General features: G+C 40.8%; 1 long non-coding RNA gene across 3 annotated transcripts; it reads right to left on the bottom strand.

Moving 5' to 3' along the window:
• Positions 1 to 15,848: 15,848 nt before the first annotated feature.
• On the bottom strand, positions 15,849 to 51,677 carry LOC123986760. 3 transcript variants are annotated; one of them, XR_006828965.1, is made up of 5 exons: positions 51,583 to 51,677; positions 24,968 to 25,097; positions 18,751 to 18,797; positions 16,910 to 17,033; positions 15,849 to 16,179 (listed from the first exon to the last, which is right to left on the bottom strand). It is a non-coding gene; the product is annotated as an uncharacterized LOC123986760 (long non-coding RNA). The 3 variants fall into 3 exon arrangements; XR_006828963.1 differs by lacking the exon at positions 18,751 to 18,797; XR_006828964.1 differs by lacking the exons at positions 15,849 to 16,179; positions 16,910 to 17,033; positions 18,751 to 18,797 and adding an exon at positions 21,761 to 22,044.
• Between the last annotated feature and the right edge of the window lie 20,412 nt (positions 51,678 to 72,089).

Genomic DNA, 72,089 nt, shown 5'->3' with positions numbered 1-72,089 from the left:
ACCAGTGGACTGAAGGCTGTTGTGTAAAGCTTTTGACCTTTGTGGAATCAGGTCTTTTCTTTTACTGTTCCATCTCCGACACTCACCTCTGTATTGCAGCTTATGAAAAGAAGTGCTATAAAAATGTATGTGCCATGAATGCCTAATGTGACTGTAAACATCTCTGTGACACCTCCTTATGTTCCGTTCAGACAGTGTAAACAACTGGTGTCACTAGCAGACCGGCTGAGAACTGTCTGTGAAACCAGGGTCCAAACACTGAGATCTCCTAATGGCTGTCATCTTCTGCCCCTGTTTGTGCTTCTGTGCATGTGTTGTGTGTGTCTCCCAGGCTAATGGATTTACTGGAGATGGCGTCGGGTATTTATTACCATGTGTAATTGAATGCAATGATTATCGTTGTTGTGTAATGTGATTTTAATGTGGCAGCGATGGTTATGTATAAGGCCTAATGACTTTGCCTCCAAGGGGGTATGGCTCCCAATTAGAAAAAAAACTAAAATAAAAATGGGGGGGAAATGTATCGGAGGATGATTTCTAATTCCTCTCTCTTCCCCCTTTCTTCTCATGACAAATAAATGCAATCATTTCATCAACGTGCTACTCATTTAATCAAAGTGTCTTCTCAATAATGAGTTTGCCCTTTTGGAGCCTTTGTTTACATGGGTGGTCATTAAGTCAAAGGTCTGTGCACATCTCTATCTGTGTTTGTATTCCGAAGGTACAACATTCACATCAAGCCAAAGCTAAGGATCCTAATTGCTGACATATTTTGCATGAACTGGATAAGCAACTGATTTTAAATCCTGACATATAATGCATTATTAATATCAACTATATCTGCCTGAAGACAGGGGGATCAATAAGTGTAAACTGAATCATAATCTTGCAAGTCCTACACATACCATACCATTCATGATAGTTGTGAGTTAGATTTTAATGTTTGTCGTGGCCAAAATCCACAAGCTAACAAGAAGGGGGAAAAAGCTCCCAATAAACACACGGCAACCCATCCGCTGTTATTACACTCCTGCTTATTGACCTCTCACTTTATAGTTTGCACCGTACTGCAGGAAAATTAAAGCATCCCCAAATAAGAAGCTCTTGTATGCAGCTGCTGCAGAAATTGAACTCACAAATACACGTGTCAGTGTGTACGCGCTCATACACAACCGTACACAAATACACTATAAAACACCTTCACCTCTCCACTGCACACAAGCCTGCTCATTCTCACTTCGTTGTAAATCTTTTGTAGTGCACGTGTGTACACTTGCAAATGCTAGCATACGTATACACACACACACACACCTACACACAGCTCATACACCACACGCACACTCACATTACACAAAGCTGAGGCTTTGCTTGACATTATTAGTTTTGCATTTGGGCGCTCTGCCCAGAGTAACAGTATGGATTTTTGCCTTGGCTACCTATAATTGGATGAGTTAAATTTCTCCATTCATTACATGTGCATCTGACCTCTGGACCCCGGCAGCTCCTGTGTTTTATTAGCACTCTCATCCCCTGATAATAGGGAACCCTTTCCCCACCAACACTCTCCCACATATTGTCTCCTTCTTTACAAATTAACCCTTTGTGTTCTGAGTCTCCCTGCCCAAGAGGGACACACACACACACACACACACCGAGCAACATGGTAACCAAAATAAACCTTTACATTATGAAATTAACAGTTTTAGAAGAATAGAAAAATAAGTCTTAGTTCTTTTTCAGTTTGATATTTAACGATTCTTTGGAAGCGGGTGACGTTTGTCCTCAAACATTGTCCACTACAAGACTGGCATTTTATCAAATTTTCCAAAAGTTACATTTAAATTAGATTTTTAGATTACTTGAATAAATTCTGACCTTATCATTTCTACAAGACTACATATTTTTTCAAAAAAAAGTGAGTTTGGATTAGTATAAAAATATATATTGTCTACATGGATTGTCTATTTATGTTTCATGCCAGAAAACAGGTGAAAAGCAGAAGACAGTCACAGATTTTTATCATTGTGGCTCAGTAGGAGCTATGTGAATTCTAGGGATTTGTAATCATTCACTGCTATAGCCATGGGCTTTGTATGCATACCATGGTCATGTATATTTCATCGGAGCATGTATATTTAACATAGCAATGTATACCATATGTGGGCATGATGAATGGATACTGACAACAGTCCTTGACATCATATGCACAATTACTCTTTGCCCCTGCAGTAAATCCTCGGCTTGAACATGGTAAACAAAAAAGCAGGGAATCTGTCTGGAAGATGGAGGTTGAGCAAGACACAAGGTCAAAGCTATTGTGGACTTCATCTGTGGCTTTATACAAATAACATGGATTGAGAATCCATTTGTCACTGAACACTTCACGGAGATAATGTATGCAGCCACAAATGTCCACATCTAACATTACTGAGGCACAGAGAGGAGAAGGCTTTCGCAAGTCCAGAAGTTCAGGTTTTCACATTCAGATCTCCCTCCTCCCTTAACGACCAGGTGACACCTTATTGATCGCAACCATCATTCAAGGCCGAGAACCTAAAGCCTTGTGTGGCACATTCAATGACCTGCTGTAACAGTAATGTTGTTGGCTATGGCTCTCTGAGGGCCTGATGCACAAGTATCCGCCCGACTGCTGGCTTTTGGATAAGAGAGTCTGACAGCTGCAGAACAATGCTAATGGCTGCTCTCTTGTAGCAGCCAATGTGTAATCAGCTCAGCACTCTGCTGTTAAAACTTTATAACAGTAATGTATGCAAACATGAATTCCATTTATTCCCCACCAGGTCCCGACAGGCAGGCCTTAAAGTTGCAAACTGTCTTACATCACAAATTACTCTGCTGGCACTTAATGCATTTTATATCACTCATAATCCTGGTGTTCCACACTAATTAGTTGGAGTTGCCAGCATGCATATTTCTCCTCATTATTTGGTAGCATCAAACTCTTTTCCTACTCATTTTCAGCACTCTTGGGTAGAATGCAGTTTTCATGGTTTTTTTATAGCATTATTTTCTTGTAAGAGAAGAATCTGCCACTAGTGAAGAAACAAAAGTCCTCACTGGTGGCAGATATCTCTCTTAGCAGACCCTGAGCATGTAGTTAGGTTTTGATGAAAGCTGTAAGAATTTTCAAAAGTAATTAAACTTTATTCTAACTGAGCAAAGCATATGATTAAGAGAATGGTACTGTAACTGTTTAGTTCAAGGAGAGATGTGCTTACTAAGTGAATGGCACAATATTGAAGAAATAACATACAACATTATTGTAACAGACCCTTTTTTTTATAGAATTTTAGGCCCATTTCTAAATGATCATCTATGTCCAAAATACTTGAAACATTGTTCTTTCTCAGCTCTCTGAGCTGTGCTGGACAACTTTCAGTCAGGTTTCAGAGTACACCATAGCAAAGAAACAGCACTTCTTAAAGTTCTGAATGATTTGTTGCTTTTTCGGTGATTCTGGAAATTATGCCATTCTACTCTTGCTTGACCTGAGTGATAACGTGCAACCCTTTGCAAGAAATCTAGATGTTATCTTTCTCAGCATTAAAATTTGACATTAGTAATGTTGTCAAAGGTAGCTTTTTTTCATCTGAGGACCACTGGAAAACTAAAATACTTTCTCTCTCCTTAGGATTTGGAAATCATTTAACATGCACTTTTAACGTCCAAAAATAATTATTGCAATTCCTTGTTCTCAGACATTTGTCACTCATTATTATCACGCTTGCAGCTTGTTCATAATGTGGCTGCTAGATTGCTGACTGGTAGAAGGAAGAGGGATCATATCTCCCCGATACTGACTTCTCGTCACTGGTTACCAGTCAAATATAGAGTATTTAAGGTGCTATGGTATGTGGTATAAACTTCCCACTATTATTAGGTCATCCCCGACCACCGAGACTTTTAAGTCTAGTCTCAAAACATATTTTTATTCCTTGGTCTTCGAGTCAGTCCAGGGACACTCATGCTTACCTGTCTTGTTTGTCTCGTGATTCCCTTTATTGTTCTTTGTTTTATTATTGTTGTTAAAGCACTTTGTTCAACATTGTTTTAAAATTTGCTTTATAAATAAATTGACTGTACATATGAACATATATGAAGTCTACTTTAGTGTGGATTTTTCCATTATTTTGCTTTTCCGTAGCTCAGCTGTATGACAGTACAGTACTTTGCCATTCAACACATTGCATTCATCGCTTACTGTTTAATGCAGCAATTAAATACCTTTACTTTGTCTTTTAAATGATTGCATCAAGCAGTTTTATAGTATTCTGCACTGATTCTACATATGGAGATGGGGAGTATTTACAATGAAAGTCACTGATATTAATAATCGGCTTGCTCTTGATTATTATTTTATTGTTTTGGGGTTTAGAGTCAACCGCTCACCACCTTTGGACTTGAAATTGTAGCGGTAGAAAGTTTGTAGTTTGCTCCTTCACAAAGTTTAAAGGCAGTGCTTAGCTTAAATTCTTTATCATTGCAGAAAAGGCATCAAAACATCCAATACTTTTAGTCATATTTTTGACAAATTACAATTAAATACATTGCTTCTTTCTTAGTTTTAACTCCTTTGATGAGTAGGCATGTATGTTCAAATGTACGTGTTTTTCAGATGGCTGGTCACCAAGGAGACCTGATATATTTATATTTTTAGACAGTCTCTCCCAGAAAGTGTTCATAGTGTTGCACAAACACAAAAAGAGAGCTAAAGAGAGAAGTTCAAACCATAGCTCCTTTTTCACCTCTGCACTTCTGGCCAATCACGGCGTGAAGTTAGTGTGAACATCGGATCGTTGGTTTCGGAATGTTATTGAAACGGTCGGAAACACCCCTCAGTTTAGACATCTGATGAAGCGTTCAACATTGGTTGTTTTAAAATTTGCTTAATAAAAAAATTGACTTGACTTATGTACATATGTACTACTATGTCTACTTTAGTGTGGATTTTTCCATTCTGTTTTTCCGTAGCTTAGTTGTATGACAGCACAGTACTTTGTCATTCAACACATTCACAGCCACTCTAGGGGCCTTTCCGAAACTAGATCCTCACCACTTCCACTCCGACACGGAGTGAACTCTGGTCAGAGTCACCCTCACAGCCAATTCAAGCTCCCTACCCGCGTGGTGTATACATACAGAGGACAACTTTCGGACAAACTACCCTCTCCCCCCAGCGTAAACAGGATCCGACGTTAGCGCTGTAGCCTAGGCCTACTCACCGCTATAATACGTGTATAAAATAAACAACAGTTGTATGAAGTTTAATTTATAATTATTATTTTTCTTTAATGCCTTTGTTGCTTGTTACGTGATCCCCCTGTGTATCTAGTTATGCCATGTTCTATTCTGTCCTTTAATGTAGGCTATTTTATTTTGGCTGAAGATTTTGGCATGAGATGAATACAATTCAATAACAACAACAGCTTTATTGTCAATCAGAAAAAAGCCTTTTTGAATTAAGCACAATGTTAACCGGCAAAATCACGCAGAACTCGCATTTGAAAGAAAGGTCCCCCATCGTGCAGCAAAGGGTGTTACACACCTTCAGCAAGCCAGCATCGGTGCTCACTCGGCATCTGAGGGTTTAACAACCCACTACCACTCCGCCCTCACTGGTTTCGGATGCCACTCAATGTGGCGGACCCTCCACATGAACGCGCAAACGGAGTGGAAGTAAGTAGGGAGAGGGAGTAGCAAGCAGTTTCGGAAAGGCCCTAGGTCAATCGTTGACTCGGTTTTCCATGAACAAACTAACTGCAGTCTTTTAGGGCCATCCATCCTACAGTGAATGAGTGTGTCATTCTTAAAAGATCACTTGACACCTGATCATATTAAAGGCAAGTTAGTGTGAGATCACTGATTCAAAGGTGACCTGTTTGAGTGACAGAAACAAACAGTTAGGGGATGTCATGGATCTGCCTTCAAGTAAGAGGCTTGATGGATACACAGTGAAGTGTAGTGCTGATATAGATACTGACCTTGGAGATGCTGTAGATGTCAGGATGTCTCACACATTCTCATTGACATTCAGCTTATACCTCCAACAGCACACACATGATATGTGATGGGAATGGAAAAATACACAATATCAATATCTGAAATATGCCTGTGTGTATCTGTTTGTGTGTGTGTTCATGTCTGTTTATTGGACAGTGTTTGAATTAATGGCCATGCGTGCATCACTGCAGTACACACTGAAATAGTTGGTTTTCTCTGTATAGCAGCAATACTCCTGGAATAAACAACTTATAAGAGGCTGAAAGCATATGTTCACTGAAAAGCTCCTTACTGATTATAATTTCTGTGGTTGAATGCTTTATACTGCAGCTAACTAAATTATCCTAGAGGAAGAGATCACATATCTGTTAGTATAAAAACGGTAATTATGATTTCTTGTATATTAACTGCAAAAACAGTATACTATAAAGATTAGTATATACCATATTCTATTTAAAATGAGTTTGTTGTATGGAACTGGGAGGCAGCAACTGATGTTTTCCCAAAAAACAATACTGGGTTTAACTGGGACTACAAACAGTCCAATGAAAACTGTTATTGACTACTTGGTTGGTGGATTATTTTGCATACTCTTTTAGCAACACAAATACTGTGCTATCTTCATAGCTACGTAGTACTAAGGCAAGGATTATACTTTCCGCGTCCACAAGTACGTGAGGGTCCACGTGACGAAAAAATCGTCATCAGAGGGGGTATGCGTAGGGTCTGTGCAGATGTCCGCGTGCCTCCCATTTTTTGTGACCGTGCGGGCCTGCTTCGACTAGCGCTACCAGGGCACCAACCGATCTACTGCGCATGTGTGGAACGTGTCCGCCAAGCTGACTCCAGAAATTAGTATAAACAGAAGTAGTCCACGTCCGCGAGGTCAACAGCTGTCCGTGTCCGCATCCGCGCCCAAATATATTCGAGGTTTAAAGCCTGAGTAAGATAGTGTTTGGGTGAACTAACCCTTTAACCCAGATACGGCCAAACCTTTGACTGTAGGCTATATACAAATATAAGAAGTCACGGCTATAGACGGGTTTCTGTGCAACATCACCGAGTCATCACTTTGGAAATGAATGCACTTTACTGGAACAACGATTAACCTGAGGAGTTAACAACCAGCTGAATTGAAAACCATGCAGCCTCTCAGACCAGAGGATGCTGTATCATATAGGCTATGGACATGGGCTATTTAAAAATAATAAAAAACAAAGCAGGTCCTTACGACATTTTAACTAATCATATTCATAATGCAGCAATGAGTATGATTTTTACGAAACATATAAGGTTTTTTTAACGCCACCATCTGAGATAAAAAAAAAAATCAAGCAAGTGTCCCAACTTTTGAACTAGCGATTCTGTTTTGCACATGCATTTATAAGTTAAGTATTTAGTGCTTTTACAAAACACAGAACGTTGATTAATGCTCTCTCCTGCCGAGTAACATTAGCTGCCGGAGTTTCTTTATACAGACTACGTTTCACGTTGCTGTGCTGCTTTAGCAGGTGCTTCAATACAAAATTGTTCGCAGTTGAACGCTTTTTGCTGGTCGCACAAAGTTTACAACGGAAGACAATGTTCTTTGCGTCTCCGAGTGTGACACAGCTGGACCTAATGGCAACATTCAGCTGTGGAAAGAACGCCTCTCTCCATCCTTCTCCATTCTTCCTTTACCTTTTTGGCTAGCAGCTGACTTGAACAACATTAGGTCCAGTGGCTGACCTGCAACGCGGTCGCACGTTTTATTAATATGCAAAATTAAACACAAACAGATCCAACTCTGCAGTTTATTATTAAGTCAACAAGAATTTACAAACAATGCGTAATCTACGTTGATTTCAGTGGTTGACTACAGTCTTCTGACCGGCTACCAAAGCGCTTTTGCCCCCTGGCTGCGTGCGCATCCAGTAGTGTTTGTATACAAGAAACCCGTCTATACAGTCCACGTTTTAATCAACTTGTAATCCATCATTGTAAGTCAAGTAGTTGTTCAAAATGGCAGCAACATCTACTTTTTAAACTAGCATGTGCAATGTTCGTACAGTCCAGTATTTTAGAAATAAGCTCCAACCATATTTCAGGTTGTTTTTAAAACTCACAGTTGGTCTGTGGGCCGTATTTTGGCAACTCCTGCCAAAGGATGATTCAACCACAGTACAAATGTACAAACACGTTTGCCCATTCTACACATCTTTTTCATATCAACGTAGCTTTATGGGTTCCAACAAAAATCAAATATAAGTACAGACTCTTTACATTTCACATATTTATACCACATCAGAAAATGAAAGAAGCATAGTGACTGGGCCCATTGCAAAAGCTTTCTTGAAGTAGTTTTCACTGCTGATGCCAGTCTTTTGGACACTGTGACAAATAAGTGAAGGGCATCTCTTTCTGGTCCAGCCTGGGGACCTGATGTACGCAACTTACATCTGATAGAAACTATCTAGAGGTTCTTTGACACCTCTGAATTTGCCGCATGAGTTATGTGACTCAGCAACAGACCAGAATTGGAATCCAAATGTCTTGGCATTTAATTGCCACCTGTAGGTCACTGGCTTAGCAATCCAAAACCCAGCGGTAGATCAGCTCATCAGAGTGCTGACAGACTCCCAGCTTCTCACTCTCTCTCTCTCTCTCTCTCTCTCTCCCTCCCTCTCCAGGTACCTGATGTCAGTGTAAGGTGCCATGCAGGCGGTGATGACCTGGTCAATAATCAGTAATAAAGATGGTGCGCTGAGCATGATTGTGGAATGATTGGTCTGTCGATAGTGTATTGAGCAGACACACTGAAGGCCAGACAGATGCACACTTTGGAAGCAACTGAGAGGCAGAACAACATGGTCTGAAATATGGCAGTTATATCAGGGCATTAAAAACACTAAAACAATGGCGGGTGAAGGCTAAAGACTATTGTAATAGTTTTTCTGTAATTAAGAGCCCATATTATTATTATTATTTGTTAATTTGTATAATTTGTTTCTTAACATTAGAAATTCAGATATACTGAGACAGACTGTGGGTCATGTGTGTCAGATCACTGTTTCACCCTGTGTCTGCTGCAGTCGGGACATTAACTGTCAGGACAGACTTTCCATTCCCACTGAGGCCACCCATGTAAAGAAAATAAGTGTTTGCCATGATGCTGTTATACTGTATGTTTGAGAGCCTCTTACAGGTCACATATAATATGATATAATGTTTGTTTGCCAGGAACTTACCTGTGACTTTTATTATAACTGGACAGACTCTTCAGTCACAAAGCCGAAAACTGACATGGTAAGTTTAAATAGATATAGAGCACAGTTAATTCAAAATACGTCCATTCAGTTTGTGGTTTGTATTGTCACACAGCATTAAAATCTGAGAAAAAATAAATAACAACAACAATATTGGGCTCCAAACTCACCTTTAGTGTCCCTTTTCACAGGTTTTTCCTGGTGTGGTGAGGATGTACAAGTTAATCACTCAATTATCTCTGAACACAAAATATACTTTCTTTCGATGACTATGCTGATATGAAATTTGTCAAAAAGTCCCAGCACCTGTAGCAGCTGTTGGCTAAAGATTTTTCTCTGGTCTCCATCATATCAGAAAAATTGTCTGTAATAGAAGATCGTATCACAGCATTGCTGGATTCCGAAATCAAACCACTCAGTCCAAATGATTTTCTCTTTTCAGACAAAGCTCAGGCTGAGAGGGATGTGGGCACTGTTGTTAATGCTACTTAGATGGGCCACAGGGTTGCAAATTTTCCCCACTGCACTCCATATTCCCCAGAGGAAATTGAACATTGTCATGGATGGATTAGCTCTGTAATGGTGAGACACATAGCTTGAGCAGAGGAAACCATCTAAAAAACGTTGGGCAAATGAGGGAGGGGAAAAAGGTATGAAATTCATTTCATACCTCTTCAGGCACACTCACTTGAGGAGTTCTTTTCCACAATGCTAAGCCAACACATAAGCAACTTTTTATATTATTTATTTCTCTCTTTAGAAGTTACAATGCACTGCCATCTTTCTCTCGTAACACAATGGCCTTATTCTAATCATCATCCAATCATAAACTATGATATAACAGATCTGTAAGCACATGATTGTCTATTGATTGTTGCAGTACATCAAACATAAAAATTATCAAAATAGAGTAGATTTTCATGTAGTTGGAAATTCTTTCTTAGTCTGTGGTAGGTATTTCTTAGAGTACTGTATGTTGTTCCTCAAATGTAAGTCATTTTGTTTAAAAGCATCTGAATGAGTAAATGTAAATGTTATCTTAAAATGTATTCAAGTCTTATTTAACACAATATGATTTAGTCTCTGGCAGACTTGCCTTTTTGCAGCTGACCTTTTGAAATGCAAAAGATGTAAGATTACACATTATTTATTATGAAGTCTTTGTTGTAGCATGACCAGTATGCTGTAGTTTCTGCCACATTGTATTGAAAAGAAATAGTCTCTGGTTGAGTGCATTATGTAACATAACGCTGGGTTGATCAAGTCAATTAGATTTTATTTATATATCCCAATATCACAAATCACAGTTTGCCTCAAGGGGCTTTACAATCTTTACAGCATACAACACCCTCTGTCCTTAGACCCCTTGCTCTATTGTTCTATTATATAAAACAGTTTTCAAGACAATATGTCAGCCATCCAAAACTCAGTATCTGTGTCATGTTCCATAGTGGTGCAGCTGTGATAAGTGATATTTTGACCCATGAAAATTGTGGAATGGTGAAGACACAGATGTGATGCGACCGTAAGTCATTCTGGGCAATATGTTAGCTACTGCTCAATATCTGGAAAACATTTTAATTCAGCGTATTTACTGCTGAACTATAAGATAACATATGGTCTTATATTACAGATTCATCCCAGCACTCACTAAGACACTGTAAGTTATCTCTCTAACAAATGTTTTGCACTGGTTTTTTCCCTCTCTATGCTGCTGAAGTGTCCTTGAGCAAGACACTGAGGTATTTTAAGAAGGTTTTCATATATGTTTGGGAATGAGTTGAATGCAGTGGCTGCCAGGAGCGTATAATAATTACATTAAAATCACTAAATAACTGTATGTAGGGGTGTAAAGATTAATCAGAGTGTGCAACTTGCCCCACTCTTGCTGGCTTGCTACATTCTCCATTCATGTTCTAGCCATTACAACGCTCAAACACAGAAAGAAATATTAGGACTGCCGTGTACAACTGCCTGAAATCTTCACATTGCATTTGCAGTCTGACAGTAACGTTACCAAGAGGAGCAGTCAACACAAGGCAAGTAATGCTAGTGTAAGCAGCTTACTAACTGGCCCCATCTCCTTTACAGAAGCCATGTGGTTTTATTTACAGGGAAACGCACATATACATGTACATACTAAATAAATGGAAGGCTGATAATGCATTTACTATAGTCACACTATTAAAAATGAAATATATCAAATCTTCATTGGCTGAACCGAACTGTATTGAATCATTACAAATCTGTTGATATTGTTTTTTTATTGTATTGTGGAATGTATATCTAGCTATGTAATCGTCTGAGAGGGAGGGACACACCCCTATTGGCCTTACAAAATTGACAATAGTAATGTAAGGTGGTCATGAATATAGTAAACAGGCTAACTCATACAAAACATTGGTATGGTTCTTTTTTTATGACTTCAACAGAAGCAGAATGACAGTTTAGGAATGAACTTTACTTGCTTGGTCAGGCTGTTGGTTCATAGTGTGTAAGATACAAACATAATGAAAATCTGGGAATGTAACAGACAGCAGGTGCCAAAAGTTATACTTTTTCTGTCTTGCCTTTATCTAATTCATTTACTGCAGAGTCTGGTTTTCTGGCAGGGTGGTCAGAGATAATGTTAATCTTGGTCAGCAGCGGTGGGAAACCATGCAGTTCCCCACAACACAACAGATTGGAATGATAGCACAAATACAGTCAGAGGCAGACACAGGGGACTTATCTCCACGCTGGAAAGTTTGCAAGTGGCCATGTGTGACAGTACAATTCCTGAGTTACTCTGTTATGTTGATTTTATTGCATGTTATAATCAACTGCTGAATAGATGTAACTAATCCTATGCCTGTTTTTGGATGTCAGGTGTTCTTTAAAATGTTGATCTTAGTTGAATATAATAAAAAAAACAACTTCATAGTGTGACTGAAGGACATACACAGTTGAGAATGAATTCAAGCTGATGAGGGATGTATACCACTGAGATAAAGAGAGGAGCGGAATCAATAACCTTCTCCCTGGCTCTTTTTTTATTTCAGGACAGGGATCATTCAAGTTTCTAATTGACAACTCATCAGACTCCCCACTATTATGACTTCATTATATCTGCAGAGATAAAAATTAATGAGAAGCAGAGGCAGTGGATGGATATGCCAAACTTAGCATTCATTTACATTAAAGAGGGAAACTCTCACTTGGCCGGAAGCATATCTGTAATGACTTTAATCTACGAGAACTTCTAATTTAATACCATAGTTCATTCATTGTTATTATTCTTTATGACCTTGTATATTTATTACTTTAAGCTCCCATCTTCTAATTCTGGTTGATGAACCCTCATTACATGCATTTATTCTTAATGTTTACTTTTTCTAATCCCATTCTTCTATCAATTCTGGAACACCCCCCCTTCAGAGTTGCATTCCCACCTCCTCTCTCGCTCTCACTGTTTCTCCTCCGACAGGGATAGGTTTCATTACTGTAGTCAATCTGGGCTCGGTGGACAGCTCCTCTGCAGCACTGTGCGCCTCAATATAATCCTTTTAATTAAAGGCCTGCCCCCCACCACTGCTGCCCTACTCCCACCTCTGCCCTTTTCTAGCACGGCGCCAGCCTTTTGTTCACCCAGGCACTCACCCACTCGCTTCATGTCAAGCCACGCTCTTGCCATTTGAAAAGGGGAGACGTCACCTTTGTCTCTACCCCTTTCATGTGACTTTAATCTCTGCCGCAATATTGCAGACAGTGTTTTGTGTGTGTGTGTGTGTGTGTGTGAGTGACTGGTGCTGTCTGTGTGTGAGGTTCATCCAGCTTAGGGCTCATCAGGGTTAAATCAGCCTTTAAAAGAGCTTGATTGCCTGTGATTGGGTACTGATAAGAGGCCAAAGGGCTGGGTGGCATTTAGGCTGAACTGTGCTGTAGATTCTCTATATTGATTTACTATTATGAAAGCCCTTCCCACCTCTTATTCTTCTCTGCGGCCCTTTGAAAAAAAAGCATCATTTTCAATCACGTTGATGAAAGTCAGTGGCTCAGGAGTTTGTCCTTTTTACTTTGGGTCATTGGGCTATTGTACGTGTAAATGTTAGGAAAGAATTCAATAATATCAACATATGTGGCATTATTATTCATATAAGCTTTCCTACCCTAACTGGAGAAATCTACACTGAAATTACAACAGTAACTTTGTGTCATCTGTCACAGTAAAGCAAAGACTTATGTTACCGACCACAATCACCCAGACGGTGAAAACAAGCTACGTGCATTAGTCAAAATTCTGACGAATGGCCTCAGACATGAAACGCTTCTGTTCAGATAGTTCTGTTTTCACCTCTGAAAACTCACAGATTAACTTCAGTCAAGCTAGCTCAACATGACACCGGTGACATAAACCTAAAAGGCTCAATACCCTGGAGTATTTACCATCACCAGCCATAAGGCTCTTTCCACCTCTCTGCATCTTTTTCTCCATTTCACAGCTATCAAAGGAGCTTTATTCTGCCACCCCCCACCCCCCTTCCCCCAACAAGCCCAGCATGGCACTTGTCTCCTCACATTCCCCCCATGACTCTCTGATTGATAAGAAAAACTCCTTAGCCCTCCCTCCACCCATCTTGCCCTTGACCCGTCTCCATGCACTATTCATTGGGGTTTTTTAAAGTCACATTGGGCTTGCTTGGATTGTCCGCTGTTTGAAGCGGGGGGCGTTATCAATCTCTCTGCAGAGAATCTCTCCACTTGCCGGCCCCCGACCCCTAGGGTTTTATGCATGCGTGCCGGGTTGCGAGAGTGAGTGCACCCTGTCCCAAGTAGACAGGGCATTTATTCACTCAACTCTCAAAGTCTGTCGGTGGTTGGCGGCCATAACTATAACGGTCTCAGCCTCGGTCTGTCTCCCTCTCTCTCTCTCATTCTCTGTCCCATCTTTCAGCCTGGGATGTTAGCATGCGCAACAAGCAGCCAGTGCTTTGGCCCTTTGACAGGCAGACTGTGGGGAATAAGACGGGTGAGAACAGAAGAAGACGAAGGAGAAAGAGGCACAAGTCAAAGCGGTGCCCTCGAAGGGTCAACTCGGTTTGCTGGCGCCGCCTCATTGAGAATCGCGCAGCGTTGAGCTTAATGACCATGCATGGATGAACGGCAGAGGCCAGAGCAGTGCCGCAGAGAGGACACTGTCACGGAGGAGAAAACTGGAGAGTCAAGTGCTTGTGTGCAGGATCACAGACAAAATGACATATGAGATATGGCAAAGGAGGAATCACTACGTTGTACATTTGTTTTGACCTTCTGTGTCATTCACAAATCATGCCACCCGTCCTTCCACGTTGTCTCTCATTGTGTTGTGATCGATTGAGGGAGACAACTGGTTATTCACGAGCACCACTCTGGGTCAATACGGTTCTCCCTATCTGCCTTCAATGGGAGACTGTTTTATTCTCTCATTAAATGGGATTCGACACTGCCACCCCGTGCGCATTTAGCCGTATCTCTCCATGACAACCAATTAATGCATGTTCAGACACCTCCAGGAAATGCCCCCTACAATAACCCAGACAAAGGATACGGAGGCATTCAGCTAAACATTGGATTGCAGCATAGCGTCTCTTCCCTCCCCCACCCTCCTGAACCATAAAGGGTTAACTTCCTGTGGCCACATTTTCATTTCCTGTAGTGCTGTTCATATTGGTTGGAGGTGTTTATGTGGAACTCTCTTTCTCTGTTTATTACACTGCCAATGACAGATCAGTTTCTCTGACCCCTCTGGCTAGCTTTAAATAAAAGGAGTTTATTCCAAGGCAGCGGCCACACTGTAGACTGCTAACATGAAAGCGCCTGAAGAGTGCCAGGAAAGCAAAAGGCCAGTTAAAGGGAAATTATATTCCTAAACAAGGTTTGACAATAAACGCATGAGTGGGACAGATAAACAAAAGGTACTGTACCTCCTCTTATTGCTTTTCAACAGAGTGTATGAAAAGGCACAGGGGATTTGGTATGCTTGCTGTGCTTTGTTTACTGGTTCTACTAAATATTTTTGCTCACCTTTGGCTTTCCTCTGCTACATCTGACTCAACCATATGTTGTTTAATGGCTGGCTTGTCGTAGATGTGTAATTCAAAGTCACATTATCCCCACTTGCTCATAGAAACCTTTTAGTTAAAGTTTAGATATACTATAGGCATTAAATATGAGCAGAATCGATTTTATTTATAAAAGGTACAATGTTGTTTGTTATTATACTGCACAAGGTTGTATAACAAAACAAAGTTTGTAGTGCCTTCATGCTACACACACAGAACTTAACATATAATTAAGTGTATATTAAAATATGGTAACATATATATACACACACACACACACACACACATATATATATATATTCTACCCATGTGTATCGATTGAAAATTTTTAAATTAGCCGTAATTTTGCAGGAATTCATGAGTGGATGTGGCCATGGATCATATGTCTTTAACAGCGTCAATTTAATAGATCTGATTCAAATTGCTGTGACAGAGCAGCAAATTGCCCAAGGATAATGCAAGAAGGAAAAAAGACGATGCCATAAATGATCCAAGAAGTATAAAGACTGAAAATCAGTTCAATTTATTAGATCTTGAACAAGAATAACCCTAAAGCAAAACCCCTCAGTAGCCTTTCAAATGTTATGATACAGCGTTGACAAAAGGCGTAAGGATCCTCATACACAGACATGTCTTATATCATTACAGGCAGCCATTATGTCAGGCACTACTGAGCATGCTCCGAGATGGCCAACAGTCCATCGGGGGTCGTTGTTATCTCTTCACAGAGTCGCTTCACTCGCCGTGTTCCCCTCAAAGAGTCAATGTTGCGGCACATCAGAAAGAGCCCTCGCCTCATTAAGCCATTGATATTCTGAGATGCCGGCGCCCTGCTGAACACCATATATAGGGACACAGTGTGTGTTTTATGAAGAGACTCCACTAATACAGAGGAAAAAAGACATCATCATGTGGATATAGGTGCTGTGTGTGTGTGTTTGTGTGTGCTTGTGTGTGCGTGTGGGGGGGGATATACTTGTGTGATTATTGTGTTCCATAGAGACGGAGTGAGAGAGACAGCGTGTGTGTGTGTGTGTGTATGTGCATGTGTGTTTGGAGGGAGGGAGGACTCAGTATCACAGCCACAGCCCGAGGCAAACCCACTGTTATAAATACAGCATTCTAATGGTGACTTTATGATGTTGCCTGTGTGAGACTATGGCCCCCAGGGGACCACTTCCCCACAGCCCTTCTCCTCCCTCATCTCCCTTCGCCTTCTCCCTTTTTCTCTTATCCTCTACTATATTCTCCTGTTTCCCCTCATTCAGAATTTACGGCCTAACTGGGTAAGATAGGAGCTGTAAATCCCACCCCCTCCCCATTCCCTCTGCTGAATTATTTATCTGAAGGCCCTGTGACACAAGCAGCAGATGAGGACCCTGGTTAAGGAGATAAAAGGTGGAGAAAGTGGGGCCTAATTGACCATGATGGTGGGGTAATAGAGAAATATTCGGAGCATGTTTGGGTGGGGAGGTTTTACTACGTGCCAAAGTGTTATGTGCATACTAAAGTGGTGTTTTGGTAAATAAAAGTAGACTTGTGATTGTGTGTTTGTGCACTCACATTTGTGTGTGCTGCATGAATATCATCAGTGCTAGGGACTTAAGACATCTTGAGCTATGTGTGAGTCAGCAGCAATGTCAATGAGTCATTTGTTTCCTTTTCCATCTCCAAAGAAAACGCAGACCTGAAAACAGCGGAATGGAAAACTCTTTAATTAAATCATCCAAGCTCTCAGCGACACAATCATCTCACTGTGTAACATCTCTATCTTGCCTTTGTTTTCCCTCTACTGATGCAACCACTTCCTATATATTGCACTGTTCAAATGATAAATGGTGATAAGAGCGGGCCATTAATACACTGCACTGCAAAAGTCAAAGGGGACAGGACAGAAAAGTGTATGTGATCCCCCCCACATCCACACACACACTTGCTCTTACAGTTCTAATAGCTCTGCAGCCTCTATCAGGGCGGCCTGATTTCTCACCCTTCCATACACTGTATTAAGCAATGACATGGCTTGATCGTGTTGACCCCGGGATGTCAACCATCTCATTCCGATGACCTCCAAGTTTCATTCCACCAAATGCCTCTGGCTCGGGGCCAGGGCCCTCTATAGAGTTAGGGTGTCTGACAGGGAAGGCAAGGGACAGAGGGGGCTGCAGGGGGAGAGAGGTAAGGAGGAGGATATCTGCAACACTAATAGATCGTTATCTCTCCCCCTCACCATTGGCCTGGAAGAACACCAGGAGCAGCATGTCTACTGAGATAAATAAAAGAAAGCCTCCAGATCGATCCTCCCCACCCCTCTGATTTTCGAGAGGCCTTGCTGTGACCTTTCCACAAGATAAGGTGGTCACGAAGGTCAACCCCCCCCCCACCACCACCCGTCCATCTCTCTAAGGCAAACAAAGGGTGGGTGGTGAAGAATCAGAATGGGTAAATTTGTTCTCTAATGCTCTCCACCCACCACCCCACCTCCGGAGGGGTCCCAGGGAAGATTGACAGAGTCACAACAGCGGATTGATGAGATGACGACTGTCAGCTTGACCTTTTCTGAAATGCATCAGGGGGTCAAAAGATGGCACGTTCCCCCCGCTCGATGCAGAGGTAAGCAGTGCCACATCCCAGGCGTCACTGTCTTATTTGTGTCAAGTGACAGCAAGGGAGCAATCTAAAGAGCAGTGGTGCTGGGATCACGTCTCTGTTATTCCTCAGTTGAGAAAGGTTATAGAAACAATCTATAGGAATTTAGATTCACTGCCTGTCATCAGCATCCCACATAACAAGCCACTCTCTCCTGAGGAGGAACCCACATTCACTCTAAGACAGAAGACAACTTGCTGCTTAGGCCATTTTGGTTCATATGTATCGGTACCTGGTAGAATGTACATTTCTGTTGACAGCTGTTCTCTCGATGGTTGTTCATTGTGTCAAGACGAATCCAAGATCATTCGGTGCTTGAACAAAGAATCGTCAAAAGACTGCTGATGTCTTTCTCATTCTGTCACTCGCAAATATACTCTTAATTTACATTAGTTTCACTGGAGAATTCAGCTCCGACGCCATGTCCTTAATTAATGTGCAGTTGCATTCCCCTTGCTTTCACTTTGCAAAAGTCGATAACCTGAATTCAAGAGGCTTTTGAAACCAAACAGCAGGTTGGTGTTTACTTTGAACAGTAACCTTATAATACACTCACATAATACATAGACAGCATCAATTTGTTTTCCTCACTGTTGTCAGGTTTGACTGAATAGGGACAGCATGTTTGGTGTGCTGTAGCTCATAACCTTGACACAAGTAAATAAAGACATAAGCAAGAGTCCAGATTAGGTCTTATCTTGAGTAAAGGTGCTGCGTGGTGTCAGCTGAAGAGGCTAGGGGATGAAGATAATAACCTTTTTTTTCCAGGTGGGAGAGGACACCTTTAATTCCCTCTGTGTCCCTGTGAAGAAAGAGTATCCCTCAATGTCTTATCTCTGCATCATCTCTCTCTTCTCGCTGAGCGAAGAGCATGGACACATCTTAGAGATAGGGCAGCAGCTCCTACAGATTAGAGGCTAGCACATATCCAATCAGAGAACTGTAGTCACTGCTGCTAACAAATTCAGGGGGGAAAAAAGTTAGAGTGTGACTTGATAACATTTCAAAACGATAGCACGACATGCATAATGTACTCTGCGTAATGTACGGTATGCTCCTGTATCCCCAGCGACGGTGTATGCATGCCGAGGTTGCCAGTGACTAGAGCTAAACACTTAGTGTAATTGAAGAAGGCAATGTGCAAAAATCAAGACAGATTGGTGCTGCAAACGGGGGCCACCTCCCTGGAGCCTCAGTCTATTAACACTGTCACTCTGCTCATCAGCCCAGCACCTGCCCGTTCCCCCTCCCGGCTGACTTTAATCATGCTCACTAATAAAAGCCATTATATCACACGTAGTACATCACCTGCTGTTAACATGGTGAATGCCACATAGGCAACTTCAACAGAAAGAGATAAAAACACTAACTATAAACCCACATGGTAAACTTGACATACTTCTGGACCAACGGGATCACTCAGGCGAAATGATGAACCTCAGCCACAGGGGGGATATTATTTGGCTACCTCCCTACCTGTCTTAGAGGGACAGATAGCCCATGTGGATGTTTAGAATGATTACATGCAATAAAGATGAATTGCTCCTCCTCTGTGTTTATGACTTGGCGTCGGTGCGTTGTCAGAGGCAATATAGCAGAGATGGTAAACAGAGACAGGTGCATTTGTTTACTGCTAATGGGAGCTAGTAAAGCAACAATGCTAATGTCCTCTTCAGCAGCAGACTCTGGGCATCTGTTTGGTGGGAAGACATTATTTTCAATACACATTAGTAATCAAACAAAGCAGTCATGGCAACTGATATGTATTTTTGAGCATGGAGTAGAGTTGCATTCGCCCCTGGTCTCCTAAGGGCTAGCATGATGTGAAGGGTTATGGAGGGAATATCATTGAAATTGCAGTGTTCACTTGGGCTAGCCAAATTTATTTAAAAGGGAAAACAAAAGTAAATGGTAAAATCATTACCCATACTGCTCATTGTAAACATCCATCACAGTTTACAGACTGACTTACTGGCTAATGTTAACCTGTAGTACTTGTCACGGTTGTGACAGTTTTCCAGTGCAACGACAGATTATTGCTGACATTTTCAATTACCTCACCTCAAGTGTTTTTAATGTGTTTTTTCCCCTATTGGACTGTCATGTAAAAACGCTGTGTTCCCAGATCTTAGCATTTTCTTTAGTGGCTGTTGTCAATCAACCTTTAGAAAAGACACTATGAAAATCAGACCGATGGGGTATGAGAGACAAAGACAGATTGACATATTTACCCTTTTTGTGCACTTTATCAAGGGTCATAAAAGGGTCCTTATCCCCCTTCCTACAATAATGAACGAGAAGCCTTGTAGGCTCCAAGTCCATTGTGGTCCAAGAGAGTACAAGAGATGCCAGGGAGTGGTACAAAGCTAGTGTTGTTTTCCATAGCTTAGGTGATGATAGCTGAATTAGTCACTTCTGGCCATTTTCAATTCAACTCACTTCCTAAAAGATTTAATAATATATCAAATAATGTTGGAACAATCCACCTATTGTTAAATATATAATTCATCTTAAAGAATTAAGGAAATGTGTCGTTCTTCTGAAATTTGTGAAATGCCACTTCATAGCCAATATGAACACAATGTACTAGTGATAGACCGATTAATCAGACAGCAGATTAATTGGGCCGATATCTGTCATTTTGAGATCAGCCACTGCAAAACCCATATTGGTCCACCACTAGAATGTACTGCAGCAGAAAAATAATTTTAACAGCCTCTTTTGCTTTTTCACTTGAAACAAAGATTGGGAATCCTGGTCACTTTTCTCTCTTGCAGAGAAGAAGATCTGTGTCAACACTCTGAGGAAAAGACATTTCACTTTGCGGCGACCTCACTAATAGCAAAAGTTTATAGTTATTTGTGTGTTGTCAGGGGGAATGAGTCGTCAGTGGCTGAGGTCGACAGCGAGCCAAGTGCCTGAACACGGGCCTGTGCTGCTTTGATGGATGTAGGGAAGAATACAGTGAAGTGATGGCAGAGGAAAAACTCCCCCACCCCACCATACCCCCTACACCTACTCTCAGCTACTCCATAATGGAGAGTGCTTTCGAAGACAGCAAAGCCACAACGTGACGTCAGAATCGAGTCTCAGGGAAAAGAAATCGGGAGACAGAAGAACAAAAAAAGGGAAGGAGCGAAAGAATGAAGCGGGATGAGCTGCCAGTGAAGTGTGTTGGTTGTGCGTCAACCCCTGAGCCTCAGATGCAACACAAGGAAGGAGAAGGAGGAGGGGGTTGAAGTGGAGGGGGGAAAAGGAATAAAGGGAGGGAATAAATCAATATTTCTGCGACGTGGCCACTCAAGCCACTGCCAATGACAGCAAACATCATGAAAAGATATGGGAGCAGGGAAGGGGGAAGAAATGAAAAAGATAAGACGAGAACAGTAAAGTAAATGACATCTGAAGCCATTTCCTCCAGGGCCCTGCCTAGTGTTGAGCCTCGAGGACTCAGCGGAGTTATGGGCAGAGTTAAATTTCTATTAGCTCTGAGAGGAAATTTAAGTTCTCTGTCTGTGGAGGAAGACTCAAGTGCGACGCAAAGTACCCCCATTGTCATGTGACAGATGACAACAGGGCGACCTTAAAACAAGTCACAAGGTTCACTACTAAATAGTTACTGTCAGTGAAATTAGTTTAAAGTACATGGAAGACATCTTGTGTTAATTTAGTGCAATGAGATCCAGAGCTTTAAAGCAAGCAATTTGTGCACATAGGTCAATATAGGCATCAACTGTTGATGGTAAATTTTATTCCTAGGTGCTACTGACACCTGACAGTGGGAACAGCGATGACAGTGATGTTACAATAATGGCTGCAGTTATGCTATTGCTTTTACAACACATAGTTTCACAGCTCACAATTAGACACTTCCTCAGAGTCTTTTCTGATTGACATCCTGCAGCTGCTACTGTTATGATACTCTCCAAACAACCATAATATATAGGGACACATGAATGAACCACTGGCCTAAATGATTTCTCAGGAGGCTAGATCAAAAGACTCATTACGTGGGTTGAGTTCTTCTTAGTTCCAACCCGTCCAGTGTGCTGTATTAAGATAAAGGACATTTTGTCATGACGTGGGAGGAACCTTTCCCACCAAGATTTGACAGCCATCAGTACATCACTTTTCTTACAATAACTGGGTACGCAAGGGTGGAGGAAAACTGTTATTTTTGGAGTAAACTGATGAATCTTCTTCCTCTTCTCCCTGCTGTGGTGCCCAAAGGCATTTCAGAAAAAGATAAAACGCTTTGACTTAAAATAGTAGGAAAAAAAACTTATACATGTTGCATGACTAAGAACGTTGTTTGAAACCTGATAACAATGAATAACTCACTTTATAAAGATGGGTATAACATGTATGCCAAGAAAAATGCAGATTTTTATAAATTGCATCAACGTTTTGGGAGATTCCACGATATATTGCATTTCACAGTTAATAAAATTTTTATCGTCAAATTCCGCAATTCCATCCGCCTAATTATATTTATTTTAGTCATTCCTTCAGGAGGTGCGGGGGGGGCCCAAAACAATAGTTGGGGAAAGTCGGCAAATTTAGCTATGCCGACTTTGCTGAGCCTGCCCAATGAAAGATACACAAATAGTTATTGAAAAGCCAGGATGCTAGCTAATGCAGACATATCATGTTGGCTTGATGCAGTCAATGTACTGATTTCATTCAACGAGCTTTAGTTTAACGTCAAGCTGATAAAAATATTACTGTAAAGTTGCAGTGGGAGTTTGCCTAAGGCTGCATTCAGACTGCAGGCCAATGTGACCACAATCCAATTTTTTTTGCCCATATGTGACTCAGATCTGATCATTTAATGTGTGAACAGGCCAAGTCACATGGAATCTGATCTTTTCTAGTTCGGAATTTGGCCACTTCCATATGTGGTCAAAATCCGATACAGATCGGGGGTCTCATTTAGAAAACTGCGTAGAAATCTCACTAAAAGTGCACGTGCGGCCAAAAGCCAAAAATGGCGTCAAAAAATATTCCGACTTATAAAACCGTGCGTATGCACACTTGTAAGCAAGTTCCCTTTATAAATCACAATCAACTTGAAATGTGGCACATGTGAGGGAGCTCAATGGCCTATAAATGGTCAGTGAAACGCCCCTCACTAATATTAATACATCCTGACTGCATGAAAAAAAGGACGCAAATTCTGACGGATAAGCTGAAATTTAACTCAATGTGACACTGAGGCTCCTTTTGATGAAGCTGAAGCATGTTGTTTGGTGGGTAAAAAAACCGCACTTTCACACAGCGCTTGTGCACCGGAGGAAAGGGGGCACTGGAGCTCCAACCCTTTATAACCAATCTATCGGAAGAGGCATCCCTCCTGAGTAGTGACGTCACTGGCTGGAGAGGGACACCAACACGTTCTCATCTCAAAGCATAAGGATTTTATGCTAAAGGTACCCTTCAGCGTCCCTATGAAACGCCCCCGTTTCCTACGTTGCAGCAACACAAGGGAGGCTAACCCTACCTCACGGCCGATGTGCGCAGCTATAGGGTTAGCCGGTCGACATGCATACATTCAGTGACTTAGGTTTAGGTACTAAAACTTCTGATGGTTGTGGTAAGGGTAGGGGCTTCAGGGGGCTGTCAACACCGTTATCACGAACATAGCTAGCTAGCTAACTACTACGGGACGCCCCAGAGCCTACGCTTTGTCAGTCTTTCTCAAATTGTCGGTATATGACGCCCTGAGATGAGAACGGGCTTGGGACACACACGCAAGACGATGACGAATATTTCTTTAATAAAATAGTGTTATACTGTCCGTAACGCCAAGCAGTGCATCACATCTACACGCTGGCGCATAGCCTTAGCCTCAAAAAGGCAACGAACATCTGATTACAAAAGGCGATATGAAACTATGGTCTCGCATTTGCTTGACTGACGCACTGAAAATGTGAATCAATTGAAATGTAATTTGTCCTCCTGTTCACCTTATTTATGAGAATAAATTGTGCTGCATGCCAGTATTAATTAATATGATTCCGAATTAAACTGTACAAAATATTTCAGGCGTTCGAAACAGAATCTCCGTTTGTGTTTATTATCCTAAATCTGGATCTTTTTGTGCGCTGCAAATGATCTTAAATTGTGTGTTTTTTACGCACTTCAGGGAAAGTCAAACAGGTGTTTGTTTATTCGGAAAGGCTTTAAGCCTATAATACTCAGTGATAATATTTCGATTTATTTTACACAATAGTAGGCCTATTCATTTCAAACCAATTCATCCTTTTGCCATGTGAGTCGTCGTTTCTCATTTCTTCTCATTTCTCCTCTTTATGTGCGTACACATGGTTCAGAGTTTACTTACACATTGCACATTTTCCCGTCAAGTTTGTTTTTTTATAGATCACAACTTTTGCTTGGGAAGTGGCGTACGCACGTTTCCAGCCCTGTTTTGTACATACGCACTGTTTATAAATGAGACCCAAGACCTATTTAAATGCAACCTGAGTCTGGACACTCAGGTCAGAATTGATGCAACTTCACTCTAGAGCAGCTGTAGTCACAGTCTTGCTGTAGACGGAGTCGCGGGGAACAAAAAAGCTCCACAAAAGCCATTATTAAGGCTCACTTCGTCCTCTACCTCGCTATCATCTGCTCACAAATTCCCTGTCTTACAACTGAAATCCACTGGACCGCAAGCTCTTTTATGAGTTATGTGCATGCTTTCAGGCCGCGGACTGTTCACACCGGAGTCTGATATGGGCGACATTTAAACACTAATGTGAACTGTCAAACAAAAAAAATTGGATCTGGGGAAAAAAATCAGAAGTGAGCATTAAGGCCTACAGTCTGAACGTAGCCTAAAATTCCAGCATTTTGTGTGATGCCGTCTCCAGTGTGTCGGTTTCTGTGTTGGAATCTACTCGCTCATTATTTTGAGCATGTGCACGAGTACGCGCTTGGAAAGGTAGTGGTTGCAATCTGAAACCTCACCACTAGAGGATGTAGGAGAGAAGAGGAGACGAGTGTCTGCTGGTGGGAAGATGGGTGGGAATCGGTGGGAGTTGAGACTCTAAGTGGAGGAGCTGTCTCTTTGTGGGTAGATGTATGGAGCCCCCAGTTTCTGTATACAGAAAGACAGAGAAGGGAAAGGGAAAAAGAGGTTTGAGTGTGAGAGATGTGAAAACTGCACTGTAAAAAGTCCTTCAATGCAGTGGTGGTTCTAGACCAATTTTATTAAGGGGGCCAGGCTGGGGCCAGTTGTTTTGTCAGAGGGACACATTCAATCCGGGATAAAAGAGACAAAGGGAATGTTCAAGTTTTCAAAATGTTAGTATATAATGTAATGTTTTAGTATGTTTCAGTAACTTACAGTTATTTGTTTCAGTAACAGGATCTTTTCAGTAACTTAGTTATAATTTTATTAAATTACATTATACAAAAAAAACATTCCTGTTAACTTTAGCTCAAGTTACAGTACATTCTTTGATACAACACTTCTTTGTAGGGCTTAATGAACAGTATCAGCTCTAGTGTACGAGACTTTTTCTATTGTCTACAATGCTGCATTCAGTTTAATTTCGTCGCAAGATATTACTATGATCACTGTAGAGAAGGGCTATTCAATTGGGCCGGATTTTAAAACTAGAACACAGAGATGGGCCTGACATTTTCTCACGAGTTGGGATCATTAGGATTTTATTGACACACTTGTATTGGTAATCCTTATTGGTTCAGTTCTTTATCGATGCTTTTATCAGTCCTATTTATTACTAAATAATTGCATATTATTAAAAAAAATAATTTAACATTTCTTATTAACTAAATTGTTTCTAGAGCAGCAACATGATTTACAACAGCAAAGTCACTAATAGCTCACTGGAAACAAATCTAAAATGTCAGTAAAATAAATCATATTCCTGACAACATACTGAGTGAAGTTTAGAAAGAATGAACAGCTCAGTCCCTCCTGTCCTCCTCCTCCCTGCTGCTGGTAGAGAGGAAGGCTGGTCTATCTCAACCATCAGCTCAGTGTATAATATGCCATATTTTAATGTAGGTGGCAACTAAGCTGAACAGTCACTAAAGACTTTCACTTTAGCTTGTTTGTAACAATAAGCTATTAGCTGAACTAGCGCTGTGCTTGTAAATCCAAAACGCGCGTGTGTGGAGGCGCACTGCACACACAGAGCGGAGAGGCTGCAGGTCGGACAGTTATTGAGCCTTGATTGGCAGTGATCGGTACAGTACATTTGAAACTCAACCATGATGATAAGGAAACCATATAGTTCACTCTTTAGCTACTTCCATTCACTATACATTTAGTTGTACTTTTGTTGTCATATCTGTTAGATTATGTGCTGGCTACATGGAGGCTGATTCACAGCTTCAATGGCCCTGTCCATACGACTTTATTTTCAAATGTAAATTTCTTTCAACAAATAAATAGAAAGGAAAAGAAAATTTAAGTTACAGAAAAGTAAAAAGTGTGAATGTTCCAGTAACTTGCCATTTTCTACCATAAAATTGATTTTGTTGTACTTCCTAAAAAATATTTTTTCACAAAACTCAGTTTAAGGACCTATGTCATAAGTAAATCGTCAGGACACGCCAACTTTTCAGTTAGTAACCATAGCAACAGCACAACTCGTCTGGGCATGTCTCACACACGGCTGTAACGGACTTGACCAAACTGCTGTGCTGACCTGACCAGCGTTTTCAGCTGAGCTGCGGACAATACATCACTAAACATATGTAAGTAACCATTTTTACTTGTAAAAGTTTAATTTTACTCAAATTTGCATGGCTATATTACGTTTTCTCATGCTAGAAAACCACTCAGTTTTACTTAGTTACTGACATTTAACTGATATAATAACCCCCTTTACCACTGCATAGTACCAGCTTGACTCTTCTCGCCTTTGTTTGGTTTTCCACTGGGGAAAAGTTGTACCTGTACCTGCTTCCAGGTACTTTTTTTCTTATCACCTCCGTTGAGGTTCCAAGCGAGCTGAGGCGATACAAAAATGTGATGTGAAAACACAGCAGACTACTGAATGGTCAGAGGGAATCGTCACTATTCACTGCATCATCATTGCGCATGCCAGACAGAAGCCAGCAACAGAAAGTTTTATATTTTACAGTTTTCATATGTCCTTTCATCACTAAATCCACTTCTGAGAAGTTGTTAGGTGAGAAATCAACTGTGCAGATTTTGAATATTGACAGTTTTACGAAAAGTGATGGCGGAACAAAAATGTGCTTGAAAGTTTTCGGATTTGAGGGGCTCCGCAAGTGGCAACGGGGCAAGCCTGCGCCAAACCGCCCGGTTACAGACCCCTCTGGTCCCACTGTCACAGAGACCCCTGCAGCAACAACGGCAGAGGAAAAAACACAGCTGTAAGGTTTTCATACGGCTTACCTGTCTTTATATTCTGAGTAATGTTGACACTTTTTAACTTAAATCAAGAGAAAGCTGTGTGTAGGTCGCTGGTGTGTGTGTTGCATTGAACATTACGTGGCGGCAGTTGTGTGTGGAGTCGCTATGACGACCAGCTACATTGAAGGGTGCCATCTCTGGGTACTATCTGCAATGGAAAACGGAGCACTAGTGATGTGCGATACCACTCAATTCCTATCCGATCCAATACCAAGTAATACCCAGGCTAGTATTGCCGATACCAATGCCACTTTTTACATATTTTATTTCTAGTTTAATGTGACCTCCCCCCTCCCGTTTCTGTATTTATGAGAGAAATAAGGAGTAGGCTGTAGCCTTACCAATTCAAAATAATAGCTGCATAATGACAAGACATCAAACTACTGTCATATTCTTTAATTATAATGAAAATATCCTGCTCAGAACTGCCGCTTCATAACATCATCCTATTGTGACAGACTTAATGTCAGATGTTTAGCGAAGTTTGTAGTGTTGCCAAAGTATTTCACTGTCTTTACACACACACACACACACACACACACACACAGCGTCATTATTACCTTCACAGCTAAAATACAGCCAGACGTGACTGTTTTTACAGTCAGCCAGTCAGTATTCAATTGCGGGAAATGTAAAGGGCTGCAGCAGCTCACTTCAAAGAAGCTCCGTCACAGAGCTGTAGTGCAAGCATGACTTTGACAGGCGGAAGGAAAAGTAGTTCCTATCAACCGAGTAGCCTATAATTAGACCATCCTGGTGGCAGTGAGATACTTATGGTAAAACACACACTCACTCCAAATTACTGAGTTTAGATATCGATACTTGTATTGATCCTAGAGCAGGAAAAGTTGGTGTCAGAAATATCGATACTTTAGGATCAATCCGCACATCACTAAGGAGCACGGCCAAACCGAGTCGAGTACAGTCGGGTAGAGGCGAGTTGAGCTGGTACTGGTAATGGAAAAACGGCATTAGAGACATTTTGGTTGTTGACAGGTAACATTATTAATGTAGTTTTAATGAATGTTAAGATATTTTGTCTCAAACAACTCGCTTAAAATAACCATGAAGCAGGCTTTGGAGAAAATTACACGAAATGAATTAATATTACTACTAGCTTTGACCAAAGCAGGATGGCGGGTCCTGCTTCTCCTCCACACTCTTAACACAGACAGCCCGGTAACAGGAGCATCCTGTGGCATAGAGAAGAACTCCACATGAAAGAATGTCCTTTTAGCGGGAGACTCACAATGGTTGGACCCTAGTGAATGGAAATAAATGTAGATAAATGCATATTTCCTAGCTTATGACGTATCATTACAGGTTTTAATGTTAACTGCTGGGTCTGTATCTCCTGCTATATTTCCTGCTTAATTGCTGTGAGAGAGTCAAATCAATTTTAATGAATCAAAGACTGGCTGTCCAAAAATCAAAACATAGCCTAGTTTTGTCAAAGTATCAATTTGTACAAAAATATTTTCATATGGTTATCTTCACCTCTTTTGTATGTGTTGCTTTTTCAGGAGACCACCAGATCTCCTCCGAGGAGCATATCAGCTACCCTACAAAGCTACAGGCCAAAAATACAGTCCAAAGATGCAGAAGGGTTAAGAGCATTCTCAGACTTCCTAAATGCCTGCCTGCAAGCCATGCCTTATGTGAAGGGTCTAGAAATATTAAGTGACTGTGAGGAAAACCAAAAGCTAACACAGAAAGTTCCTGATTGGTTAGCATCCCGTTGGAATCGCAGAGTTACGACAGCCCTCATGGAAAATAAAGAGTTTCCCACTTTTGAGGATTTCACAAAGTTTGTGTCAGTAGAAGCAGAGATAGCATGCAACCCAGTCACCTCCGGCGCCAAGGAATGTCATCACCGCCACACTTGTGATGTGTGCAAGGGAAGGCACCCGACCTGTCTCCATGATGAAAACTACAGAAAACATGAGTTTAGAGAAAGGCCTTTATCTGTTGTGAACACAGCTTTAAACGCAGCAGATGAAACCACAGTAGCCATGCCACTCAACATCACTAGAGGGGGTCAGTCCTGCAGCACTTCCATGATCGTCCCTGTGTGGGTGTCCTCTGCTACAAATCCATCCCAGGAGCAGCTTGTCTATGCATTATTAGACACTCAAAGTGACAGCACATTCATCGAAAATGAGGTAAGCAAGGAATTACAAGTAGATGCCTATCCTGTGAAACTAAAACTTGCTACCATGCTTGGAGAGAGCATGATCATGAAGAGTGAAAGGGTTTCCGGACTTCGTGTGAGAGGCTGCAATTCATGCTTTCACATTGACCTACCTCCTTCATACACAAAGGACTGCATTCCAGTGAATCATCCAGCCTGTGTCATAGAGTCGCAGTAAAGGAACTCCCTCCTGTAATGCCGTTGGATGTGTTAAGTGCCCTGGAGTCAGACTTTAAGGACACTAAAACAGACGACAAGACTGTCTCACAAGAGGATCTTGTTTTCTTGGACAAACTCAAAGAGAGGGACATTATGAAATGCCCTTGCACTTTAAGCAACCATACCTGATAACAAGAAACTCGCTGAAATCAGGCTGTCACTTACCACGGAAATTTCACAGAGATAACAAATATAAGAAGGACTACACAGCATACATGAATGAGGTCATTGAAAGAGGTGATGTTGAAGAGGTAGACGAAAACGGAACTAATGGTGAACGGTGGTATATTCCCCATCATGGCATATACCACCCTAAAAAGCCTGGTAAACTGCGCGTCGTGTTCGACTGTTCAGCAATGTACGGCGGCACAAGCCTAAATGAACACCTTCTTCCAGGCCCAGACATGATCAACAACCTAACGGGCATCCTCATACGGTTCAGACAGCATCCCGTAGCTCTCATGTGCGACAGAGAAAATGTTTCACCAGTTCCATGTCCAGAAGGATGACCGCAACTACCTGCGCTTCCTGTGGTGGAAAAAGGGAGACACAGACACACCACCTCAAGAGTTTCAAGTGAAGGTACATCTCTTCGGTGCAGTGTCATCCCCTGGCTGTGCGAACTATGGGCTGAAATACTTAGCCAAGGAAAACAGTCACTCGCATCCATAGGATCTCAGTTCATGGCAAGAGACTTTTACGTTGATGATTGAGTCACAAGTACAAAAACTGTGGAAGAGGCTATTCAGGTGGCACACGAGGCAAGAGAGATATGCGCCAAAGGTCGTCTCCGTCTTCACAAATTTGTGTCAAACAACCATGCTGTCCTACAGTGCCTACCCTCATCAGAGTGTGCAATCGATGCCAAGACAAAGGATTTGACCTTCACTAACATACCACTAGAGTGAGCATTAGGGATTCACTGGAGCATTGAGACAGATAGCTTCGGATTTAACAACACTTTGAAAGACCAACCAGCGACACGTAGAGGCATATTGTCCACTGTGGCCTCCATATATAATCCCCTTGGCTTCCTTGCACCATATGTTCTCACTGGGAAGAAGATCTTACAGGAAATGTGCCACCAAGGTGTTGGCGGGGATGACACCTGCCAGACAAACATAGCTCGATGTTACATACCTGCCAATTTTGGAGAGTTTGTAGAAACAGAGCTTCACCACTTTTCGGATGCGAGCACCAGCGGATACGGGCAATGCTCTTATCTGAGAGTCAGGAACCAAAGAGGAGACGTTCACTGTTCCCTAGCCATAGGAAATGCCCGCGTTTCTCCCACAAAGTTGATCACAATACCGAGGCTTGAATTAACTGCAGCAGTGGTCTCAGTCGGTGTCAGCAACATGCTCAGAGAGGAGCTTGGGTCTTTTAATGGGAAAGAGTACTTCTGGACAGACTCCAAGGTAGTTTTAGGCTACATAAATAACGATGCACGGCGCTTTCACACCTTTGTTGCCAACCGGGTCCAGAAGATCCACCATAGCACAACTCCCCAGCAATGGTTTTATGTCCCTACAGATGAAAACCCAGCAGGGAGAACTGTAAATTAACTGCTTACATCAAACTGGTTCACTGGTCCCATGTTCCTCTGGGAAAAGAAAATATCTACACCAAAGGATGTAGTATCGGACCTATTCATAGGAAATCCAGAAATCAAAAAAGGTACAAACGCTGCAAACAAAGACCACAGAATCAACGAGTCTTGCCGACCGCCTGTCTAAGTTTTCATCATGGTCCCGAGCCATCAAGGCTGTGGCGCGCCTTTTGCGACGGGCTAAGAAAATGATTTCAAGTGCTCTTACTACAGTAAGTGAACAGGAAAGGGCTGAGCGTGTCATAATCCAAAATCTGCAAAGTCAAGCATACAAGAAAGAAATTCAGTTGTTAAACAAAGGAAGTCAACTACCATGTCACAACAAACTGAACCACCTTGATATTTTTCTTGACACAGCATCCTCAAGGTGGGAGGAAGACTCCGCCACCCGTCCCTTGCTGACCCATTCAAGCATCCGATTGTCATCCCCAAAGAGCACCACGTGACAAAGTTGATAATAGCTCACAATCACGAAAAGACAAAGCATCAAATCCAGTGGCTTTTGGATTCCTGGAATGAGCAGAGCAGTTGCTTCATACATCCGCCAGTATGTGGTGTGTCGTAGACTCAGGAGACTCCCAGAGAGACAAAGGATGGCTGATCTTCCTGTGGAACATGTAGAGTCCTCCCCACCATTCACATATTGTGGTATGGATTGCTTTAGTCCTTTTGTCACTACGGAAGGACGGAAAAAGCATAAACGATGTGGACTGCTCTTCACCTGCTTTTGCTCACGGGTCATCCATACTGAGATACTAGAGGATTTGTCCACCGACGCCTTCATCAAGGGCCTGCGAAGCTTCATTGCTCTTCGAGGTGCAGTCCGTCAAATCCAGTGTGATCAAGGCACTAACTTTGTTGGTGCTAGGAATGAATTCACGGCAGCGCTAAAAGAGCTTAATTCACAGAGGCTGAGTATGTTTCTGTCTGAAAGGCAGTGTGACTTTGTCATGAACGCGCCCCACTCCAGTCATACAGGTGGCGTGTGGGAGCGACAGATAAAGACAGTCAGGAGTGTTCTGAACTCCACTCTATCACTTTCTGATGGCATCTCAATGACGCTTCACTAAGGACTCTACTCTATGAGGCCATGGCCATAGTCAACCACTCAGCCCCAATCATCTGATCAACATGAAATCCAGCGCAGCACTGCCTCCACCTGGCACTTTCCCTAGAGAGGACTTGTATGGAGTGAAAAGATGGCCCCACGTGCAGTATCTGGCAGAGAAACGGGAGTATCTTCACAACATCACCGCAAGGCAGCGTTGGCACTAGCTGATGAGGAATCTACTAGTAGGTGATATTGTGATGGACAGACAAACTGTTGCCCAGAGGTGAATGGAGACTTGCGAGGGTCTTAGAGACTGTCAGAGGTAAGGATGGACTCGTAAGGAGAGTGAAAATCTCATTTGGATATAAGAGACTAAACAAGAAAGGTGAGCGCCTTGGAAAACTTTCCATGGTGGAGCATCCAGTGCAGAAGTTAGTTCTGTTGTTAGAGGCTTCTTAAGCCCATGACTGTTAAAGAACACTTTCTGTCCTAATAGAAAAATTATTCGTAGTGTCATTTTATGTAAAATACTCATAATTTTGGTGGGAGTGTAAATAACCCAGTATATGTGTAGCTCTACAGAAGAAATATTATTGTTGAACAGTCATTTCAGTAGGCTTTATTATGTATTTTACCTGGTTTAAGCCCTAGTGTCTTACTTCCTGTTCTGACTAGTGGTGCTTTTATTTTGAAAGCCACCCGCTGGCACCTTAACTAGTTTTCCTGCTACATGCGACGGAAAAGAGGAGAAACAGTAACATGCACACACAGTGAAAGATTTAATGTTTTAGCACCCCTTCGAAGGGGCACAAGGTTAGTATTTATCATAATACTGTGATATTAACATGGTGGTGGTGCTGTGAAGGTGTTACACGACACATAAGCTGCGGTCAGAAGATTGTGTCATTAATTTTGCATAACTGCATTTATTGGCTGTTTAATAAATGTTGGAAACCGATACCTCTTTTCTTTGTTAAATTTATGCTAATGCTAACTAATCATTTGAAGTAAATTGCACTTTTACAACAGAAAAATTAATTGGTCAACATTTAAAGAAAATAAGTACATGAACTGATTCAACATTTCTTTCAAATGTAACTTATTTTAATTAAGTTTGATGTGGTTAAAATGCTGTCCATTTTGACAATGGCTGAACTTAATTTTTTGGCACTTTTTTGTAGACTACTTAATATTTTAGCATACTAAAATGTTTATTACTGAGTTTTCTCAACTTAAAAAAATCAAGAAGTTCGCTAAACTAACAAAAAGTGGTTGGAAAATGTTGCCTTATTTTTTTAAAGTTAGATCTAAGTAACAGTTTTTACAGTGTGAGTCAAGGGTAAATGAATGGAAAATGTATGCTTAGGTATCTGGTGTGCGGAAATGGGATGATGAGGTTTTAGATCCCAAATCTAGCTATAAAACTTAATCAAAATTGCTTTTTTACCCCATCTGCAAAAAATGGTTAAATAGAGTGGAAAAAGTGAATGGCGTCGCTTTTTAATGCTCTGGGTACCCCTGGATGTATAGGGCTCTGTGGTCAAGTTAGCATGAATACATATGCAACGTCCGGTTAAGACTTTCAAAACAAAACTAGTGGTTAACATTGTGAAACATCGCAATTTGGTTAGGTTTAGGCACCAACACTACTTTGTTAGCTTTAAGAAAACATCATGATTTGGGTTAAAATAACAACTTAGTTACAAGACTTTACTTTCATAAGTTTAATAACTTATCAATGCAATGTCAATCAATGTTGACTTTGTTTTGTGTCTCCTGGGTGAAAGTCCAGTTTCTGGCCACCCATCCACCTCCTTACTCAGACTTTTCTATTATTTAAATCCTATACCTGCTTTTAGAATTCATAAATGATGCTACAAGGCTCCCCCCGCGTCAATATGTGACGACAGAGTGTGAATGGGTTGTGATTGGTGTTGACATTACTTCTCTGTACTGCTGCACTGGAGTTTTCCAACAGTTATATAGAGTCCCTCTGCAGTGTAATTGAACCTTAACATAAGTTAACACAGTAACTGTACTGTTTCCTATTGTCTGTCAATGACTTTGGCAAGGGCATAGATTTGGTATAAAACACTTGTGTCTTTATTTGGTGTGAAACCAATGCTTTATGGTCACTTCAGCCATTTGTCACCTTAGTCATTCATGCAAGCCCAGTTTGTGGCAGAGTGAAGGGTTGCTCCTTAAATTTTTACATATTGGATTTTAATTAGGTCAGAAGAAAAGAAAAACATATGTAGGGTTTGCAAACGATGTCAAACACACTAGATATGAGAAAACACATGCATGTGACTGTCAAAAATGTGCAGAGACAGATCAATCAAGTGAGAATCAAATTTTTGATCACAACCTTAAAGTCCTATAGCCCACTTCCATAACCACCTGCCTTGCACTGAGCCTCCCAATTCCCTGCTAAATAAAGATAATGTCTCCCCACAAATAGTACAGTACATGCACACACACAGTCCTATTGTTTCCTCTGCTGTTTTCCCAGTGCATTTTATGTAATAGAGGGGGGCCTGACTTTGATAGAGCAGGTGATTTTAGGCTGTGCCGTTAGCAGCAGAGATATAGAATATCTTCCTAAGGCCCACGGATAGCACTTTTTATGAGCTGCTCATTGCTGGAACTACATCAACCTGTCCAAGGCCACCACTGCACCAGGGTCTTTAACACCCTTCCTCCATTACCCACCTCTATCATTCCCTCTATCACATAGGCCTAGTTTTTTTCCCTCTCAGTGTGTGTTTGTGTATTTTTATAGGGAGAAAAGGTAATTTATTAAAAGTGATGCTTGTAATTGTTTTCCATTTTATGTTAAAATAGACTATAGCAAATGACCTTTATGAGCCGGTGCTCATAACAACATATAGACATTAAGTATAATGAGGTAAATGTCACAATCACTGTAATTTCACAGACTATGACTTATAAATATATATTAGAATATGTAAACAAAAAAGATGATCCACAAATAGAAATCAGTGACTTGTACTTGAAAACCAGAATTTGAATGAATGCAAAATGCTGCAAATGTGAGTCATATTTTTCCACATTTGTTTTCAGAGAAAACACAGTCTAACTTGTATCTCTCTAATGAAGGAAGGAATCTGTGTGTGTTCATGTTTGTGTGTTTGTATTTTGATCATGTCAGGAATAGGGCTAAACGATTCGTTGATCACATGACACACAAGAGTAAAGCAGTCTGCAGAGGAAGCATCAACTTTGCACGTTACGCTGTACCTTGACTTGTACAACGGCCTCACGCTTGGTAGAACCTGACACCGCAGAAACTTAAGTGTCAAACAGGGAATATAATTAGCACCCGCCAAATGCGGGTAAATTGTTGTTGGTGGTGTAGCAGGTGAAATCATCAGGCCATCCGCCACTTTGGCGGACAGGGAAAATGCACAACAGAAAGACACATATCGTTAGCCTATTGTGGCGATCAGCACACTCAATGTGTCACACACAAACAGACAGCCACCAGTCAGGTCAGGAAATATCTGTGATGGCGTTTCAAACTAAACTCACCATCTCCAAAAGAGGCCCAGTCTGTCCTGAGTTACCCCAGACTAACCCCGGACTCACACAGGCGGCGTGTGCGCCGCGTTTAGTGGCGTCACAGTTTTAACCCGTCCTCAGCTCGGCGTCAACTCACATTGGAAGCGTTTCAGCAGCAGAGCGTTTAGCCCGCCCCAAGTTGTTGACTTGTTGTTTGTCATTTTGTGTGCCTCTACAACCGATCACAGCGCTCTGTGAACCGTTTCCCCCCAGTTCCCTGCAGGGCTCAATTTCCCACATGGAGCATTTCAGAATAAGAATCTTTTTGCCTTCCTGATTTTGCTGAATTGTTTAGATTTAGTTGATTTGGTAAGTTGTAGACACGAGAGGTGTCACTTGGTTTTATTTTCGTTGGCCAACTTTTGTATTTAACCTCTATTTGAGTATTTTTTTGTTTGCCTGCTGGGATACAGAAAAGGAGGTTTTTGTTGAAAGATGGAGATTTGAACCAAGATAAGGACGCATTAATTGGTGGTTGAACTGTGGGTTTTGTATTGAGCTCTTACTATATAATACACTGTGGTGAACTTAGTTTTTCTTGTCATCTGTAGGTAGGTCGACCTGATGATATTATATGATATTATTTAATGCCATGACTCGACTCTCAAATTATCTTTCTCTGAAATTATTATAATGTGATACTTTTCCACCATTGCTCAGAATAATAATTCATGCAATTCATGTATCACCTAATTTCATCATAACATACAGGCCTGGCCTACAGGAAAGAACAGTGTATGTTTAATCTAATATTGTGTTGGTCATACCATACAATGATTTATTGCTTGTCTGTTTTGAATAATATAGAAGATAAAGAGCTTAAAAGATAACCGCATATTAAATCGCATATGCAATATTGGTTAAAAAAAACGCAATTAGATTATTTTCCAAAATCGTTCAGCCCTAGTCAGGAATCCTCATAATCTGACTTCAAACGTGGTGGGTGTCTTACTCTCATTCAGGGGAATCAAATCTGATGTTTCTTGATGGCTATTTGAGAGATGTGTTGAACAAGCCACAGACTTTTTTGAATGTCTTTCGGACCTTTTCAAAGTAAAAGCTCGCAATGCTCGATAAAAAGCAAAATACTTTATCGCACTTTTATTTTGTAGGCACAATCACTTACTGAGATCTATTTCAGCACCAGCCGCTATCAAAGTAGTTATGTATTTATTTAAAAAAAAAAAAAAACAATGTGAGACGCACATTTTGAACAAACACCGCAGGGAGGCGTCACATATGCACCTTTGAATGGGCACTGCATTAGGATGTACACATTTATGTATCACAGACGGGTTTTGTGTTTACATGTGTAAGTCATAGTCTATGCATTAACATTGATATTTACACCCATAGTATATGCACACAATTACGAATGCACTCACATGTACATTTATATGACATAAAACAAGGGGAAAGACAAATTCTTCAATAGCCAAGTGCATTGTGGTCAGTCTGTGCTGTGTCACACTCCCACACACACTTTGAGCACCCCCCCCCCCCACAAACACACACGGCCAGTCACCCTTTTACTAGAGATCAGCAGTCAGTTTTGGCATTTTACATTACCAGTTGCTCTTCCTGCTTCATAAAACCCTTCCCTAACCTCACAACCACCCACTTACCATCAGCATAGTGCTCTGCTCGCTGACCCCAGATCTCTATATCAGTAATATTTCACCCTTAGATCAACAAATCCATGATAAGGCGAGGGGATGTGAGAGGTTGGGAGATAGAAGATGTGGAGGGTGGGATGCTATATCAACAGCAAAGCCAAATTATTGCCAATCAGATTTTATTCACAGCTCAACTGCTAGACAAATTGTGGCTCATGCCGTTTGCCATGGGTCAGGGCACTGCATAATTTCATTTTAATAAGTCATTTTCCAGGGTGGGATGACACTGTAACACACGCAAGTACACATGCATGAATACACACTCACACACACTCACACATCGCAGAAGTATCAAGATTGTGTGACCATGTCTTGGGGGTTGATACCTTATGGAATAAAAGAATTGGATACACCGGCAATGATCTTGAGAGTGACTTTAGTTTGAGAGAAGGGCAATACATAACAAATGGAAACTTGATTGAAAAGCTTGCACAATTCTCTCTCTTTGTTTTGATTGTATTTTGCTTAATCGACCATCAGGGAAAAGAAAAAACACAATGAAAACATATCGTAAATGAAATGTGTATTAAGATAACATTTTTACTCCTCTCACCCTTTTACCCATTCTTATTTACAAAGTTAAATATTAAAAAAGTATTATCAGTAACTCAATTGTATGTATTGTAAATGTATATATTAGTATAAATTGGTATATTTTAAATACAATTGAAGTTTTAATGTAATGGACTTGTACTTTTATTTTCACCAAACTTCCACATTATCAGTACTGAACAGCAAATGAGCACGGCACCATGAAACTGCAGGTACTATGAATGCACGAATACCAAATTATGTCGGTACATAAAACTTACCCGGATTTTGTCTTGGAGCATTTGATTTATTTTTTTTTTTAGAGATTACTCTGCACCCATCTGCTCCATTACAATTTTCCACAAGGTGTGAGTTGAGGAAAATTGATTGGATTAATATATATCTGGGCAAATAAACAACTTGTGCCTTGGGGGGCATTCTGTGCAGCATTTCTTTAGAACTCCTCAGGAATCAAAGGCGCTAATATCAACGTCTGCCATGTGGAATAACATCAGGCACTCATGAAAATGCAAGTCCCATATATATCAACTTCAAGAAGAGACCTGCGAGAGTTACCGTGTCAGCGATGAGATGTACAGTCAAATCAAATTCACAGTGCTGCTGCTGCAAAAAAAATCACTTCTAAATAGACCATAAAGTCTTGATAAAAATGTGCACTGGATTCAAAGGCTGTTGCGCTGGCTGCCTGTCATGTTCATAACTGGGTCTTTGAAGTCGGCTGTCAGTGGTCGATGCCGAACCATCTTCAGAGGTGCGTTAGTGCTCTCCCTCCTGTTCTTTCAAGTTCCCCTCCAGTGGCCAGTTTGTGGGGTGATGTTCACTCTGAATGTACAGTTGCCGCTCTGGAGATAGGGCTGGTCAATTCTCCTGTCTGAAATATCATCCTCCTAGCAAGACATGTTTGCGTAAAGTCTAGCCATCCTCAAAGAGAATGGAAGTCTGCAGGCATATTCAGTGGGGTGCAAAACACAGGCTTCCCAAACACAGAATTTCAATGTACTGTATTTCTGTTCCTGCTTTCCATATTGAGAACTTTGACACAAAATATAATTATTTTGTGCACAGCAGTACACCAAAGCTCATCAGACCTACAGCATATAGTCCTATAAACCTAAACGCTTATCTGTTTTCTGTTTGTGGTTCATATTTGCTTCCCGCAGTATATTCTGAACTTTGTGCACTACGAGAAACTAAATGGGATATTTGATCTTCGAGTGAGAGAAATACTGAGTCAGCACAGTCAACCATGACGGCCAGCGCAAATACCACCAAGTCAGGAAGATACAGTCCGGGGTGAGGAAGTGGAGATAGCAGCGTAACTAAAGATACAGCCTGCAAGTAGAGAGCAATAGCCCTCAACAGATAGAGAGCCCTAGGGCTAGAAGATAGGCCCACAGAAGTAGAAACATTTGTGACAAAATGGCTGACATTATCTTTTAATTAGATTCACACTGTTTACTGGCTTGTTTGTGCTCTCATTTATACATTACCTGATATAGCTTTTCTTTATCTCATGTAGGGGGTTGTAGAAGGTGATGACGATGGTGGTGCCGATGGTGATGTAGAGGCGGTGAAGAAGCAATGCTCGTGCTACATTTTCTCTAATATAACTGAACTCTTCAAATAACCTGCTTCCATTTTACATACCAAGTAAGTAACAGAATCATAACTTGATGACAACTCAATTCATTTTTAAAAATCTAAATGCCAGAAATGGCAGAAGGCAGACCAATTGATCTTTCTGAGCAGTAGCTTATGTGGGAGGTAGAAGTTCACAAATTAACTCCTCCAGTTTGTATGAAATATTCTATAATGTGATGCATGCACACATACATCAATTTAATGGAACATGCAAATTTCCTCATTAAAGATGGAAGTCCCTCCTATACATAATTAGCTTGTTCCCCTCACTGGCCCTGAAGCATTTACTTTAATACAGTCTGAGGCCAACAAGCTCAGTTAGCCTCTGTCTCACCGCCCTGTATGATATTATTAATGCTGCAAAGTTGGGCAGTTATACTTCCAGATACCATATGGCAATTTAAGGTATGTATTTCATAAGATGTATTAGGGAGAGGGATGACTCAAGTTTTCTAACCAGATGAAAACTGTTTTTTCCTTTTCTGTTTTTTTTTCTTATTCTCTCATTTTTTAAAACTAATTCAGAGTCAACGCCATTATCAGCACACCACCTGTGCCATAGCACTTATTACTCTAGATAACAGGAGAAAGTGAAGACTTGACAAAAGGGGAGAAAAGCATCAAAGCTGCTTAGAAAAAAAAAAAAACACACACAAAAAGGGGACTTTTTCTACCCTGCCTAACATTAATCAGACTCTGCCTCCGCTCCTTCTACTGTTTGTGACACTGAGCTGTGCTAGTGGTAATAATAGTTTCGCCACAGAGGCATTTACGTAACTTAATTTGTATTGTAACAGAATTGTTCGGCATTTTGGGTAATATGCAAATCCGCTTTCTTGCCATGAGGAGATAGATTATCTCTGATCTTAAGAAAAATTAAGATAAGATTAAAACTGGAAACAGGTGCAAACAGCTAACCTGGCTCTGTCCAAAGTTTAAAATAATGCACCTACCAATGTAACACAATATAGCCTAACCTTTATTTGTGAGCATTAGAGATCGCTGGTAGACAGGTTTTGTTACCTTTGTATAGAGCTAGACTAGCTGTTTTCCCGTTCTTCCAGTCTTTATCCTACGCTAATATGAAGGCATTGTTGGAGCAAAACAACTGAGCACCTGTGGAATTTGTACTTGTAGAAAATAGTCAAAGGTTTGTCAGAAAATCTGAAGTCAGAAAGGAAAATACTTGATTAGCAAACTTATTTTTTTCCCCCATGCGCTCATGTTTGCACTAGGGGTGGGAATCACCAGAGGCCCCACGATACGATATTGTGAAGATATTTATGTTGCGATTTGATTTTATTATATATATTGCAATTCATTACCTTCTTCCAGCTTCCAATTAGGTCCCTAAAGTCAAACTTTGTCAACATCTGTTTATCTAAAAGATACATTTCTCTCTTTGTTCATATCACTTTTTAAGTCCTCTATGTGGTCCTGTTAAGTTTTCTAGTGGGCTAAAAAAGCAATAGATTTTATTATTCTAGTACCAAAAAGTTAAAACTCCCATCTGCAATTTATATCGATACTTGGCGTCAGATACAGTATTGCTATGGCAAATATCACGATACTGTGCTATATCGATTTTTTCCCCCACCCCTAGTTTTGCACCACATTTCACTGATGTGAAATGTGGAGCAAAACTGATTTGTACTGTAATGGGAAACGCTGATTCTGAGGGGATCTCTGCGCCACCACTCATCCCCTACTTACAATGCTGTTCTTTCATCACTTCCCAGGAAACTGAACAAGCATTACCTTTTGGCCTCAGGTGAAGATACCAACGATGGTGGTTCAGACTCGGCCGCGTGGTTCTAACAACCATAACGACTGTCGTTACCACAGCCAGGAGCAGTAACGAACCATCGGTATCGATGATCCTAGCTAACGATCCCACAGAGGTTAAATATCTGAGCTTTCCTACTGGTCATTTCAGAACTGAAATCCTCTTGGATGAGGGACGAAATGTCTCCTAGTATATTCAACCAAGTCCAGTTGCCCTTGACTTTAACCTTCTTTGGATAACTATGACCTGAATGACTGAGAACCTTCACAGAGAACTATTTTCAATGTCTGCATGTTCAGTTCCGCAGCTACTTCCTCTAAATCCCTTGGATTTTTCAGGGACTGGTGGTAAAAAGAATTTCAGTTTCAGAGTTTCAAGAGGAAAAACTCTAAATGATTCCAACCTGTCACTACCTTGAAGGAGTCATTCTCCACGAATTCTGAAAGATGCTTTGAGGGAAAGACTGTTTCAGTCTAGCTATGGGTCCAGTCTGTCTCCCGGTTATAATGGCAGCCCCATCTGGAGCTATGCTAATCTGTGCCCTGGTCTATTGTCCACATCTCCATTCCCAGTGACATCACATAAATAATCATGTATGCACGTCCATGAATTGTGCTTTCATCTAGTGTTATGCTAATACTGGAATCAAGTGATTTGACATTAGAAAAAAAATTCTTTTTTTTTTTTTATCTATTGTGAAATATGCTCTACAATCTGAGCACTTGAATGATCTGATCAGTGAGCAGGGCCGACTCTTCATCTCATTAAGTTTCATAAGGGGGATTCACTTTTGTATAAGGCAACCTTTCTTTAGTGACAGTCTGCCCTGAAAGAAACAGCTGTCTCCTTAAACATACTGGAGCTGAGTTCTATAACTTTCTTCGGCAGCACTTCCTTTTGTTTGAGCTCTGCTATTTTAACAGCTTTATGAGTAATAGTGTTGTGTGTATGTAAATGTATTGCGCAACTGCTTCTGATCCTGGCATCCACTAAAAACTCTCAAGTAAGGGAGTCTTGGCTTCCTTACAGACAAGGAATCTTAGATCACCCTCCTTTGCAAACAGCCAGGGGTTTCTCTCCCTCCACAATCTCCACTGTCCATGTGTGTGGTAGTCCCACATTAAGTGGAATTTATACTTCTGCGTCAAATCGACGGTGTAGCCTCTGCGTAGCCCCCTACCCTACGCCGTCACCTACGCCATAGCCTGACGTGCACCTCCTAAAAAAATGTAACTTCACGTCGAGGCGACACGGACCGTAAGCACTGCGATTGGTCGGCTGGGTAGCCTCGTAATGCCTCCAAGCAGGACAGGAAGGGCCCGTGCTTTGAAGTAACTTTTACTCTTTACAGCAGCTGTAACACGGTGGATCAATATATTTGACCGTCACAACCCGAGCAAAATGACTCATTTCACTATCAGAATGTGATCCGCTTGGTCGATAACATTTGAAACGGTTACACCAGCCGCATGTATACAATTTTACCCCCATTCCCATTAGCAGAGGGTTAAATTGGAAGCTAGCGCTAGCTTTAATTTTCAGTTGTCTAAAGCTGTTGTCCATTCTTGTAGACCCATTCGGCAGCACCAACGTTTTTTACAACAGCATGGTAGCTAGTCTATACTACTACTTTCTTCAATATATTTTAAAGATAATGTTGGCTGATAATATGTAGTGGCTTCTTTTCAAAATGGGTTTCAATGTTCACCGCTCACAAACCTTCAACAGGCATTGTGCGTGCATTCTACTGTGCACCGTGGTGGTGCAGCCCTACTGTCATTCACAGCGAGAGAAAATGGAGCATATTCTTTTGAAAAACATGTTTCTTTTAGCCTATTTGTCTTGCTATGGATGTCTGAGGGCTTTGCTGGAGTTGGAATTGTTGGAAATAAACATTCATCTATCTGTTGCAGTGAAACAAAAATGGTGGTTTTACAATAGTTGGAGACATCAGGATTTGTCAACTGCATCACATTGTTTCACTTTGGTAAATACATTCACATTTATGTTACCTAGTCAGGTGAAGACAGATCAACAACAATGGGGGGAAACTGCCCCTAAGCATTTCAAAGTACTAGCATCATCCTAAATTTGTGCTTCAGTTGCAGAACTGTAGGCTACTCACATTTTGGATCACGGTTGCTAAAAACATTTTTGCACTGCAACCAAGACAGAAAATGCAAACAGATGGTTTTTCATGGGGGTTTTAAACAACAGGCTTCCTATTATAGATTATCATTATAGGCTATTTACATGTTTTTTGTTCAGACTCGTTGAATCTGCCACTGTTTACATCAGCTTTGCAGTCTTCTGCTTAGTATGTCTCCCCACAAGCTGTTGTGTGATTGGGGCGAATGCTCATCTACAAAGACACATTAGATCTCTCACTAACAATATCCTTGTTTACCTCTACTGATTCCTTGTTCCTGTTCGTTTTGGTCCCCAGATCCCCTCTTACTTTAAATACAGCAGTGGCGCTCATTCACTTTGTTATGTAAAACTATCCTCGGCTGTTGGCTGATCTCAGCGCTGTACTTAAAATGTACATCATGCCTCCATCCTGTGCTGACACTATACTTCTATATACTCATTTAGTCTGTCTACATTGCTGAAGCACTGTGGCCACACTCATGCGTCTTCATACCTGATGTGGTATGAAGATGCATATGTTATTTGAAATAATGGTTATGGGTTAAATGAAAATGACTCAGAGGACCCTGAGTGTGCAGGATGGGGTGCAGGTTTTTGATTGCATTTTATTACCACCTTAATAACTTTCAGATATGCTGAGACACAAGAATGTTCTCTACTGCTTTTCTTTTTCACTAACCCTTTTAATTGTGATGTGAGGTCACATTTTTTAATGCAAATGTTTGACTGAGTCTTGAAATTTGAATATTCCTTGATAAAATAAAAACACCTTGAATTACATACTCATATGTGGATACCAGGCGCCCTTGTTGAGGTCAGTCGTTTCACAGCTTATAGGTGGGGATTCCGGATGATTTTTTGCATTTTTCTTTTTGGTCAATCTCAGATTCTTTAGTACTATTAAATAATGCATTTTTCTGCATGTGGTGAAGGGATAAAGTGGCTGTTAACGTGAGCTCCGACCCAATATGGGGCTCACCCTGTCAGGGGCCAGGTGAGCCGCCTCCACGCACACCACCGTCGCTGTGGAGGTAACTTTCATGCTCCGCTGGGCAAACATTTTCCAGGTCACATTTTTCAATTACACTGAGAGGCAGGTCCCACAAGGCAACCAAGCCCACCCCCCACCCCTCACCGAAAAATACACTCAAGCACGCACACACGTACTTCCACACATACACTCACATAAACAGACTAACCTTCTCACCCCCTTCACTATGCCAGTCCACACAAATCCACATTTCATCTTTAGCAGCACAGCATCTTCCCCTCCACCGCAAATCTTAACAACACACAAACACAGCTCAGATCTTGGGGGGAAAGGGCAAAGTATGTTAATAGGGGAGACTGCAAAACCCTCAAGGAGCCTGCAAAAAACAAATAGATTATATTGACATTTTGACAAGAATGTTTTTGTCTAAAAAATGTCAATGTATATTTACCAATCTACTTAATCATAATGAGTAAATTGTTGACCAAATTAAGCTAGAGGCAAATTGCCCATCAGCAACCAAGCACAAGACCCTTTGGTCTATTAAATCTGTCAAGGTTCCTCAAGTTCAGCATGAGGTGTCTATCTCCGTATCTGAAGACTTTGAAGTCTCTCCCTCTGTCTGTTGCCTCAGGCGTGTGGCGAGATATGAGGAGAGTCTGCCTCATCTGCCTAATGCTGCTTGTGTAGCTAATAGTCCAGAAAACACTGCTCTGTGAGGCCGCACACGAGCACTTGAAAAGATTCATCTTTGGCTGTCACCAAATGAGAGCAACTTGCCACACTCTGCTACTCTGTCACTCATGGTCCAACTGATCTAAAGGTATGTGGTTGGCAGGGTTTAAAGGGTGGCTAATAGCTGTGTCTATTGAGGAGACCAGCTACTCTACTATACTATTCCATATATTTCTTATAATCAACAAATTCTATTAAATACCACAATCAACAGTGAATTGACCTGAAAGTACTGCATGTGCATCAAAAGCCTGATCGCTTATTCATCTGTGCCATAGAGCACCATTGTTGTTCAAAAAATATTATAAAATATAAAAAATATACTACAGTCATGCTAACAGCTCTGTGAGGCATGCTAACATGCTCACAATTACAATGATAACATGCTGACGTTTAACAGCTTTAATGGTTACCACACCACCTTAGTTTAGTTTGTTAGCATGCTAACTGGCATTAAACACAAAGCACAGCAAAAGATGGTGGGGATGTCATTAGTTTTGCAGGGTATGGTGCTTAAGAAAGAGTATGGGGTTACCAAAGTTATTGCAATTCATCCTAAAGGGAACATGAACATCTGTACAAAATTTTATTGCAATTCATTGAATAATTCTTGAGATATTTAACTGTCATTAACGGTCATGGGATCATCAAATTCATTAGGATACATCATCTGGGAACCATGAATGTTCAAATACAAAATTTAACTAGTTTCCTAGTTAAAATTTAACTAGGAAAGGCTCCCCGATAAAAGTATGATATAAGAAGGGACTTAAAAGAGTTCACTGACTCAGCTGACCTGATTTCTTCAGGCAGGCTTTTTCCTTGAGCCTCGGGGCCGTGACTGCAAATGCTCTGTCCCCTTTAGCTTTCCAGCCAGGTCTCTGGAACAGACAACAGACTTCTGCCTGCGGATCTCAAAGTACGTACCGGTGCGTACGGTACTAAAAGGTCAGATATATAGCAGGGCGAGAGGCCATGAAGCAGATATGCTCACAAGTCTTTGAGCTAGAGTCCAAGTCAAAGGTAAAGGTTAAGGTAAAGTCACTTGTGGTTATAATGAGTGTTGTATCATCTGCTGCATTCATTACAGGCTGCTTATAACACTGCATAGCTATAAGGAATTCTGTAACTTTAACCTGTTTTTCACTAACAGAGCACAACTATGTAATGTGCAATGCAATTAATCACAGCTTATAAACTACTGTAAGTCAACACATCCCCCAGACTCTCAAACCAGTGTAACGTTAACTAAATAAAACAGTAACGTTACATGATCAACAATAAACCTGAAACCTGTTTGCAGCCAACGTAAATAATTAATGTGATGGCAGCCAGCGGGACATAATGATTACATTAATCGACTGCCAGAACTTTGGCAAGCAAATAAACGCTCATTCATCTTTTCATAACGAATGACAGTCAGACATAACCGCTAAAGCAAGAAGCAAGCTAACGTTAGATGGCCAAACATGTTTACTAACCTCAGGTTACCTATTTTGCGTTGAGAGCTTCTTTTGTTTGGGTCTTTTAAAGTCAAAGTTTATGATGAATCCCACAGCAGCTGCTGGTGTTTGTTGTCCTCTCTCACGTGTGGCCGCGCGCAGCAGATACGCAGTATGTGTTACATAGGCAGGTTATAGGTAACGCAGGGAGGGGAATAACAGCAAGCTCAAAAGATGTTTCCTAAAAATAAACATTGTTCACAAGTCCCACACCTCGAGTCCGAGTCAAGTTTGAAGTCTTTTGAGAACGAGTCTCAAACTCGAGTCCCCATCTCTGCCATAAAGAGCCTTAAAAGTAATTAGTAAAATTTTAAAATATATCCTTAAATATACTGGAAAACAGTGTAAAGACGCTAAAAATGGGAGTGATTGATTGATTTTGATCATATTATGTGATTTGTTAACAATAACAAAAATAACATAGTGATCCATCTTTGAACTCTAATCACTGGGTATGACTTTAAAAATCTCCATCAGTCATTGCCTTTTGAAATCTTCATGAAAAGCTGACTGTTGATACATTAATGCACTCACGCAAACAAGTACAAAAGAAAATCGACGGTTGCATGTTATTCACAGGTATCACACAGTGGGCAAATAAATTAAAGATGGCTTATATCCAGATAATAAAATAATATTAAGGCATCCACACTCAGAACATAATAACACATCAGCAGACAGCATGAAGGCAAACACCAAGTTGTTAACTCCTTAAAAAAAATCTTCCAAGACAGTGAGATCCAAAAATGACAAGTGAGATAAAGAATGGTACACCTCAATTTAATTCTTGTCAACAGATAAAAATGGCCATAGCTGAGCAATGAGTCGTGCAGTTGTGTCAGACTATGCAGACAGAGAGGGTGGGACTGCAGGCTACCTGGAACAGAGCCAGGGACACTGGGTCACCGGGGTCAGAGCAAGCTGGCATGACTGGTGAAAGCACACTACAAGGCACACAAGCATGCACAATCACAGATACACACATAAACACACACACGGTACGTTTAAAAAGCATGATGAAAAACACTGTGGAACTGATAACATTCCCGGCGATTTACATGAGCACACATGCAGAACATCTTTGCCCTCCTCCCTTCATTGTACTCTTGTGGTTAATCTTGTTCAGCAGCATGATGATTATGATAAGTCTAGCTGTAAAATATAAATGCAAATTCACAAGCATCTTCCCTGACAAACCTCTTGGCAAGAAAGTATTATTATATTCTTTCGGCAGAAGGAGATGAACATTTTAAAAAGAAAATACATTAAATCAGACAGACATTACCAATTTCCTTTCTGTCATCTGCCAGACTTTGTCATACTCTCATCCATCTGTTTCTGTGTAGTATTATGCATGTGGACCCATCAACAACAGCAGAACCCCTGGGCACGACTGTCTCATACCTGCTGAGTCTCCCCGAAACGCCTGCTGTCTTTCATCCTACCATGAGCAAAACAAGTGTTGGGCATTGGTGTTTTTTAAAACTGTATCCCGACTACAATGTCTGTTGACAATCATCCGCTCCCGTATGGTAGGTTTGTCACAGGACAGGTGTCTCAGCACAGGTAGTGTGGAGCATCAGCACCACACAGGAGTGTTAATTAGACACACCAACAATAGCGTCAGGGGTGCTGCGACTGACGTATGAAACTCCCACAGCGATTAGCACACACCAAAACGTTTTGACTCTGACAGGGTTTCTGTTCCCGAGTGCACCTGAGTGACTATCGTGGAAAGGAGTTATGGGAAAGACAGGCGATGGAAACATAAAAATTTCATGCAAAGAACATGAAATTCATGCTGACTTGGAAAACAATGTAGTTGTGTCAATTACAAACGGGAGGCTGTTTAAACACAAAGAGAAAGCGAAAGCTGTCACAGTGAGAAATTATATCCCTGGTCCAGGTGATAATGTATAATAAATGCAGGCAAAGTTCCTGCGCTAGACTGATTCAATCTTCATCACAAGGGAGGCAGAATACACTGGGGAGCAATCTGAGTAAGTGCTTGCTCATTTACTTTGCCTTAACGAAGCAGAGAGAGCATGCTACACAGCCTCCCTCAGATGGAAAACAGGACAATTTGGACCATGGACTAAATATGCTGCATGCAAACATACAAACAAATTAGCCTACTTTGTAATGGGTAAAATACACTCATGCAGTAATTTAATTGCAGGAGTGCAGACTTAGAATTATGTACAATTTACACACTTTACATCGCACTCTTTCACTTTATACTGTTTACAGATTAGCTCTCGCTCTTGTCACATTGTGTAAAACACACACTAAAGCAAACACAAAAAGCACAGGGTTGCGGCGTGCACCACCCAACATCAATCTAGCCACATCCAACAGCTGCTAATTGACAGCAGTAAGTGGATAGCCAGAGGAGGGAGGGTATTTTAATTACACACCACATCTCCATGGTTACGCGGGCGAGAGGACGGAAGGCATGCCAACAGGTTGAGATGGAGATGAAGTGAAATAAAGGCGGGGGGGAATCATGGGATGACATTCTCACAGGCTTATTTCTGCTGAAATGATGTTAACCCTTCAGAAAATAATCACTGAGCACAGAATCATATTGTCCAGGCTCTGTAGCAGCTGGCCTTAAATACATATGGGCTGTGTATATAATAACAAGAGCTTTGGTGGTCTATTTTTGCTGGCAGAGTGTTGTGGAGAGACAACAGCATGCTTCATGACTGCTTGATCACAGTAAGTCATGTTTCATATCACGGCGCACTGTGATGGGATCTGAGGCACGGCTGCCTTGCCCTATTTTTTTTTTGTATGATTCTGCTCCCTCTTTCACAATGCCTGCAGATTAGAGTCAAAAGCTGGCATCTGCAACAAGAGCACTAATCCAGTCGGTTAGTTCACCTGTAGATCCTAATCCTTTAACGCCACGACCAAATGTGTGAAATTTGTTGTCATAAATGTGCTTATTTTTCCTGTATGCCGTTGGGCTTTCTGATAGGGGTGGGGTTGTGTCTCCCTCTCTTTTTCTTTGCTGCTTTTTGAATCAGAAGAAAAAGGGGGCAGAGGGCAGGTTTTCTGCCGTGATCTCTATCCCATATGTGATGAATTTTCAAATTCCTCTTAGCCATAAAATTGAAGTCTCCACCGTACCCCCTGCCCCCTCCATTTCTCACTTCGAACCTCTCCTCCCTTGAGTTTTATCAATTTGCACAATCTGAGTCCTCCTGTTTAGCCGTGAGTTGCGACGTGTAGATTATCTATGGAAGAGATAAAGAAAAAATGACTCCGGCTTTGCCTAAAATGACCTCAGATATTACTAGTTTACTTTCCAATTCTGCAAATCCAAAACAAGAGTGGACTTGTGAAATGCGAGCACTATATGCCTGACTTCCCAGATCTATCCAGGCAGACTCCATACAGACAAATTCCTATTCAAGCCTGGAAGGTCAGTGCAAGGCTAAAACTGCCTTTCACTCACAGCAGGGCCGAGTACAACTTGCCAGGGTTAGCTCTAATTGCGAGGTCCACAGCACTATATTTTTGCAGAACACTTTTCAAATATGTTTCCTTGCAAGAAAGGTATTGAAAGGTGCATGTTTGAATAGTATGTACTATCTGCTCTCAGCACTAAAGTTTTGACATCACATACCTGACATCATCTCTGCTCCCTGAACACAGTGAACTCTGGGCTCCAAATGAACAAGCTAGGAAAGTGCTTTTCAGCTCCGTGTAGAGCACTATAGAAGACTGCAGGAGCTAGAGTTCAAATCACCAACTCCACCCCTGATATTTCAGGGTACTCTAAGCTGCCCAGCAAGAATCAGGGTTATTTCTTTCATATTCTGTGCATATATTTTGTGAAATTAGTAGTGTACTCCCTTGAATTAATAATTTAGGCACATTGATTAAAACAACAGCAGCAACCTGTAATCCCATAAAATACATGAAAGGGATGTCAAAGATAAAACTATGCTGTGTGTTCACAGCCAAATCCTGCAGTATTATCATATATCTTATTCTAAAATCAAAATAAAAGTTTTCAATACAAGGGGCCTAGTTAGTAGGGCTGAACAATTAATTGCATTTGCGATAATAAGGTGATATAATAAAATTAAATGTTGTCATTGCAAAGGCTGCGATTACACTCTGGTCACATGCAACGCGACAGTGAAGCAGGCAGAGGAAGCATCAACTTTGCACGTTACGTTACGTTGTCCCTTGACTTGTACAGTGGCTTCAGTCTTGGTAAAACCTGACACCGCAGAAACTTTAGTGTCAAACAGGGAATAAAATTAGCACCCGCCAAATGCAGGTAAATTGTTGGTGGTGGTGTGGCGGGTCAAATCGTCAGGCCATCTGCCACTTTGACGGGCAGGGAAAATGCACAACAGCAAGACACATTAAGTATGGTTAGCCTGTTGTGTCACACACACACACACACAGACAACCACCAGTCAGCTCAGGGAATATCTGTCACGGCGTTTCAAACCAAACTCACCAGTCCGAAAGAGGCCCAGTCTTTTCCTGAGTTACAGCCTAGTGCGCCAGTGTGCTGCTCACAAGCAGTATCTACCGGGAGCTCCGGTGTTGTCGGAGAATCACTAAGCTTGTCTATTAGACACGAGAGGCGTCACTTGGTTTTATTTTCGTTGGCCAACTTTTGTATTAAACCTCAATTTGAGTATTTTTTTGTTTGCTTGCTGGGATACAGAAAAGGAGGTTTTTTGATGAGATAAGGACGCATTAATTGGTGGTTGAACTATGGGTTTTGTGTTGAGCTCTTACTATATGATACACTGTGGTGAAATTAGTTTTTCTTGTCACCTGTAGGTAGGCGGACCTGGTGATATCATATGATATTATTTAGTGCCATGACTCGACTCTCAGATTATCTTATCTCATTTCAATTCATGCAATTCATGCATCACCTAATTTCATGTTGTTTGCTATTAGAATGTAGTATGGACTGTGGAGAGACGTAAGAGGTCCTGAAACTTCAGTTCCTACTGCTACAATGACTTAAAGGTATTCATCTGAGGAAATTAATTAGAAGACATTTGATTTAGTAATTAGAGGAGATATATTTTAATACAAAGAAACAAATTATTATTATTATTATTATTATATTTATATTATATATTATTATATTATTTTTTCCAGAGACTACTTATCTGTGCAGTTAAGTAGGTTTAAATTAAAAATCACAGTAAAACATGAATTGTAACTGTAAGTTACTGTGTAGGGTTTCATCTGTCATTGCTGTGTGTGTAAGAATAACTGATCTGTTGTTGTGTGCTGTGTACTTTTGCGTCACTTTTGAAAGCCTTAGGCGCCCCTTTAGTGTCACTTTTAAACATTTAAGGCTCCGCGGTCAAGTTAGCAATGCTTAGCAACAACAAATATGCAACGTCCGGTTAGACTAGACACACATAACTTCAATAAAAATATTTAATGTTCACTTTTTGTTTTACAAGGGACACAAACCACCGACTCCTGGTTCACAGTCTGGGTTCTGGCCTTCCATCCACCCCAACCACCTCCTTACTCAGTCTTTTCAGTTAAATATCTTATACCTGCCTTTTCCGTTAAAAACTGCCGCTACTGCATTGAACTATGACTCTAAAGGGATCCCCAGTGCGTTACAAACTGACGCCGATGGGTCTCCCCGTTGACTACACTGACATTGGAAAAATGATTTTCTATCCCAAAGTGTCGATAAACTCCACTTTTTTCTAGAGCTCAAGTTAGTTAGGATCAGATAATGTCTGATCCTAACCAGTCTGTAAGGGTTAGGGCAGTCTTGTTTTGGCTCTGAACTCCAGCACATTGGATTTGAAATGAAGCAGCGACTGTGAGGCTAAAGTGCTGACTTCCCGCTTTAATTCAGCAGTGTTTACATCCACATCTGATGAATCAGAAATGGTAGCCCTTTTTATACACATTCCCCCCCAGGGGTAAAAACGAGTCCTATGTTGTTCACCCAATATAGATGTGAACACCCTCAAGCACCTTTAAAGCTGAAAGTCAGCACTTTAACCTTAAAGTCATTGTTTCATTTCAAATCTGACATGTTGGAGTAATGCCAAAAACAATGAAAAATATGCCACTGTGCCACTAACACTTACACAGTGCAACATACTTACACTGCCTTACACTGCCATTATACTGATCCAAGAATAGCAGCAACACGTGTCACTTAAATGAAGTGCCTTCTATAGCTAGGGAGCATGAATAAGTGATACATACCAATAATAAACCATATCATCTTCCTTCTCCTCCTCCTCTACCTCCTGTTCTTCATCTTCTCACCTTCTCACTCATCTTTCACTTGTGTCCATGGAAATCAGTAGAAATCCACTGAACTTAGGAGAGAATTTTAATGACATCTTTCACAAGAGAGCCTAATGGTAATGGTAAAGACGAGTCCCATGAAAGCAGCAAATAAATCTAATTAGAGGGGAGATATGCTCATGCGCCTGTAGGGTGAGGATTAGCCAGCTGCTGTTATGCAATCCATACTTGTCAGAAACTACAATCTGACTTGTGTTGCCTGGGATATTGAGATGTGCATTAGCACGGAGGAGATTATCATCATGAAGGATGGCAAGCTGTTTCTCTCCTCCATACTCTCATTTAGTCACTTGCGCATTCAAATCTTCTACATGATGAATCACTTCCGTTGCATAAACAAGAGGTGTGCTGAGATGCTCTCTAAAAAAAAGTTCTGAACGAGGCTTTCACTGTTTCACACCTCATCAGTGAGACTTTGGATTCTGTGTGCATCCAGATGTTTACTATGCTGCTGGTGAAGTGACTCAACTTCATGAAATGTCATCAGTGAACAAACCTGTATTAAAGTTCATTCAAATACAGTAAAAATAGAGATAGTTGCATGTGGTTGATCAGATTAAAGCTGCTCAAATCAATATTTTTAAATTAACGGATCAAATGTGTAATGTAAAAAATCTATTGCTCTTAGTGATGAACCCACAGAAAAGCATCTCCCAACTCCGCAGTTCCCCTTTTCTCTATGGAGCATTGTAACGTCTTTCAGCTCGTTGTTTTGGTTTTCTGGCCTGCAACTTTACTGTTTTAGGTCAACAACAAAGTGATGATAAACCCACTACTTGAACAGCACCACACAGCGAACAGAGTTAGTGACGAGCTGGTGAACAAAGTTGATTTTAGCTGCTAATTAAGGACCCTTTAGGAGTTGATGGAGACCAAGACAGAGCTGGAGGAGAGTGACTTACGTTCGCTGGGTAGCCAGATATATGTCACCAAAACAAATGCAAATGTTGCTACGTATCTGGATGTGCATAGAGGTGTGTAGGTGTAACAATCCAGTCCAGCAGATGGCCAACATTTTTTGCTGGCTTTAGGAAACATTTAGGAGTTAACTTGCGGTTAGTTTTTCTATTGCCATACAGTGCAGAGTGTACTTAAGTTACTGTACTCTTGATTAAGTCACATAACAATAAAGAGATTTGAGATTGCTTCAATTTCAGACAACGAAAAAACCCCAACATTTTTTCCAAAGTTATTCACTGTATATTTCCACATTTCAACAAAAATTGTCAAAGGTCTCATATCCTTGTATCCTGAATTGGCTGACATAACGAGGTTTACTCTCAAGCCAGCATTCACTTGGTGTAAATATATTTCCTTTTTTTTTTCTTCAGATAGTGAATATTAAATTTTGGAATTAAATAGTCCAATGAATTGTGCATCTTAAAAGGCTAGAACTAAATTTTGCTTTTAGAGCATTTCTCAGCCTTACCATATTACAGCCATAACTGTTTCTTCTCTTATGGTGCAATGCTGAAAAGTAATAAAGGAGAGGAACTCAATGGCAACTCAGTTAATACTCCCACAGCATTTTACTCAGGATAAAATATTGGAAGCTAAAATGGCACCCCAGAGATGCATATACAAATAGCCTGTGAGGGAAAGTTTTCGCTCTTTCTCTCTCCTTCCCCTTTAGTCTCCAATTCTCTCTCTCTCTCACCATCTCCTCTGTCTTTCAATAGCCTCCCTTCTTTATGATTGTACGACTCACCCAGCATCCTTAAACTCTTACAGTTTCTCTCTCTGTCTTAGGGCATTGTTAGGCATCACTCTGTAAACATTCTGAAAGTGGAAACTTTCTGGTGAACGTGGTCTTGGCAGTCAAGCATAGCAAAGCAAAATATCCTTCCTTTTCCCACAGTGGCAGTCTGCGCTGTCTCTTAGCTGACATGTTCAAATCAATAATTCACATCTAATGTTGGTGTGTCTCTGTGTGTATGTGTGTGTGAGTGTGTCTACATGCATGTGATTGTTTTTGAGACCGCTATCAGCCATCAGAGAGGCTTCGGTGCTCTGTGCTCTGTGTGTCTGACAGATCGACATGTAGGTTTATCAGGCAGATCCTTGGTCTGATATCATTTTCACAGGCAATTAAAGTCAGCAGCAGGTGCTGGATCTCGGCTAATAAGGACTTAGATAGTCTGTACAAGATTAATTGACAGAAAAGAGAAAAAAATACAGAGCTGTTAGTTCAAGACAAGAAAATGTCTGTGTTTCTGCAGGAGTATGATGGCTTGTGTATATGTTTTGTGTGTGTGTGTGTGTGTGAGCTGTGAGCTCGCCCGTGAACACACATTTAGGTGTGTGACAAGGCCAAGTACATTAATATTCTCACGCACAAGCAGATTGGCCACTGGCACTATTATCTTTGTAGAAAAACAAAATGAACACCACAATCGGTTTCCAAAATGGCCTCGGCACGGTGCAGCGGATAATCATATAATTTGCAGATTTAATTGGAAATATAAATCCCAATGCACACACCATTATGGGCAGCTTTGATATACACCTTGCCGATTGATGCATGATGACACCTCGCAAATGTGGAGGGTCACCCATGTCACTTTTAAATATCGCGGCACCCTGGGAAACCTGATTGGAGCACCAACAACACATTTAAATAGCTGTCCTCGCATATTGCTGAGCGAAATTACCTCTTCAACTGTCTCTTTCTGCTGCAGATTAGATTGGCTATTTTTTTTTCTCTGGTCATTTTCTCCGTTTGACAGAGCATGGCATGGCTCATGTTGTTGTTGCTGTTGTTTTTTTTGCTTTAAATTTTACTAATACAGTTGGCGAGCTGTATTCCAACATTTCAGTCTTGTATTATATTGGGTGTGTGATAGCGCTATTATATCATTATGATATTTCATCTGGCAGTGGGGGAGTTCCTGTGCACTGGTCCACCTGAAAAGGCTGCAGGCTCCCTGTACATCTCCATACAGTATTGCAGAGTGTAATGCTTTATCAATAAACCACTGGACCGTTTGCTGTTTTCATAATGGAGTCATGAAAGCAAGTCCTGGCTCCTAATTACCAAGGCAAACAGAGCTTGGCAGCAATTCAGAGGAAAAAGTCGAGGAGAAAGGGGGCAGAAGGAAGAGAAGGGGAAGGACACAAGAAGAAAAAACCTTAAAAGAACACAGTTTGCCAGTTCATTCCCAACCCAAAGCTAATTAAATCTGCTGTAACAGGAGGAAGTTTTTGTTATGCCTAAGAGACCCACCTCGGAGCTGGTACCAAGATCCCTATCACTGACTTATGTCTACAGGTCTGATAAGACAGGTACAGGTCAAATTTGCCCTCTAAGCTTTCCCTTTTACACCTTATCACAATTTAACTTTTTAATGTTAATGGTAATGACTATACAAAATCATAAATGCACTTCTAATGTATAGGTCAGATCTTAAAATCAAAGGCCAACACATCTTCAGGGCATCTGAATCTGCACTAGATACAAAATCAAAACCCACAGCTGTAATTGTGGAGAGGCATGTGTGTGCACCTCTGCCACAAGCCACCAAACTTGCTCTTTGCACTTTTGTTTGCAAAAAAACCCTAGTTTGAGCAAACAGGAACCCAGGCAAACTTCATCCTTTGATAAAAAAGATATGGGGCTTTAAGAGACTACAGCCATGCTAGCGGTTCTATGATGCTGTACTTTGAGCTTTGAGCTAAACTCTGGCGTCAGCATGCTAGCATGCTCACAATGACAAGGCTAATAGGCAGATGACAAGTAGGTAAAATGTTTACCGTGTTCACCAGCTTACTTTAGCATGTTAGCAATTGGCACAAAACACAAGTACAGCTGAGGCCAATGGGAATGTTATCAGTTTTGCAGGTATTCTGTAAATACATAATCTAAGGTATTGGAAAAATGTTAATGTTGACTTGATGATGGTGCTAGATGACAAGTGACCAAAGTGGTTACAAATCACCCTGAGGGTAACTTGAATGGCTCTACAATATTTCATGGAAATTCAGCCAATAGTTGTTGAGATATCAGTCATGACCAAAGTGGTGGACAGACTGACTAACATACTGTAATTGTCACACCCTGCTGCTAGCATAACTAAAATATTTGCGTTTTCTGTTGTCATTAAGCCTTTTGTCACTTCATTCCCACATTTTGTGCCTCAACAATATCCTGGCATCCTTTTACCTACCGTGCCCCTTGCCAGCAGACAGCTCTGTGTAAATGTCACAGAGAGGAGGAAGTAAAGAAAGAAACAACCAAGCTTTGTACAAATTATTAATAGCTTGTTTGACCATGAGCTTGGTTACAGAAGAAGGTTTTTTACCAGAAGCTGTGGCAATTCTGAGCTGCAGAAAAAGTGATGTGGATACATGCGTCCGTGTGGTATTGAGCCTGACAGCAGAGTGGGACAGGTCTTAACCTAGGGCCAGCAGCCAGCTCTAATGACTATTGACAACAACCTGAGCCTCTTTGACTTTCAACCTAATTCACTCATGGAAAGAGGGGATCACTGCCTTAAGACTGCCAGCAGCAAATGAAGTGGGAGACACAAAGGTTTGATAAAACATCCATGCTTCAACTCAGCCCCAAATTCAGTTTGAAAATAGTTACCAGCCTACAGGATTGTGCATGCAGTGCTCTGAGAGGAAAGTGTGCTTTTCGCCCCTTAATTTTACTTTAATTATTCATATGTCTGCAATTACCTGGTTAGAGGTCACTCTCTAGATATCTTTTTCACCAAGCCAATTTTGTGGAGGACTTGATGGTAGTTTCAAAAAAGACATGCAATTGGTCACAAGTGTCTTTTCGCCATTATTACTTCAATAACAGCTCTCTTAAAGCTCCCTGCACTCAGGTAAATATGGGCATTGTGTTAAGAGCATATTGATCTAAGAGGCATTAATGACAGCACTTTACCATATAACAACAATAAAAACTTCGGGTATACTTATAAACTAAGCTGCTAAAGCAAGTTACTGCACAATAACCTCTGATGAAAGCCAAAAGTAATTTCTCTCATTACCAGCAACAACTCAAGCAAATGACTCTGTTTTGGCCCTTTTGAATGACTTTAAAGTAAAGTTTTTGAAGTTTTATTTACATTAAGCCATACCAACCCACAACCACATGATCAAAAGAAATTGTCATTGTGGGGTTTCAATATGTCAATTTGTATATAATGTGAAGGACAGCGATCAAGTCATTGAAAACGCCCCCATATTTGAACACCTGGCAAAAATAATGTGCTGTTTCAGTTGTGCCAATTTTATTCATGTTTCACTGTTTACCATCTATTTTTCCAAGCACCTCCTCTGGTTTTCTCAGCTCAGATGTTTCAGGAGTTCTGCAGAGGGGATGGGGGAGGAAAGGAGAAGTAGAAAATGGAGGAGAAAGCACAGCAGAGATGCTGACACCTCTAATTAGGTAGAGAGAGGAGACTGACACACAGAGTGAGAGACAGACAGAAACCAGCTGATTCACATGCTCACAGAAAGCAGCGGCAGCCAGCAGCCATCTCACGACAAACATCTGAGGAACCTTTTTCCAGACAGATGAGATCAGAGTGTCATCTCCTCCGCAGCAAAGGGAAGTGGGGGCTTTACGATGAGAATAATTAAAGTCGCCTCAGACTGAGCACAAAGTTTCCCATAGTCTTTGAACGAGCGACAATTCTCTGAAGTTCGTCCCTTAAGGCCGAACACTCAGAACACAGGCATGTCAAAGTAACCTCCTTTTATCGTAATGATCATAACCCATAGCTAATGGAGCACCAAAAGCCAGCTAAAATGATTCAAAAAGTGGCTTGAATACATTCAATTATAATGATAGAGTTAGCAATGGCGTCGTGGAGGCAATGGTGACTTTCCAAGCCCTAATTATGCTGCGGTCATCAAGATCATTATTTTTCACAAGTGTCTCAGGAGATGGAAAACAGGACATAATGAGGATCAAATGTACATATAAAGCATGCATAGTTTCATGGTCCATTTACACTATTAAAGGGACATAGTAAACTTGAAATGCAGGCTACAGTGACATTCACAGTCTATAAGAAACTCAACACAAAGATTTCATCTGAACAAAATATTGTGTTTTAAAACTTTGTATCTCATTTATTTGCTTGGCATTTCACCATGAAGATCTTACAAAAAAATACACCAAAAGCAAAACGGGAGCTGTGACAAAATTTAAATTAGCTTCCATTTTTACATCTTAGTTGAAATTAGAGCGATATGGATTTGGGGAAAGGGGTGTGAATGCAGGAAATGAAAGACCTCTTCATGCCAAGGAGAAAAAAAAATCTCTGCATAAAGAAACTGGCACAGAAAGGAAATAAATGCTTGATGAATTCTCTATCAGTGCGTACAACAGCAGGCTGATGAAATTGTAACAGGCATGATTATTACAATTATTCAGGATTCTAGACCCCTGTAGGTCGTGTAGCAATTTCTGATAATGTTGGAACATCTTTTTTTCGACCACGTGTTTTTATAGCAGAGATGCAAGATGGTGTTAAGAAATAAATAGTAGTGAGAGAAGAACTTGATGGTACTATAGGTTTTAGTCAATGACTTTATGTTTAATCTAATATCTGTTTGATCAGGCAGTTTGTTTCTATTCTCCGGCTCATGTGTATATTAACAAGCATGAGGTGTATGTGTGTTTTCTTCAAGGGCCAACAAGTCGGCAGGGTGATGGAGGATGACAGTTTCCCATTTTTAATTGCCATGGTTCCTGTTGCCTGCAAGGGAGGGGGGCAGGAAGGGTGCAGACACAAATATTCTCTAATGAGTATTAATCTAATCACTGTTTGATATAAACAAGGCCTCTGTAATGATGTCAGACCCCCACCGCCATCACTGCATAACTCTGACATTTAGGACGAGAGGATTTGCATATCCTTTAAAAAAAAAGTCTTGACAAATTGAAGGACATTCTTGGGGGAAAATTACCTCTCCCATTTCTTTTAGAGAAAGTATCTGACTCTTAAAGGAGCAACTTTTCATTTTCTAATTGTGTTTCCTTGGGAACTAAATGTGTCTGGCGCCAATGGTCATACTTAGAGGTTTGTCATACCTACAGTGTAGCAACCAAAGAAAGCCCATTCCCTTCAGAACGTCGGCGTAAATGTTCATGAGGTTACTGATAGAGCTCAAGGAAAATGTGTTTTTGAAAAGATATTGCCATTGAGGTGGGAAGATTACTTATCTGTTGTTGTCATACACTGTAACAATGACACCAACACCAGTGGGAAATATAGCTTCTTGTGTGCTCACTTTAACAAAGAAAACTGTGAAAACTGCACCCTTGTCTGTCTTGTTTACCTCAGTAGATTGAGAGGGTTACCTCCAAGGGCAAGGGGACATGAATAATACCTACCACCTGCACCTGTTTCCTCTGGATGCTGCGGCTTTAATTACCTCAATTAGCATTTGGGAGATTGTTTGTAAGGATCTGTATCTACAGTGATGAACTATACGCTCGGAGGGGATGCTAACTCATTGGAAAACACAGACAAATTGTCTTCCACCATAACCTTCTGCAGCAGTTGTGACTCCGAGCGTACTTAGAATGAGTTCTGTGCCTTGCCAAGATGGAGAGATGGTGATAATGTGCTGACACGTGATCAAATAAGACGCTGGGCTGCTGCATCTCAGTATGCCATGTGGAAGATGCCAGCGCTATGAAAAAGTAAGGAGGGAGCTCTAATCTCTGATCTGCAGAACAACAAAAGAGCATAATTTGTAGATACAAGATGACACAAATGTGAACTAATGGAATTCTCAGACCGTCGTCCTCGCTGTGAGAGTTTATTAGAAGTCTGCAGAGGGAACTGTGCAGATTTCAGCCTTCTTTTGTTGAGCCTAGCCATCTAAAGTATACTGCACCATGATTTTCTTCCTGCTTTACCCAGTGATCTGTATCATGTGATTTGTCCCCTTTCATTTCCATAATGGCTTCCTGAGCTCCCTCATGGAAACATATGGAGACCCCTTCTCACTGTATAGGATTTGTCCTGCACTAATGGAGCTGAGATTGGATTCTGGCACTTATGTGTGCCTAGATGATTCCTCCTTTTTAGTGCTGTACTCTTCTGCCTCATACATAATACATAGGGTTAAAGCAGTTTTGCTTTGCAGGAGATCTCCTTTATTAACATGGAAGTCTCATGGGGATCAGAAAGCTCAGCATCAAAGTTTGCCTCAGCACGCCTCTCATCGTCGCCAGGAAGCTCTTGGGATTTCCACCAACAGGTGTGACTAGAATTGTTATCAGTTTTCACTCACTGTATTCACTTAAAATTAATTGTTCAACTGTCTTTACCAGAAAAAAACACAGCATGTTTAGTAGCAATGTTTACATTTTGCTCTTGTACCTGTGAAGTCTGACTCTTCTGTCAGGAGCAAAAGTTTTGTGCAACATTATTGGATAGATAGGACAACAGAGCACGTGACTGTTTGTATCATGTTTCCTACAAACATTTTGCATTGTTTTTTGTAAACCATGACCAGGATCTTCAGCTAATCTTGACCAAGTAGTTTTCTGTACCTAACCGTAAACAAGTATAAGTCTGGTGATATTCCATATTTTTCCTATTGTCAACAATGGAACATGGAAAGATAAAACCACTGTTAATTGTTAAAGTATAAATCTGTGTAGCCATAGAGCTCCATTCTTTCAAACTATTAAAAACACATCAGTGAACCACGCCATTGCACTGTTGTTTCATTATAATGTGAACACTGTAGTTCATTTTGACTCAATCTCACATACACTATTTAGAGCACTAAATGTGCATTAATCTGAAAGTATTTACTCCTGTATTTACTGTATCCCTGTATTTGTATTTACTCCTGTTTGGCAGCTATTTTCGGAAACCCCTGATGTTTTTAAAAAGAATCATGGAAATTGTTGACAATTAATAAAATACAGAATAATGCTTTAACTATAGCTATAACTTGTCCTTTAACTAGCAGTCACAGATCAGAAAGCGGTAACTTGTTAAGGTTTTAGAAGGCATTTACAAAAAAAATCCTTCATAGTCAATCACTTGTAATAACTTTATTAACGTTTTTATCCTCAGACCCAAGTCGGGTAAAATTCAAGATTGTAAAGATGAAGACAAATCTCACCTGATGAAGGTCTGAGCATTGAACTATTGTAAATGAAGTACATGATATCGTCAGTGTGCAGGACTGTTTTGGCTGCACACTGACATAGTCAGTTCTTTTTAACCGACACAAGACTTTATGGTGTTCAACAACCTTAGGGTCATTGTTATCTGTGTAATTGGGAAACCTTATAGTGCAGCACTTTAGCCCAGGTCCGAAAGTTACTTTGTCAATTGTGCCAGCTTTCCTTTGATAAGTTTGAGTTGGCGAGTCGGAGTCCTCGACCACTCGGACACAAATTGAATATTTTACTGGAGCAATAAACATCCCTTGCCCTTTGTCCGAGCTGAATTCTATGTAGTATGAGCCCAGCACACTAACTTCTCTCTCTCTTTATACCTCTCTCGTGCGCTTGCTCTGTCTCCCCCAAGAGGAAGGCACATCTCCATAAGTTATTTCATTATCTCACTGCTTTCTCCCTCTCTGCTTTGTTTTTCTATCTCCTTGTGTGTGTTGCTTCCTTTGGGAGGTCACACAGAAGGGTATGGGATTATCTACTGAGTAGAGGGCATTCCAGAAATGATTTTGCTTATTTTTTTTATATAATAATCTGAGCTGCCACATGTCTACACCATTTATAGACTATTTGCTAAAAGAGTTTGTTTTAGTCATCTCTCTTTAATTTTATTATGTAGAAATAATGCAACCTTGATGCCTGTATCAGACTATTATCACAAACCAGAAGACAACATTCGCTATTATGAAGATAATTCAAGGTTGTGGAACAGGTTAATGCCTGCTAAAAAGGAATGAGTGAACCCCGGCTGTGAAAGAGTCAGCAGAAGTGTGAAATGGTCAATGACACAACTGGAGTTTTGCAAAAAATATTCATTAAATCCTCATAGGGTTCCAGATATTTAGCTACTTTATTATTTCATAGCAAAATAATCCACAGGACTCCTTAGTGGGAGAAGGTTTAATGACTTTTGAGTGTCATTAAAATTGCAAGGGACTGTTGAGTGTGAGGAGCTACACAAAATCATCTTTTGATTGTCTTATAATGTAGCGTAGGCAGTTGTGTTGTAATTACCAGTACTTTGTAATCTGGAATAGGCAAAACTTTGTGTATCTCAATACAGCCTGGTATTGAGCATTACTGGGGTAAACAACTGTTTCAGAGGTGTTGCGATAAAATTATTTAAGCAGTTAAAACTAAACTCTTTGTTATTGCTCAAATTAAAGTTAGGCAATGAGTAAGCTTTTATTTATAAAGAGACTTTTATTCAGTGACTTGAATTAGTTTCCTGTGTTTGCCTGTGTTACTTATATTTAGCTGTGTTAGAAGTTCAGTGATCAATATAGAGTCTGATGACCACATGAGGCGGCTTGTGGCCCTCTGTGGATTTTTGAAAGTGTGTTTGAGAGTGTGTGTGCATACAGTATGACCGTGAGTGTTAAAAGTGTGTGTGCCCGCGTGTCTCCGCTCTCTCCTGGTCTGACTCTGTAGTGCTTTGATTTGAGCGCGGTGATCCAGCTAAGACTCGGAGCAAATACACGGATTAGGCCGCAGCGGTGCAGATAACACTCTGATCAAAGTGGCCCCGCTGCTCCGACAGGCACAGAGAGGAAAATATGTTAAAGGAAGAGGCACTGCACACACACACACACACACACACACACACACATGCGCACACACAGCCCGAGTCACACTTTTTTTTTTTATCTCCACTAACAGACAGACCGATAGACAGGAGGAGATTGTCCTGCTTTATTTTCCGACGGCTGTGCTGTCGATAGCTTGGCACAAAATTCACTCAAATCAGTCCAGGCAGGGTCCTTCCCCAGGGTCGCAGAGACCAATAAGAAAATGCTCTTCTTCCTTAATGGGGCACACTCACTCACTTACTTACCCTCCCTCCTTTTCTTTCTTATTGTCTTTATTTTACAGTCCTGTCATTCTTAAGTTGTGACCCACAGACACACCGATAGAAAAAGAGAGAGTACAAAATCTCAGCCAACACACAACCAGTTTGTACACCACTGTATTATGGTCAAAAGGGGTCACACATTATATTTGAATAATCCAGGTTATACAATGTGTCACTTCACTTCTTTGCTGCACCGCCACCTACATGGTCAGGTGTTCTGACTTACGTTACCGTACCAAACCGTCTGCTCATGACTGTGTGGGCGTGTACAAACTGTGCTTCCCTCACCCAACTTGAACAATAAGAGGCCTTTTTTTAACAGTTACACAGGTGTTACTAATAATATTAACGATGACTCTATTCAAGTCAAGTAAGTCATGACAGTGTGACAGGGAGCCTGCATGCAGAAATACCAGAACCCTGAAATGAAACTGCATAATGGAATCCAGCCATCATTAATTTAAACATTTATACCTGTGCTTTTCCCACTGTGACATGTCAAATTGTCTTCAGTGAAAAGGACCTGTTGTTCTTATTAGCCTATAGTTTGATGACATCACACAATTACCAGCATACAGTGGCCCTAATCAGCCAGGGTAATTAAAAAACACCTGCCTGGGTGTATAATCAGACAGTGATCATTGACTATTAACCAAAGAACTGTGAAGGTATTTATCACAAGATACATTTACCACCTTAGAAGGTAGTTAAATTTTCAGTGATACATTATAGTCACTCAGTAGTAATTTGAATATCAATTCTTAAATAAAGTGTTTCTCACATATGACTCATTATGTGACACTGCTGCACTGATTTTGCACTCGTATAACCTTATATATAACTAGGGATGCACTGAAATGAAAATTTTTGGCCGAAGCCGAAACCGAATATAATGAAAATCTTTCCCGAATACCGAACAAGTTTTTTTTTCCATTTATTTTTGCCTTTTTTCTTACCATTGCATAAATTAAATAGTCAAAATGTGCTTTTTACTCAGTGTCCCACAGGATTTGAAGAGACTATATGGTGGATGGGTCCGAGGCCCAAGAGGGTCCCATAAAGTTAATTACATGTGTCCATTTACTTTTAATGGACATATATAATATGTTTTATTGTTTCTGTGAATATAATCCAATTAATCTTATTTCCATACTGTATAGACACCTTATTTTGAAAACCAGATGAAAACCGGACATGTATCCTCCCCAATTTGATAAATAATGTTGAATGTGGTTCTCGTATCGCGCAACATGAAGACTTCATAGCCTCTCTTCAGGTAGGACTCTCATACTGCAACACTTGTCTTTGTAGAGAGAGAAAATGTCGCTAACTTTCTGTATTTATTACATGTTATTTATTTTGTTGCTGTACTCATTATATAACTTTTTTTGTTATGTACTAAAATTGGCAGTTCTCCCATACCTTTAAAATTGGGATGACCAGGTCAGTAAGTAGCTTTGCTGTATTTGCTCCATTCTTTGGCTTAATAAGTGATAGGAATAAAAAAAGAAAATCTACTTTCTCTGCCATTTTGAAAACCTAGCGGTTGCCCAAATTCACGTGAGGATGGTGTCTATTGGAACTGGAAAATCCCACTTCCTACTGTGCATGTATTGGATGACAAAGTAATGACTTACAGTATTTCTGAAATAATAATAATAATAATAATTAATAATAAATAATAATTAGAATTTTTTTTTGTCACACTCAATGTAATAGTGAGTGTCACGCCACCACCTAATTGTATGCAGCAATTAATTATAGTTGCACTCACTCCTGCAGCCATAGAGCAATACACTACCAATCACCATAGTAACTCCTGAAGAAGTGTTGCTGCAGTCCAGCAGCAGAGCTGAGGAGTTAAAGGGTTGAAGTCCTCTTCCTCCGTCGGCAGCAGCTCATTACTTATCCATGAAGGACTGTTAACCACACTGAAATGGAATCAGATCTATTCACAACAATGGTTTTAATTAGATCTGTGTGTGTGTGTGTGTGTGTGTGTGTGTGTGTGTGTGTGTGTGTGTCTGTGTGTGTGTCTGTGTGTCTGTGTGTACACCACAGTGTGTGTTTGTGTGTGTGCGGAGCATGGGCTTGTCAGTGGACAGCAGCAACCTTGAAATCCTAGAATCCCATGTGAAACGTGATGGTGCGCTTTGTGTGTGTTTATCAGCTAAGACTAATTGATTAATGTGTTTCACCGCTGATGTCGTTGAGAAAACAAATGGCCTTCCCCGTGCACACACACATACACATACACACACACACACGGCTGAACTTTATGTAATTAACGTCTGACTGTACCATGTTTTTCAGATGCACCAGTGCTGATGTGGAAAATAAGAGGGGATTAATGCAGCCCTCTGTTAATTCCACAGCCTGCTTCAACACAAGAGGCTGACCCAATATAGACAGTGAATCCTATGTAGTTAATAGGGTAATTAATACTTAAGTCTTCTTAACATTGTACCATTTTCTATGGTAGCGGGATGCTACACCTTGTGCCTATGAAGCATGTCCTGGGATTTTGGTACAAATCTCCTCTTAACCATCCAATTTAAAAACTCATCAACACTTTTATGTTGTGTATTTTGCTGTTTGGCGTGGCAACGTTTTGTTTGAAAAGTGCAATATTAATCAAGTTTTAATTATTATTAAAATGTTTATACTTGTATTCAAAACAAGATTATCATTCCATCACTGCTGTCTTATCATTCATTTTAAGCAGCGAAAGTGTCTGAAAACACGGTTTAAGATGAATTAAAGCTGGAAAATATTTCATATTAATACCGTCACAAATCATATTTCATAGTCTGATGTCCGGTCAGTCAGATCTTTGAGCTACGCAAAGTGTGACATGTCAAGGACTTGCGTGAAAAAAAGGAAGATGAAAGTCTCCCTGTTGGCCGAGGGAGGATCAGAGGGATGGATGACAAAGGAAAGGGAGTGGAGAAGAGAGAGGAAGAGTACGAGGGAGGGAAGGTGAAGGAGAGAGGTAGAGAAAAGTGTAGTGTGATTTCCTGTGCGACAGAGCCCCACAGCAGACATGGGAGGAATAGCAGGTAACCTCGCTATCACTTGATCTAGTGTGGCCCCTGAAAACAGCTTTGTCTTCAGTCCCTTCATTAAGGTAATCTATCTAAAGAATAGCAGGCAAGCACTCCACCAGGAAAATTATTTTCTGACTACAAGGGTATTAAATGAGCATGTACCAGACTGGCACTGGGCCTGCTGGGATTCCTCAGAGACTTGTCTGGGACCAGTAGGTGAGTACTGTAGTTGGGCCAACAGTAAATGCTAAATTATGAATATGCTAAACATTAACAAACTTCTCATCAATGGTAATAAATTCAATGGGAAGGGAAAACATAATTTCACTATTGTATTCTAAAAGAACCAGAGGAGGCTGCTGGGTAATAAATCTAAGCCTTGAGTAAGACTTTAAATCCCGTTTGATTTAAACTGTTTTGAGCTTTCTTTTTGTCTGTTTTACACTCTTTTCAGTTCCTTCAGTGTAGTGCAAACTGAATGTTCTTGCTCACATAATACACAAACACTGTAGTGTATATTTAGAAGTATTCATTAATATTGTATTGTGTATTACTCTTTTGTTTCTAATCCCCACAGGTGAATGGTTAAATATTCATTGCAACATAGCAACTGTACCTTTTGTGTTTAATATTCAGTAGTGTTTGATTTAGAACTGTATGAATGCAATGTAATACATGTGATTTAATATCATACCATTAAATTTAATCAAGTTCCATTTCCTTCTTCTGTTTATTTGGTTACAAGGAGGGATTTATTAGTCCTGGTGAGAGGGAGACTCTCTACCGGCCTCTATGACCTGCAAAGCAAGAATCACGTGTCCGATAGACACAGCCAAAGGTGTCATGCTCATTTTCATTAATCTAGCAAGCTTGTCTTCTTGTATTGTACAAGGAAGTAAACAGTGAAGAAACGCTTTACACAGGTGTCCTTGGAAAAATAAATACAGTTTTCAACAGGGAGGGGAAAACACAGTAAGCTTATGTTTGGGAGTTTTCTTTTAACCTCTATTTAGTTTTGACAAATTGTGATTCAAACCATGCAAAAGAATGTTAAATGTAAAAACAATGATTATGAGGGAAACAAACTAAAGCCTCGCAGCAAAATATCACATCATATCTATCATGAATAGTCATGCAAATAGGATTTATAGTTAATCGGATCTTGAAAACCACATTTAAGGAGACCTTAATTATAAGATAATTTACAGTTATAGACAGCATAATTTTCATTTTTCATCAACATTTTTAAATAAAAACTCACAGAACAACATTGTGGTCTATTAGATAACATTGTAATAGTAGCTTACACAGTCAGAGGTGGTCAGCCGACACTAAACATGCTAGCAGATTAGCTCACTAGCAGTAAGCTAGCTAGGTTGAAACCCATTGGTGTGTGACCCTCCCCTTGCAAGTCGTAGTGGTCCGTCTCTCCAGGTGAAGACTGTAAGCAGGGACTCTTTGCAGTTCATCTATGGTGTCTCATATGTGTAACCCTTTTTACTTAATCCCAGTGTACTGTGTATTTGAACTGGTGAGTCAGTCTTAGCAGGGCTTTGTTGTGCGTGTTATTACACAGATTTTTCATTTTTCACACCAGGTGAGATTGTCAATTTCACTTTTTGTGCTATGGAAGTAACAACTTGCATGTGAATAAAACCCCAATTCATTAGAAACAGCAATCTAGTGAACATTTGCTATCTAGCCTAATCAAGGTGCTGTCTGTTGAATTTAACATGCAAATTGTTACAGCTCCGAATAAAAGTCAACTGAGATGGCCACAGAGTTCAATAACATGATGCGTCAGATATTTAATCCGAGAGTACAAAAGCGCTGAAAGGTCAGCGTGGTCAACAAAGTGGCCACAATACTCAGACTGTTCTACGTAGTCGGTATCCTTGGAACAAGAGCATTTTCAACCTTTAAATATGACACATCCAGGGAAAAGCCTAGGAGACAAGTGTGACCACTCTCAATTGTGTGCCTCCTCTAAATGTGATGACTACACACAACGATGCGGCACAATAGTAAGTGGCATAGCTGAGTCCAAATAATCAGCTGAATGAATGCATTTTTCAGAAGCCATTATTCGGATGTGGCGATGCGCGCACAACAAACGTACCCCACAACAAACGGAGGCATCTGGAGGAGGGGGAAAAAGTTCCTTTCACTGAGCTGGCATGATAAGAGCGTCTGTATTTCCACTCCCTTTATCACTTCCCGTCCCAGACAATGGATTGAATTTCAAAAGCCAATAAACAAGGGAGATGTCCATTCTGCATGGCAGTTATCACAAGCCAGCGTCCCACTCTCATTTGCTCACCCTCCCTCCCTCCTCCTTTTCCTTTCCCCTTTTCTGAAATGAGTAGGAAAAGAGAGATGGAAATTAAAAGTGGGGAGGGAGAGTTGAGAGAGAAGAAAAGGAGCAGAGGAGATGAGACGCCTTCATGCTCTGGCTCTCCTTTCATTGGACTGATAAAGGAAAGCATCAAGGCCAGGAGTGGATGTGTTTTTTTCTGTTAACTGAATGAGGCTTTTGAGGGTGATAGTGAGGAGCCGCTCCCCTGAGAGATGTTTGGAGGAACGGGGAGTGGTGAGCCAACATAATAAATATTCTTATCTGTTATTGTCATTGTAATGGGACAGGGCAGAGGGAGGGAGGATGCGACAGCGGATAGCTCTGTCGGTGCCAAGGGACCTGACTGTGTTGACAGAGGAGAGAAAATCAAAGGAGAGACGGAAAGTGAGAGAGGCGGGAGAGAGCGAGAATGACTTTAAGCCAGAGGGAGTTTGCGTGTAATTATTGATGGGTCGCCCTGGTGGGAAAGAGGATATAAACAAGAAAAGGTGACAATGAGGCTTTTCTCCTGCAGCCCATCGCTTTACTGTATCACTCACTGCCAGGTGTTCTCAACCGGAGGGAGGAAGTGTGGTTAAGTTCAGAGGCATATCATAAGTGGGCAATTACTGTATGGCTGCTTTCTTATAGCATCACTTTGATTAAGGACACATCTTTAAAACTGATATAAAGTAAATGTGCTTTATTTGTAGTCTGTGTTAGTCCTAACTTTGTTCTGTGAATAAAGCTGTAGCTCTCAGCGGAGCCAACACTGGGAGAACATTAACTGAAGTAAATGCAAAGCTTTTTTCCCCCATTTTTACTTACAAATATTGATACTGAATATATCTAGGTATGTTCATTTTGAAAATATTATATTATTTTTATGAAGTCAGTGAAAATATTGCAGTATGAAGCAGCAGAGTGGACAATAGTATCGTAAAGACGACCCAGAGTTATATTGAACTACTTTACACCCAGCAACGGTTAGGTGCACTGACTGTAAACATACTGGCTGCAGTGTATGGACTGATATCTTACTGTCAGCGTATGGTGAACAAGGTTTAGTGCACTTTATATGCTGCTCTTTACATATGTCATTCCTTTACAACAATTTGTGAAGGTCCTATTTCCTTTTCATCTTTGTGTGTGTGTGTGTGTGTGTGTGTGTGTGTGTGCGTATTAAGTCACTCTGCTTTACAACTCCTCACTCAGAATTGCCTATTACTTTTCTTAACGTTCCATCTATCTTTCTTCTCAACACACTCTCCTGTGTTCACCTCTGCCCCTGTAACACCTGAGGAGGTTTACTCTGAGGAGCAATAAGCAGGCAGTAGGTGAGTCAGAGGGCTTATGTATAGAGCTCCCATCCATCCATCTACAGACCTTGCCGAACCGTGCCCAACCCAGCTGATGGGCCCCTAATGGAGCATCATTTTGCACACATCTCCTTCCCTTCCTATATTATCATCCAATATATTGATTCATCATCTGTACACACCACGCTCCAAGACTCCCCTCTCCTCCCCCCTGTTAAATGGCCTGCTGTGGACAATTAATGTGAGTTATCATGGTAGGGTTCCACCTATAGGACAGACTATGGTCTCCAATGCCCAGTGGACAATTACAGTGTCCAGTGTGCAACTATGTATTTTCAACCAAATGGACTTGCTGTAACATATCACTTTAGCCCTGGGACTTATATATATATTCTCTTAACAAGTTCTTGATGTATGTGATGTATATTCCATTTAAAGCACGCCTTAACTCTCTTCTTTATAGACAAGACGTCACGCAGAGCTTTTAAAACATGAAATAGCCTGTGTTCTGCAGGTCTTGCAGTCCAATACACTGACACTTCAAAGCTCCTCTCAGGGACTGCATTGCTTATACTCTCTCATTTTCTCCGTAAGGGGTGGGGTGAGTGGGAGATGGGGATCATTGTATAGAAAAGCTAATGTGTGTGTGTGTGTGTGTGTGTGTGTGTGTGTGTGTGTGTGTGTGTGTGTGTGTGTGTGTGTGCGCGCGTGTATGTTTTGTAAGGCAGAGAAAAGGAGCAAGGTTGCTTTACTTTGTATGTTCATGCCTACATGTTGCTTCAGAATTTCCATGTTATTGATTTTGTGGTAAAGCTTCACAAAGACAAAAACTCAAACTCGTGCGCAAGCACACAAGCAAACACGGACATATAGCGTTCTCTATCTTATTGTGATTTCCTTGTATATTAGGCAAGCTGGCTGCCAGGCTGCATGCTCAG

This window comes from Micropterus dolomieu, linkage group LG18 (assembly GCF_021292245.1).
Source record: "Micropterus dolomieu isolate WLL.071019.BEF.003 ecotype Adirondacks linkage group LG18, ASM2129224v1, whole genome shotgun sequence".
Taxonomy (NCBI): domain Eukaryota; kingdom Metazoa; phylum Chordata; class Actinopteri; order Centrarchiformes; family Centrarchidae; genus Micropterus; species Micropterus dolomieu.
This window is presented reverse-complemented; position numbering and strand designations above follow the sequence as displayed.